Genomic DNA, 71,856 nt, shown 5'->3' with positions numbered 1-71,856 from the left:
GGCACATGTGCCGTGTTGTGTTGCGGTTGTGTCACGTGTCACTTCTTCATTGGACTAAGTGTCGTATTTTTATTGGTCCACGTGGTGTGACCATAATACCTCATGTGTCTTTGTTTTACTCGACCATGTGTCTCGATGCTGTATGTCCGCGTGTTAGTATTTTATTGGGTCACGTGTCGCGCCCTGAGCTACCCATGTTTCTTTTTCTGAGTCGACCACGTGGTAGGATGGATTCGTACCATGTATTTTATTTATATTGGCCCACGTGCCCTATCGTGGCTGTTACACGTGTCATTCACTGGTTTGTCCACGTGTCAGTTTCTTATTTAACAACGTGCCTGTGCCGAATCTACCACATGCACACCAATCATTACATCTGAGAAAATAATTTTAGATCTACACTGCTGCACAAAATGACTACATGCATAATTATATTGAACCTGAATCAAATAATAGCAGTACAACTCAGCAGCAAACCACTAACAGAGTTCATATATCAAGCCACCAAAATTTTACATCAAAACAACAAACAAACCACATGTTCACTATATCAACAAGACTGAGAGTTACCCGCGCTTAAGAGCATGATATGCTCACGGAGCTTATTGTACTCCTCCTGATGCTGTTTCTTGAACTTCTCAAACTCCCTATCAGTGTTTTCTGCCTTCCTCTTCAGTTGATTCACTTGCTCGATGAGGATAGCTGAACTTTCCTGATGAGCAGCAAGCCGTTCCCGAAGTCTAGAGCAACTTATCCTGATACCAGCATTCTTCAAAGAAAAGGTGTTGCAGCTAGCCTAGGAGAGGACCTTGGAAACAACATCAACAACAGATTCTGCTCGTATAGTTTCCATAGCTTCCTACGAAAACCTAAGGAGTAAACATTAGGAAGAGGACTTAAATTGCAGAACCAAGAGACTATTTCAGTACAAGTAATGCATAGGTTTTCCTTCAGTCTACTGCCGACAGAGATTCATAAGCACAATGCATAGGTATCATATTAACTGTTGTAATATTATAACTTCAAAATGATGGTGCCACTTTAGGCTCCTCCAACTTTTTCTTTTTTTATGCCAATGGCTTCAGCAGATTTCAAGAAAAGCAAACGAAGGTACTTATCCACTGCTTCTCTTACAGCATCGCTCGATCCCGTGCTGCTACTAGGTCTAGAAGTTGTTGAAGATTCCCACTGCATCAACATCTTCATGAGGTCGATCATGTTCTTCAGCGAGCACTTCTTGATCGTGTCCTGCGTCCTTCCTGTTTTTGTCCTTCTGTTAAATTGCACATGCCTTTCTGTTGACACAAAAGGCATTGCGTATTTGATATATACCATCACTTACATATGCTTGCAGGTGGGCAATATAGGAGCAAGATCCTGTAACCTGGTGGCACTTGACTTTTGCATGGTTTCGCTTGTTCTGCTCCAAGACTGCCTATAACCACAATTGTGTTAGACTACAACACAAGTAGACCACTTAAAGACTAGATAAGAAATAAATGAGTTCACACACACACACACACCTTGTTCTCGGAACTTAACCACATGTGGACAAGTGCACACCACTATGTGTCATTCATGCAAGACACAGGAGAGGTCTTTCTGATTTCATCAGCCATGATGCCATTAAAGTAAGATTGCTTGAACCTATACCGTGTCTATCGTACAATAGACTATAATACACTAGTGCATGCTTCTTTTGTTGCTTCATAATTGTCATCAATGGCCAGCCTCAACTGCAGAAATGTGAATGCAAATTAAATCCATTACTAAGTTGCTCAAGGTAGAGTTGAATGTCAACAGAGGATATACATACTTACAGATAGCTTGGCCACAAATCCATTGAGAAGTTCGATCCGTTGCTTGTAATGTTTCCAGTATGGGAAAATTGGTACTTGAGACTTGACTACTACACCTGTCCTCTGAGGACAAACTTAGCAGCTTGCAATAGATCATGTGGCCTTCTATTTCCCTTGACAACCGAGATGGGCACCTTATTCCCATTGAATGGGTGGTTTTGTGAAGCCCAACCTCCTTAGTTACTTGCCTCGACTTCCTTGCTCTTCTCTGCAATGGTATTACATAGTTTTCATACATTCAGATTGTTAGAAAAGTAACATGGATATCAAATAGTGTGACTTGATTTATAGACATGTCTAAGGTAGTACCAACCTTCGCAAGTTTGGTCATTCTGCTAGTGGGGAGGTAGAGTCCTCCTCTTCGGCATGGCTAAGGTCATCTTCACATGATCAGTCCCTCATAGGGCTTTGTTCGCCTTGTGTGTGCTGACTTTTGGACTTAGTTAGAACTATAAGATGCTGCAACTCTACTAGGACTAGTTGGCTTCACTCTCTTGGATTACCATTCCCCAGGACCCATATCGGTGCTGTCCTTTTGCCCTACTGGCAGGGACTTCTCTACAGCTTGTTCAACCCATAGCCTGAAATTGGAGAAACAAACTTAAGCGACAAGCATGTAAAAATTGCATTGCTATCCACACATCAAAGAATCGAATTGCACTGCTACCTAAACCAACCCCCCTTCCATCCCAACATGACAAGATAGAATAAGTACCTCAATTGCAAGGGATACTTGCTCTTCTAAATCTATATCTATATCACCATATCCCTAAACATACTCCCATACTTCAGGGAGATATTCCAGATGTCAACATGTAGATCACAAAGGCATTTATTGAGTTAACCTTGTACCAAATGTTAACAAAATAGAGCAGGAGCATGCAAATTAGGCGCCTAAACTATAGCTTATACTGAAAGCCATTACTTGAATAAAGCACATATGAACTACAACTTATACGGAAGCTATTATACTCGAATAAAAGCACATGTGAACTACATCTCAACTAAGAAACATGTAACCCTATCACTATATATCTACATGTCCTAGGTTCAACCACTAGAGTACAATACACATCATAAAAGGAATTTGGGTGCCTCTTCCTATTCCTGGCTACGCTGCGTCATCGACACCGCCCTCTTGTCATCCTAGTCGCGGAAGTGGTGCAGCCGGCGTTGACAAAGGGGTAGAAGATCTGGTGTGACGGTCATCAATGATGATGGTGGGGCTTGGTCGTGACAGGTGCCGACATAGGGGGTTCGGATCTGGCGTGTACCTGAGCTCTAATTTTCTATGAGGAGGGCAAAAGAGAGATCTAATTTTTGGTTCGTGTTGGCGGCATTGCTAGGCGCGGGGATTCCATTTTCACCCAAAATCAAATTTTCGTGCAGGCGCCCCGGCTAGTGTCTTGTGAGCAAAGACCGAATTTTATATGATGAATGGTGATGATATATAGTACGGAGTAATACACTAATGTGTATTAACAGTCGATCACCAATATTAATCCCCTAGGTTTCGGTGGACCCCCAAGTTTTGGTGGACGGTGACTCTAGACAGCATTTATGTGTCCATGATGCAATTAAACGACATGTGGGACAGTCCGCTACTAAAGGCATTCTCTAATCAGTACCCATCTTTTCCTCTTTTGTGTGCCGTTTCCGTCGCCGTTCGCCCCCTTCGGCGCCACCCACCCTGTGCCACCTCCCCCCTCCCCCTTCCACTCACCCCCTCACCCCATAGACTAAAACCTCTTGCCTAGATCCTTCCACGCCACTGGGATCTACTGCGCCGCAGCGATCTACCACACCATCATCTGTTAGTGCGCCACTCCTCCAGGGAGCAAGCCGATCGAGATCACCTTCTCGCCTTGGCACGGTGAGGCTGTCTACGCTCTCCTCTTTTTTTACTTCATGAATTTATGGTGTTTGATGAAACGCATGTGTAATTTTTTCTGATTGCTGTAGATGGCCCGAGTTAAATCAAAGCAGGTAGAACTATCACATCACAGAAAGAGCCAGAGGCAGGCAACCATTCTTTGAGAAGCAGAGAAATAGACACCACCACAACCCAGAAAGTGCTAGAGAAAGGCTCGCAGTGTCTCAGAAGTAGAGGAACAAGCACCACCATAGCCCAAGAAGAGGCAGAGGAAGCTGGACAGTATCTGAGAAGCAGAGGAAGAAGCAACCAGAGCTATGCTAGCTCTAGAGTCCAGGAATTCTGGTAGGCGGGCTCGAATGGCCCGTTGACAACAGCAGCATGAGGAGAGTGCTGAAATGGAACTCAGGGAGGAGGAGCTCACTGAGGAACAACTACAACAAATGACCGAGTTCCACTCTAAAAACTAGACCAGTCGCTTTGTACCTTCTTGGATCAAATCTGTAGCTATTCATGGGGGCGCGAGCGCTTGCACTCATAGAGGTTTGATGTGTGCCACAATTGGTGGTACGAGGAGCAGTCGAGGAGGTAATTTGATGTGTGCCTCAATTGGTGGTACGAGGAGCAGTCGAGGAGGTAATTTGATGTCTGCCAATGGTGGTACGAGGAGCAGTCGAGGAGGTTTGGTGTCTACCAATGGTGCTATGAGGAGCAGTAATATTGAGAGAAAGAAAGATGTGGTTCAGTTCTATGACTTTCGGTATTATAGCTCAAAGAAGATACATAGCATCAGGTTCTGCGATATTGAGTTCTGGTTTCCACTCCTGAAAGAGCCTGACACAAAATCATAGTTTTGGACTATGACTCAGGAGAGTTTCTATAGGAGCTACCATGCTAGAGGGATGGCACTAGCGGACCAAAGGATACTTGGTTGGAATGAGCTTGAGAGAGCAGCTGGTATACCCATTCGGCCCCTCTTTGAGTGGTTCCCGGGCTTCGTTCACCTTTTTAGTGAGGTTGATCAAATTGTGATAAGCTAGGTGCGTTAGTTCTATGCAATAGTGTGGATTCATCTGGAGCATGACTTCATTGCTTTTATGCTCGATGGTTGGCTAGAGCGAATGTCCTATAACCATCTGCAACAACTCCTCAGGGTTGACACTTTAGACAAGAAGCTCCACCAGATAGTCTATGGAGATGCTCTTCCTCCATGTTGTAGCAGGGCTGGAGGTACTTTCCTACAGACTAGGAGATTCGACTGCTCTTCATGGAGCCCTTCATTGATGGCTCCTTGCGTACACTAGACAGACTACATCTGGAGGCTTACATTCTACACATGGCTTTGAGGAAGACAGTCCTGCCTCGTGGCGGCAATAGGGAGTCGTTGACCAGCTTGCAGCAGTGGCTACTACTATGAATATGGAGAGGCGAGTAGTTTGACTTCTTACACTTTTTCCTATCTGAGATCAAGGATGAGATAGCTGACGCTATTAGTACTGGACAGTAGCATGTGTACCCTCACATCATCAGCTATCAGCTATGCTCGATTGACTCTGAAAGGAATGGGCCGTTGTACAATGAGTCGACCTACGAGGTTATGACCTACATGTCAGCAAGTTTGGATGATCATCATCATGGACAACATGCCCTTAGGTCCGTTTAAGAGCTGTTACCCATATAGGACAGAGAGACACGAAATGGTGGATGCAGCCCTAGAGCAGGCAGAGCACTAGTCTGGGATTAGAGGAATCTTGAATGTACAAATGCAAGATTTAGACTCCAATGACAGCGACTATCGTGACCCTACGTCAGACGACCACCATGAGGGAGGGTCGTCCTTCGGTGGTGTGGTCGACAAAGAGATGGATGATGTTCCACCTACTATAGAGACATTAGCTAAGCAGGCACCGCCTCTAGTGTCCATTCGGCAACCTTCGGAGCTTGGACAAATACTTTCTAGGCTAGTTGTCGGCCAGGAAGAAAACCAGTAGCGTATGGAACGATAAGAGAGGTGTTTGAAAGCAATTATTGATAAGCAAGCGGAGAGTGTGGACCTTCTCAAAGAGCAGATGAGCCAGCAATCATTTGCTTTTTGTGAGGCCATCAACCAACAAGGCCAAAAAATTGACCAGATGTCCAATGTGTTCACCGATTGCTTTAATCAACTGTACAATGCCATAGGGGTTAAGGCCCCTAACTTTGAGACACTTTAATTGCAATGTGGAAGTCAGGTCAACCCCATTGCTGGTTATCTGACTAGTCCTAATAATACAACTATCGATACAGAGTTACCCATTGCAATGATGCTACATAAGCAGAGTTCAGCTTCAGATCCTGATCAGGTGTAACACCTCGGGTGTTTAAATACTAAAACATGCCATGTCATCATATGCATATCACATCATTCATGTGTTAGTGAAAATTTTGATATGCATACACTAAAACAAGTTTACCTTTATGTTATATGTGTTGACTTGTATGGCTTGAATTGAGTTAAAATTCTTTGTATTGAATTGAAGTTCTGAAAACCCTGATTTTAGTATTTAATTCTACCCTGAAAACCCATTTCAAAATCTAAGCACATTTTGGGGTTGAGCCTAAAAGCAAAAGTGTAGAGCTTGTCGTGTTGTACAAAGTTGGTTTTTGGAGTTTTCAAAGTTGTTTTGTAAAATTTGAAGTAATTTGAAAAGGCGTAAATTCTTGAAATGTCCCCTTTTTGAATTTAAACTTGCATTTCAAAATATAGACCGAATTTGGGTATGGTTATAAAAGTAAAGTTGTAGAGCTTTGAATTTGGAACAACTTTTATTTTTGGAGATTTTTGAGTTACTATATAAATTTGGGAGTAATTTGGGAAATTAGACGAGTGGCAATTCTGTAATTAGTTGGAACAGTACCTTTGGGAAGCTGTCACCGCCGGTGAGCTTCCTCGGGCTTCCAGGCGCGCCCGTGGTCTTCTCCGGCTTCGCGCTGGCATGAGCAGGCTGCTGCATGTCGTCTCCTTGCTTCTTTGCCACACTATATAGGCCGGAACGCCGTTGTCGCCGTTCTTTCTCCTTCCTCTGTTTTTCCCGTCGCCACCGCCCAACTCCGACGAGCTCGCACCGACGCCATAGCGCCGTTCCAGTCGCAGCAAAGCCCTTCGTATCTCCGCTTGTTCCTTGCGCACCCATCCAACCAGGTCTGGTCGCTTGACTTCGTCGGGAACCGCCGTTCCTCGCTTTTCTTCCTCGCGGCCGGCAGCGTCGCCGTCGCATGCGCTTCACCGTGGCCGTAGCTCTACGATGAGCCTCTGACCTTGCGAAGTCTTGTTTCAGCCCCGTTCTTTGCCCAATCGTGTTCGGGGTGAGCTCCTGAACCTTCCTGTGCAGTTTGTTTAAGTGCTACTGGTCTTGTTTCACCGGCGTTGCGCAGCCGCACCGTCGTGGCCGCCATGGCTGGTGTCATGCCCGGTCTAGGCCATTTTAGGTCTTGCTTGTGCCACCAATCGATGCGTAGGGATGTAGGGGACGTGGTGGTACCTTGGCCGTCGCCGGTGATCTCGCCGTCGGCGAGAAATCGCCGGTCAGCGCGTGTAGTCGCCGTGGTCAGCGTGGGAGGTCGGGGATGACAGGTGGGGTCGCGTTGTCAGTGACTCGGTGTTTGAAAATGAATTTTCTATTTTTCAGTGATGAATGAACAGTATGAGTTTTTGTTATTTTTGTGTAGAATTATTTAGAGCTCGAAAAATTATGAACATTTTTGTGTGACCTCTCTGTGATGTATACTATTTAAGAAAAATATGAACGGTTGATTTTTAGTACTTTTTGAATGCGATAAAATTGCTCAATTAATTAATAAATGAGTTTCCATGATTTTTCTAGGTTTAAATAACTATCCAAAAATTATGAAAATTGTTTTTCCACTTAGTTATCAAGTAATGAGCCTTTACAAAAATTTTGAGCTCAATTGGAACAAGTTGATTTATTTCATAATTTTGAATTAAATAATTAATTCATAATTTTGAGCTCAATTGGAACAAGTTTTTAACTTTTGCATCCATTATCAAGCATCACGTTTTGTATCTCGCATCATGTTAAACATGGCATTGTTACTACGTGTAGTGAACGAAAGTGAGCACGTGGTAGTTAATCAAGTTGAGGAGGAGGTTAATCCGTCTATTGAAGTCGGATTTGATACCCGTGGAACGACTCCGGAACCCGACTTTTCCGCCAATCAAGGCAAGCCCCGGATGCATTTAAACCTACCTTGTGTTTTACAAATTTATATCGCTTTTGCTTTTCAATACTGCATTAAGTGATTAGGAGTGAGTGAAAACCTAATTTGTGCATTACCAACCTTGTTTTTCCATATCTACCTTGTTACCATTTTTACTTCGTAAATGCCTAGTTATGCTTAGCCATGCTTAGACAGATAAAAGTCGGGTGATTACCTGTCACCTGTGAGTTTTAAATGGATCCTTGGTTACATTTGGTCACTTATGTTATCATGAGATATGAGCACGTGGAATAATAAATCTAGACCGGGCGAACTCGGTGTATGAGAGCCACAAGACATGGATATCTTGTGAGCGGGTTCTTTCCGCCTATGTCGATTGAGACCCGTCCGTTATTGAACTGTATGAGGTGAGACTTTGTAGGACTAACCACATACTCCGGTAAGCCTTAACTTGGCGATTCTATTACGAGAATAGCTACTCGCGCACTGGGAGTGGAGAGATGGCGGGAATAGCATGTACCCACGTGGCAACGGGCTAGATTGGTGGAGTACTGTATTCTCGGGTGGCGCAGACTCGTTCTTGTTTTAGAGGACCTGAGGGTAGGTTGGTATATGTATGTTAGGGACCTGCATATGTCATGTGGTCTGGAATCCCCAGCTGGGTTTTTAATCGGTTCGAATCGTCGTTGCTCCTCGGTTATGGAGACTCAACTCACTGTTCATCATCGTAGTTTAATAACTAAAACTTGAGTAAGGTTTGAGAAAGTGTTGGATATGAAGTTTCATGATCTCAATATGGATCATGTCAGCTTTGTATATGATCTTTTTGATGATAAAAATGTTGATATAAAGAATCTTGTTAGAGAGCTTTTACGCAAAAGAACTTTGATTATTGCTAATGCCATACCTTGAATCCCTGAGCCTGCATTCTTGAGCCTTTTCAGTTTTATTTCAGTTAAGTCTTGTTGTGTACTTTTGTACTCAGGGTTCGTTGACCCTTGTTGCAGGTGAGCCTCATGAGCAGGTCTGTTTTGGACCGTGCTGCATGACTGTTGTTCAGGTCGATGATGATAAGTAAATGTGTGGTCCTTGGGCAGGATACTTATATTATGTGTTTGTATTATGTTACTAATGCCACTCCACTACTACTATGGTTTGTAATAATTATCGAACTTAGTTTGTAAGATTTGAAACTACTGTTTTGTAAACTAAGTTATTGTAAGACTTCCGCTATTTTACTCTGATGTAGATATTTGAATAAATGTTGTAATACTGCAATGACTCTGTAACGGGATCCTGCTTGGAAATCATGGATGATTCGGGGTTCCCCGAGGACACCCGACAGTCTTCTTAAGTTACCAGGAACATATGCATGGTCGTCAAAGGTTATTGGACAGTGATAGATGCATGTGGGCCCTATAATTTAGGAGGTTCTGCCTCAGAGTGGTATCAAAGCAATCGTTACAAAGTCTTTGTTGTATTGTTTTACAAAAACTTCAAAATGATTTGGGACAAATATATATAACTTGTTAATTTGGTCCAAATTGCTTCTGGCTTATCTTATTTCATTCTCACCATTCCTTATTTGATTAAAAAGGCTTTGTGTGGTGGAGTAGTAATCTTATTATGCCCTATATAATAACAACTATTGTTCTTGTACTTTATAAGCTTTGATGTTTTTTTGTTCGTAAGAACGATTCATGCATCATGATTAATCCACTTGTTACTTACTTTCCCTCTTAGTCTGGAGTTAAGTAGTGAGTCTGGGTTAAATAGTGTAATCCATCCTGGCTACTATTGAGACTTGTATCACATTGTCTTATTTGGATTAATCTTGCTTCCTACAGTATGGCTCATACCAAGGTAACACCCCGTAAGTCTGTTGAGCCCAAAGGAGTTCCTCATCACCAGCTTGCCCCTAGGAATGATGGTGCTAGCAGTAGCAGCTCTAGGCCTAATCCCCAGGCACAGATACAGAGGCTTACAACAGAGTTAGCACAGGCTACTAGAGATAGGGCTGTGGATGCCATCCATGTGGGCGAGTTATGGAATAAATTGAGGTGTCTCACCACCGCTCATAAGAACTGCGAGCGTATGTTAGTTCATATGGTGGAAGGGAGAAATGAGGCTTGGCATAGGGAAGATGTAGCTTGAGCTAGAGCGCATGAGCTAGAATTTTATGTAGAAGATTTAGAAGAATATTCTACTAATCTGCATGAAGAAGTCCATAGGCTGAGCAATCTCCTGGATCCAAATCATGAACCTCAAGCTAATGCAATGGACCCAGGTGTCATCATTGCTGATAATGATGAACTTGAAGAGGAAGAAGAAGAAGATCCAGAAGAATTAGTGATGGTCGATGAAAGTGATAATGAAGGTGGAAATGTTTCCGGAATGGATACCGATCACGAGGTTTGATGTGGTCGAGGAGAAGAGTAGAGTTGTAAAATAGTGAGATCTAGTTAAGTTAAGTAGTCTTGTTTAGGTGCAGGCTTGTGCTTAAATAAGTGAACCAGTGTAATGTGTTTGTAGTCAGTTCTTTTAATAGTTCAATAAAGGCTTGTGAGTAAAGTTTGGTTTGTCATGAACAGATGCGTTGTACGTGGGGTTCGCATGTTCCTGGTACTTCACAAGATGAGGACGGTATTCCTGATCTGCCACCAGTTCCACCAAATCTAGCTAATGCTATCGCCGCCCTTGTCAATGTGACTGTTGAAAATGCTCGATTGCTTCGAGAGATAGCTCAGAGTAATCAGAATATGATGTAAGGGAACCATGGTCGCAATCATCCCAGGCATGAAGCTACGTATGTTGATTTCACAGACACAAGACCACCGGTGTTTACCAAGGCAGATGAACCACTGGAAGCTGATGATTGGCTTCATACAATGGAGCTGAAGTTTGATCTCATTCCCTGCACGGAGTATTAGAAACCTATTTTTGCTGCCCAACAGCTTAGAGGTGCAGCATGTGCTTGGTGGGCAAACCTTGTGGCTATGCAACCAATGGGTGTTCAGTTAACTTGGGCAGAATTCGGTATTGCTTTCCGAGCCCATTATATCCCAGAGGGAGTTATGGCTATGAAGCTAGATGAGTTCCTTGCTTTGAAGCAAGGGGATCAAACATTTATGCAATATGTGGGTAGATTCAATCACCTATCACAGTATGCATCGGAACATGTCAACATAGATGCTAAGAAAAAGAAATGGTTTATGTGAGCTCTGAACACCAAACTGCAGACAATGATGACTACCTGTACCAATGTCACTTATCATGAGGCAGTGAACATTGCTATTGCTTCAGAGGAAAAAATATCGGCAGCATAAGGAGATCAAGAAGAAAAAGAGTGTGCCATCTGGATTTTTTGGTGGAAATCAAAAGAGGCAAAAGATAATCTATCATCCAGTCAATCATTATCGTCCTCCTTATCGTCCGCCACAGTTCCAAGCCGGGCAACAATCAAATGTCTGTCTTGCCACAACTTACTAGAATCCACAACAGACAAATGCTCCTGGTGTCCGTGCTCCAACGCCCCAGGGTCATAGTTATCCATGTTACAATTGTGGAAGATCCGGTCATTTTTCTAGGGAATGTCCGTATCCCAAACAGTATAATTCAAATTCTTAGAAGGCTCCTAGCAATCAACAACAGGGTCAAATTCAGAATAAGAACAATAATTAGAATGCTCAGAAGGGCAAAGATGAAAAGAAGACGGGGCGGGTTTTCTATATTCAAGCCGGGGAGATTCCAGAAGGGGAGCCCATGATGCTGGGTATGTTTCCTATCGCCGATCATCCTGCAGTTATGCTTTTTGATTCTAGTGCATCTCATTCATTCATCAATAGAACCTTTGTCGTAAAGCATAAAATTCCAATTGGGGAAACAAAGGAAAATTTCTTTATACAGTCGCCCGGGGGACGTCTGTGTACTAAGGAAATGGTATACCAGGTACCCTTAAACCTGGGTGGGCATATTTTTCCCACTACCATGATTATTCTCAAGGATTAGGATATAGATGTGATCTTGGGAATGAATTAGATGTATCAGCATAAGGCTGTTATAGATGCTTTGAATAGGACAATAAGGGTGAGTTTGCCTGATAGTAATTCTCAGCTTCTTATCCAACTTCCAACCTTAAGGAGATCAGTGGAAAAAGTTTGTGCGACTTCCGTTAAGGAGATTAGAGATATCCCGGTAGTCTGTTAATTTCCGGATGTTTTTCCTGAAGACTTACCCGGCCTACCACCAGATAGGGATGTTCAGTTTAACATAGACTTAAAACCTGGAACAGCTCTGATCTCTAGGAGAGCTTATAGGATGTCTCCCAAGGAATTAGCCAAGTTGAAGACTCAGTTGCAAGAGTTGATTGATAAGGGGTTTATCCAACCTAGTTCATCACCTTGGGGATGTCCTACAATTTTTGTGAAAAAGAAAGATGAGACCCTGAGGTTGTGTGTTGACTATCGTCCATTGAAAGAAGTAACTATTAAGAATAAGTATCCCTTACCTCGGATAGACTTGCTTTTTGATCAACTGGCTGGAGCCAAAGTTTTCTCCAAGATTGATTTGAGGTCAGGTTATCACCAAATCAAAATTAAGCCTGAAGATATTCCCAAAATGGCATTTACCATAAGATATGGATTATATGAATACATGGTAATGTCTTTTGGTTTGACGAATGCCCCAGCCTATTTCATGTATCTGATGAATTCAGTATTCATGCCTGAGCTAGACAAGTTTGTAGTGGTCTTCATTGATGACATCTTAGTATATTCCAAGAACAAGAAAGAACATGCGGAACACCTCAGAATTGTTCTGACCCACTTGAGAGAACATCAGCTTTATGCCAAGTTCAGTAAGTGTGACTTTTGGCTAAAGGAAGTATAGTTTTTAGGACATGTTTTGTCAGCTGAAGGAGTTGCTGTTGATCCAAGCAAAGTTAAGGATGTACTAGATTGGAAACCGCCAACCACAGTTCATCAAGTTCGGAGTTTTCTTGGAATGGCGGGTTATTATCGTCGTTTTATCCTAGATTTCTCTAGAATATCCAAGTCCATCACTAGGTTGTTGAAGAATCAAGCCAAGTTTGTCTGGTCATCTGATTGTGAAGAAGCCTTCCAGACTTTGAAGAGATTGCAAACCACTGCACCAGTATTAGCACAACCAGATATCGAGAAGTCATTTGACATTTATTGTGATGCTTCTAGTATTGGTATTGGATGTGTATTGATGCAAGAAGGCCGAGTCATTGCCTATGCTTCCAGACAACTTAAGCAACATGAAGAACATTATCCAACTCATGAATTGGAGTTAGCAGCGGTTGTCCATGCTCTGAAGATTTGGCGGCATTACCTGCTTGGTAATACTTGCCATATGTATACAGATCACAAGAGTTTAAAATATATCTTTACTCAATCAGAATTGAACATGCGACAAAGAAGATGGTTAGAATTGATTAAAGATTATAACTTGGAAGTACATTACCATCCTGGTAAGGCAAATGTGGTTGCAGATGCCCTCAGTCGTAAGAGTCATTGCAATTGTCTGACAGTAAAAACAATGGATTTGACTTTATGCCAAGAGATGGAAAAGTTGAGTATAGAGGTAATTCAACAAGGTAATTTGACCAATATAACTGTTGGATCAACTATCCGAGACCAGATTATTGCCGCTCAGAAAGAAAACAAGGGTATAGCCCATATCAAAGAAAGAGTTTGGAATGGAAAAGCGGAATGCTTCAAAATAGATGATGAAGGTGTGCTATGGTTCAAGAATCATCTTGTGGTACCAAAGGTTCCTGAGTTGCGACAGTCAATTCTTGAAGAGGCATATGCTACTAGGTTATCTATTCATCTGGGAAGTAATAAGATGTACCATGACTTGAAACAGAGATTTTGGTGGACCAAAATGAAGATAGAGATTGCCCGGTATATAGCCAAGTGTGATACTTGTCAAAAAGTGAAAGCTATACATTTGAGGTCTGCTGGAGAGTTACAGCCATTACCTGTTCCAGCTTGGAAGTGGGAGGATATTAGTATGGACTTTATTGTTGGTCTACCCAAGACATCTAAAGGCTTTGATTCAATATGGGTTATTGTAGATCGACTAACTAAGTCAGCACATTTTCTTCCAGTCACGAGTACATACTCCACTATCCAATATGCCAAGATGTATTTAGCACGAATCGTGAGCCTACATGGAGTACCAAAGACTATAGTGTCAGATAGGGGTACACAGTTTGTCTCCAACTTTTGGAAACAATTGCATGCTTCATTGGGTACCAAACTTCTGTATAGTACAGCTTATCATCCACAGACTGATGGTCAGACTGAAAGGGTCAATCAAGTACTTGAAGATATGTTAAGGTGTTGTGTCCTTAACTATTCTAATAAGTGGGATGAATGTTTGCCTTTGGCTAAGTTCTCATACAACAATAGTTATCAAGAGAGCGTTAGAATGGCTCCGTTTGAAGCACTCTATGGTCATAGATGCAGAACATCGCTGAATTGGTCTGAATCCGGGGAAAGATGGTTCTTTGGAGTTGACCTTGTGAAAGAAACAGAAGAGATGGTTAGGCAGATACAAAGTAATTTGAAGATAGCTCAGTCCCGACAAAAGAATTATGTGGATAAACGACGTAGACCATTGGTGTTTAACAAGGGAGATTTTATATATCTGAAGGTATCACCAATGAAGGGAGTTATCCATTTTGGTGTTAAAGGCAAGTTGGCACCTCGTTATATTGGACCATTTCAAATTTTGGAAAGGTGTGAAAAGGTGGCATATCGCTTGAAGTTACCAGAACATCTTTCAGCTATGCACGATGTGTTCCATGTTTCCCAATTAAAGAAGTGTCTTCGAGTGCCTGAATAGAATATTGAGGTTGAAGGAGTGGAACTTAAACCTGATTTGACCTATTCTGAATATCCTATCCGAGTTCTGGATCAGAAAGACCATGTCACACGAAGGAGAACAATCAAGTTCTACAAGATACAATGGAATCAACATTCTGAAGAAGAAGCTACTTGGGAATCCAAAGATTACTTGCTAGAAAAGTTTCCGGAGTTTCTTGAGTCAATATAGAATAATGTTAGTTGTGCTCAATCGTTACAAATCATGTTTTGTAAAGAGACCCTAGCTATTTTATGAACAAGTTTTGGATGTTTTTGGACTGACACATTTCCTTTTCCATTACTTACCCTTGGACTTTAAATCTCGGGACGAGATTTCTTTTAGGGGGGAAGGATTGAAACACCTCGGGTGTTTAAATACTAAAACATGCCATGTCATCATATGCATAGCACATCATTCATGTGTTAGTTAAAATTTTGATATGCATACACTAAAACAAGTTTACCTTTATGTTATATGTGTTGACTTGTATGGCTTGAATTGAGTTAAAATTCTTTGTATTGAATTGAAGTTCCGAAAACCCTGATTTTCAGTATTTAATTCTACCCTGAAAACCCATTTCAAAATCTAAGCACATTTTGGGGTTGAGCCTAAAAGCAAAAGTGTAGAGCTTGTCGTGTTGTACAAAGTTGATTTTTGGAGTTTTCAAAGTTGTTTTATAAAATTTGAAGTAATTTGAAAAGGCGTAAATTCTTGAAATGTCCCCTTTTTGAATTTAAACTTGCATTTCAAAATGTAGACTGAATTTGGGTATGGTTATAAAAGTAAAGTTGTAGAACTTTGAATTTGGAACTACTTTTATTTTTGGAGATTTTTGAGTTACTATATAAATTTGGGAGTAATTTGGGAAATTAGACGAGTGGCAATTCTGTAATTAGTTGGAACAGTACCTTCGGGAAGCTGTCACCGCCGGCGAGCTTCCTCTGGCTTCCAGGCGCGCCCGTGGCCTTCTCTGGCTTCGCACTGGCACGAGCAGGCTGCTGCGTGTCGTCTCCTTGCTTCTTTGCCGCACTATATAGGCCGAAACGCCGTCGTCGCCGTTCTTTCTCCTTCCTCTATTTTTCCCGTCACCACCGCCCAACTCCGACGAGCTCGCACCGACGCCATAGCTCCGTTCCAGTCACAGCAAAGCCCTTCGTATCTCCTCTTGTTCCTTACACACCCATCCAACTAGGTCTGGTCGCCTGACTTCACCAGGAACCGCCGTTCATCGCTTTTCTTCCTCGCGGCCGGCAGCGTCGCCGTCGCATGCGCTTCACCATGGCCGTAGCTCTACGGTGAGCCTCTGACCTTGCGAAGTCTTGTTTCAGCTTTGCCACGATGCCGTGGTGCTTTGTGCCCGGTTGATTGACCATTTTGTCCACCGCAGTCGCCGGAACACTGCCATCGACGACCGTTGCTCCGCCGTGGCTGGTGTGCACGTCGACCCACCTCTCCGTTGCTCTTCCGGCCCTGTTCTTTGCTCAATCGTGTTTGGGGTGAGCTGCTGAACCTTCCTGTGCAGTTTGTTTAAGTGCTACCGGTCTTGTTTCACCGGTGTTGCGCAGCCACGCCGTCCTGGCTGCCATGGCTATTGTCATGCCCGGTCTAGGCCGTTTTAGGTCTCGCTTGTGCCACCAATCGACGCATAGGGATGTAGGGGACGTGGTGGTACCTTGGCCGTCGCCGATGATCTCGCCGTCGGTGAGAAATCACCGGTCAGCGTGTGTAGTCGCCGTGGTCAGCGCGGGAGGTCGGGGATGACAGGTGGGGTCGCGTTGTCAGTGACTCGGTGTTTGAAAATGAATTTTCTATTTTTCAGTGATGAATGAATAGTATGAGTTTTTGTTATTTTTGTGTAGAATTATTTAGAGCTCCAAAAATTATGAAATTTTTTTTGTGACCTCTCTGTGATGTATACTATTTAAGAAAAATATGAACTATTGATTTTTAGTACTTTTTGAATGTGATAAAAATGCTCAATTAATTAATAAATGACTTTCCATGATTTTTCTAGGTTTAAATAACTATCCAAAAATTATGAAAATTGTTTTGCCACTTAGTTATCAAGTAATGAGCCTTTACAAAAATTTTGAGCTCAATTGGAATAAGTTGATTTATTTCATAATTTTGAATTAAATAATTAATTCATAATTTTGAGCTCAATTGGAACAAGTTTTTAACTTTTGCATCCATTATCAAGCATCACGTTTTGTATCTCGCCGGGAACCGCCGTTCATCGCTTTTCTTCCTCGCGGCCGGCAGCGTCGTCGTCGCATGCGCTTCACCATGGCCGTAGCTCTACGGTGAGCCTCTGACCTTGCGAAGTCTTGTTTCAGCTTTGCCACGATGTCGTGGTGCTTTATGCCCGGTTGATTGACCATTTTGTCCACCGCAGTCGCCGGAACACCGCCATCGACGACCGTTGCTCCGCCGTGGCTGGTGTGCACGTCGACCCACCTCTCCGTTGCTCTTCCAGCCCTGTTCTTTGCTCAATCGTGTTTGGGGTGAGCTGCTGAACCTTCCTGTGCAGTTTGTTTAAGTGCTACCGGTCTTGTTTCACCGGTGTTGCGCAGCCGCGCCGTCCTGGCCGCCATGGCTGGTGTCATGCCCGGTCTAGGCCATTTTATGTCTCGCTTGTGCCACCAATCGACACATAGGGATGTAGGGGACGTGGTGGTACCTTGGCCGTCGCCGGTGATCTCGCCGTCGGCGAGAAATCACCGGTCAGCGCGTGTAGTCGCCGTGGTCAGCGCGGGAGGTCGGGGATGACAGGTGGGGTCGCGTTGTCAGTGACTCGGTGTTTGAAAATGAAATTTCTATTTTTCAGTGATGAATGAATAGTATGAGTTTTTGTTATTTTTGTGTAGAATTATTTAGAGCTCCAAAAATTATGAAAATTTTTGTGTGACCTCTCTGTGATGTATACTATTTAAGAAAAATATGAACTATTGATTTTTAGTAATTTTTGAATGTGATAAAATTGCTCAATTAATTAATAAATGAGTTTCCATGATTTTTCTAGGTTTAAATAACTATCCAAAAATTATGAAAATTGTTTTGCCACTTAGTTATCAAGTAATGAGCCTTTACAAAAATTTTGAGCTCAATTGGAACAAGTTGATTTATTTCATAATTTTGAATTAAATAATTAATTCATAATTTTGAGCTCAATTGGAACAAGTTTTTAACTTTTGCATCCATTATCAAGCATCACGTTTTGTATCTCGCCGAGAACCGCCGTTCATCGCTTTTCTTCCTCGCGACCGGCAGCGTCGCCGTGCATGCGCTTCGCCGTGGCCGTAGCTCTACGGTGAGCCTCTGACCTTGCGAAGTCTTGTTTCAGCCTTGTTCTTTGCTCAATCTTGTTCGGGGTGAGCTGCTGAACCTTCCTGTGCAGTTTGTTTAAGTGCTACCGGTCTTGTTTCACCGGCGTTGCATAGCCGCACCGTTGTGGCCGCCATGGCTGGTGTCATGCCCGGTGTAGGCCGTTTTAGGTCTCGCTTGTGCCACCAATCGACGCGTAGGGATGTAGGGGACGTGGTGGTACCTTGGCCGTCGCCGGTGATCTCGCCGTCGGCGAGAAATCGCCGGTCAGCGTGTGTAGTCGCCATGGTCAGCGCAGGAGGTCAGGGATGACAGGTGGGGTCGCGTTGTCAGTGACTCGGTGTTTGAAAATGAATTTTCTATTTTTTAGTGATGAATGAATAGTATGAGTTTTTGTTATTTTTGTGTAGAATTATTTAGAGCTCCAAAAATTATGAAAATTTTTGTGTGACCTCTCTGTGATGTATACTATTTAAGAAAAATATGAACTATTGATTTTTTGTACTTTTTGAATTTGATAAAAATTTCTCAATTAATTAATAAATGAGTTTCCATGACTTTTCTAGGTTTAAATAACTATCCAAAAATTATGAAAATTGTTTTGCCACTTAGTTATCATGTAATGAACCTTTACAAAAATTTTGAGCTCAATTGGAACAAGTTGATTTATTTCATAATTTTGAATTAAATAATTAATTCATAAAAGCAAATAGTAACCTTTAATGATTTAGGTTTTGTTTGAATTTTTGGATTGAGTGATGACCTTGGGTCATTAGTTGGTAATGATCCTTGGCAATTGAAATAAGTGTTATAAAAAAGGTTTAGTTAGTTTTGACTTATAACTGTACCGCAAAGGAAAGTTATATTCAAGTTTTTAACTTTTGCATCCATTATCAAGCGTCACGTTTTGTATCTCGCATCATGTTAAACATGGCATTGTTACTACGTGTAGTGAACGAAAGTGAGCACGTGGTAGTTAATCAAGTTGAGGAGGAGGTTAATCCGTCTGTTGAAGTCGGATTTGATACCCGTGGAACGACTCCGGAACCCAACTTTTCCGCCAATCAAGGCAAGCCCCGGATGCATTTAAACCTACCTTGTGTTTTACAAATTTATATCGCTTTTGCTTTTCAATACTGCATTAAGTGATTAGGAGTGAGTGAAAACCTAATTGGTGTATTACCAACCTTGTTTTTCCATATCTACCTTGTTACCATTTTTACTTCGTAAATGCCTAGTTATGCTTAGCCATGCTTAGACAGATAAAAGTCGGGTGATTACCTATCACCTGCGAGTTTTAAATGGATCCTTGGTTACATTTGGTCACTTATGTTATCATGAGATATGAGCACGTGGAATAATAAATCTAGACCGGGCAGACTCGGTGTATGAGAGCCACAAGACATGGATGTCTTGTGAGCGGGTTCTTTCCGCCTATGTCGATTGAGGCCCGTCCGTTGTTGAACTGTATGAGGTGAGACTTTGTAGTACTAACCACATACTCCGGTAAGCCTTAACTTGGCGATTCTATTACGAGAATGGCTACTCGCGCACTGGGAGTGGAGAGATGGCAGGAATAGCATGTACCCACGTGGCAACAGGCTGGATTGGTGGAGTACTGTATTCTCGGGTGGCGCAGACCCGTTCTTGTTTTAGAGGACCTGAGGGTAGGTTGGTATATGTATGTCAGGGACCTGCATATGTCATGTGGTCTGGAATCCCCAGCTGGGTTTTTAATCGGTTCAAATCATCGTTGCTCCTCGGTTATGGAGACTCAACTCACTGTTCATCATCATAGTTTAATAACTAAAACTTGAGTAAGGTTTGAGAAAGTGTTGGATACGAAGTTTCATGATCTCAATATGGATCATGTCAGCTTTGTATATGATCTTTTTGATGATAAAAATGTTGATATAATGAATCTTGTTACAGAGCTTTTACGCAAAAGAACTTTGATTATTGCTAATGCCATACCTTGAATTCCTGAGCCTGCATTCCTGAGCATTTTCAGTTTTATTTCGGTTAAGTCTTGTTGAGTACTTTTGTACTCAGGGATCGTTGACCCTTGTTGCAGGCGAGCCTCATGAGCAGGTCTGTTTTGGACCGTGCTGCATGACTGTTGTTCAGGTCAATGATGATAAGTAAATGTGTGGTCCTTGGGTAGGATACTTATATTGTGTGTTTGTATTATGTTACTAATGCCACTCCACTACTACTATGGTTTGTAATAATCATCGAACTTAGTTTGTAAGATTTGAAACTACTGTTTTGTAAACTAAGTTATTGTAAGACTTCCACTATTTTACTCTGATGTAGATATTTGAATAAATGTTGTAATACTGCAATGACTGCAACAGGATCCTGCTTGGAAATCGTGGATGATTCAAGGTTCCCTGTGGACACCCGACAGTCTTCTTAAGTTACCGGGAACATGTGCATGGTCGTCAAAGGTCATTGGACAGTGACAGATGCATGTGGGCCGTATAATTTAGGAGGTTTTGCCACATTAGGCCAGTGATCCACCTTCTTCACCCCCTCAGGTCGAGGTTCAAGTCACCATGGAGGCACATACAGAGCCTCTCAGGGCTTCTCCAACGCCCGAGATACCTGAGCTAGCTTCAAGTTCTGATGAGGTAGGTGATCCACCTTCTTTGCCCCCTTAGGTCAAGGTACAAGCTATCATAGGGACACACACAGAGCCTCTTGGGGCTTCTCCAATGAACGAGATGCCTAAACCTGCTAATGCTAGTATTACTATAGTCGAACATAAGCAGAGTTCAACTTCAGCTCATGAGGCAGTTGATTGACCTTCTCTACCCAATCAGGTTGAGGGGCCAGATACTACGTGTGATGCCATAGGGGCACATACAGAGCCTCCTAGGGCTTCCCCAACAATCGTGGAGCCTGATACGACCACCGTGCCTACTAATCCTACCATTAATAGAGCTGAGTCGACCCTAGGGTCTGACACTACTACTTCAGTTTAGTAGACCGAAGAGTCCACCATTCGTCTAGGTAACCACTTCACTGAGCATGATGAGAAATTAGATTCGGACGATGAGATTTTAGCATACTCACCAGGCGAGATGCACTCACCAGGCAAGTTCAACCTCAACAGCACCGTCATGACTTCGATGCCTTCTTTATTGTCATCACCACATCCTTCAGATGCGTAGTATTGGGGACCAAATACCAGGGTACCCAATGAGGTGGAACTAATAACCATCGAGCGTTGATGCTTCCGGTCAGACAAGAACGCTACTACTCTTCTTGCCTGAATGACGGAAGATTGGTTCTGCCTCGCCCGACCCCCGAGGGCTAGACTCCGCCTCGCCCGACGTCTGAGGGCAGGCTCTGCCTCGCCCGACCTCTGAGGATAGGCTCTGCCCCACCTGATGGATGAGGGCTGGCTTTGCCCTGCCCAATGGCTAAGGGCTGGCTCTGCCCCACCCGACGTCCGAGGGTGGGCTCCGCCTCACCCGACAACTGAGGGCTGGCTCCGCCTTGCCCGATGGTTACACCCTGCTCCTTCATGCTGACAAACACATGGTACAACAAGACATTTGAGTCAACCGCAGTACCGAGGACCATGCCCTGTATGGATGTAGGAAGGTACCATCAGGATACGATGGGACGGGTGCTTTAAGCCCTTTCCAACCTAATAGTGCTCGAATAGTGTTGTAGGCACCGACTTTTGGCCCACAGGGTTGTAGGCGCCACCATCAGCCCTCGGGCGTGGATACTAACACAGGCATACGACAACTACTACAATCCAAGGAAGAACTCACATCATCTACAGTGATAGGCGTATAGTCATTTCCCCGTCTACTCCCCGTAGAGTCATGGCTCGGCGCCCTGACGCACAGCACCGCACCATCCATCGGGGGAGGTTGGGACATGACCACTCATAGAAACAAAGTCAGAGCCCAACCCTATCAGGATCGGTGAAACATGCTATCCCTGGCGTGGTCTACCATGTTAGCAGGGCAGGCTCAACGGAAAAGGAAGACCCGGCGCCCTCGAAGGACCTTCTCTGCCAGTGGTTTTTTTTCTCTTTCTATCATCTGTAACCCCTGCTCCCCCCTTGGTCTATAAAAGGGAGGGCAAGACACCCTATGAGGGAGAGATCAGTTCGACACATCACACACACAGCCAAGCAGTGACCGAGCTCTTGGCGTCCTTTCGACCATTCCATCAGAGACTTGGGACCTTCCCCTCTCTTGACCGTTTGTACCCCCTATAGCGAACCTTTTTTGGTAATGATAACACGAGCAGCAGCAGATTGGACATAGGGACATTTTGCCCAAACCAGTATAAACCTTGTGTCCTTTAGTGCACCATCCAGACCTAACACGCAACAATTATAAATTTACTAGTCGGTGTTTGTTCAAAACACCGATAGTAGGCGCACCAGGTAGGGGCCTTTGCGCGTTCCAAATCAAGCCTCGGATGGCTAGCCATGTAATTAGCTAGGTCCCAGGCACATGTGTGTGTTTCGGTGAACTAGACTTCATCATCACGGTGGGAGGAGAGTTGGCGTTGGTTCACGCTGCCATCTAGTCTCTCCCCTCCATCAGCTTCAACTACGTGAGGCTTGAGTGCCATCTCGGCATCTCCCCTGGACCCCAGCCATCAAGGGAGGACCCGCGCTGCCTCACCCCCTCTCTAGAACACTCCACACAGAGCACCCCAATGGTTCTTTTGTTCGGTCTCCACAACACCGCGGCGACCGTTAGCCACCTTGTGGCACAACGCATAATCCCATCTCCCACGAACAACGAGTTCATGGGGATGATCGAAAGCATCACGGAATCCCTCCACGGCCTCCTCGTGGAGGGACTAGGGTTAGACTATGGCTTTGACTCTAGCAGGGGGAGCCATCACCCCTCCCGGGAATGTTTCATGATGGGTACCCCCGAGGGACACGTCGAGATCATCTCCATGGATGACACTACCCCGGCAGGCAACCTCGGTGATGGATCTAAAGGCGGAACAGTAGCCCCACCTCACGTAGGGGTGGAGCAGCTGAGAGCCCAAAAGTGGGAGATAGACGAAGTCGGACAACAGCTTGTTCAGGAGTACGTGGAGGTCGATCGAGAGATCGAACGCCGCGGAGACGGTGGGCGCGCACGCACTATGGCCTGCAACGTGAACCGAAGGATCATCGCCGATGATGAAACCCTTCCTCACTTTGCTCGGGCAAGCCAGAACATCGCCATCATGATGGCTTTGCTCCATGACCTTCCAGAGGCCACAACGCCCGAGGATCATTGGGCCCACCACAAAATTCGCACGCTGCTTGAGCGTGCGGCAGCACCGTAGGACGAAAGCTCGTTGTCTTAGCGACGCGAGCCCAACACCGGCCAGCGTATGCCCTCGATGCGTCCCACTAGGGACGCATCAATCCACCAAGCACCACAAGGTGCTGGGTAGCGCGCTGTGATCCTAGTACATCAACGTCTTGGCCACAACCGCGACGCACGTAGCACCATCGACCCACGTAGATGTGCCTACAACGACCCAAGGGAAGGAGCCCACCATGGCTATCATCCTCAACATGGTGGACAATACGACAGCAGCGAGGACCAGAGCTCGAGTCCCGGCCTACCAAGGCCTTAGGCCTTTAGCCGGCACATCCTCAATGCTGCATTCCCGCCAAGGAACAATGACATCACGCAGGATGCCCCTGGCCTGGCTCAAGGCATCCATCATAGCTGAGAACCCAATGTCAGGACTCTCCCGCTCCATGCTCTCGGCAGCATCATTGAGCGAGAAGAGAGTCATCGTTGGGTCTTGAGGAGCCATCCACTGGAGCGGCGGCTCACCTGGTGTGGGCGAGCGGCTGCCCCCTGACATCAGGGCCGAGGGCGACCCCTGCTGGTCCTCTCCACCACCGCCACAGCACCCAAGGACCCTCCAGCCATGCCCCCCTCCGTTTGACCTACCTCAGGCTCCATCGCCTAGGCCGCCAGAGGCACGGATTGCACCGCCCCCTCGGACACCACCGTGACTGCGTCCGACTGCTCCTGACTTGGCGCGGTCGCGGCCACCTCCACTTGTGACGTCAGGGCCTCAGCTTGCGGCGCCACGCCCACCGTAGAGGGTGCCACAAGCATGGGTGGCAGCCCCGTCCGCTCTAATGTAGGCAGCGGTGTCACCTCCGCCGTTGTCTGCTCGGTAACCCCCGAGGGTGCCTCTTCAGCCCCAGCGCCTGCTTGACCCACCGAGGGCGCGGACACCACCACAAGCGGCACCTGACCGGCCAACGAGGCCGCACCGTCGGTTCTGCTCCTGCCTGAAACAGGGGTGACAGCGTCCCTCCCGCCTAAAGAGCAATGCTCTTCTTGGGTGCCAGCGCCAAAGAATGGCCTCGTCGCAAGAATCTGCAAGAGGTAAAAGGCATAAGGTCAGAACAGAAAAACAAAAAAAAAGAAGAAGGGGAAAAAATAGGGGAATCAGTTTCCTACTCTGGTGCTTTTGGGCGGCGGGAACGTTTTGGGGATGAACCCCTAGATCCCTGCTCTAATTCGTCTGGGCGGGACCATTTCGAGCCTGCCCCATGTTCCCGGACAGGGGGGCTCATCTCCCTTATCACCGAGGGCGCGACAATAGAGCCATCCCTCTCTATCGATACCTCAGGAGTGGCGGCAAATCCACCCACCCCCATCAGCTCGTGGGGCACGACAATAGAGCCGCCCCCCTCCATCAGCACCTTGGGGGCGGTGGCAGACCCACCTCCCGCTGTCCACCGATCCTCCGCCGTCACCCTGGGTGTAGCGGCGGATCCACCGGCTCCCACCGGCCTTGAGGATGGGCCGATGGTTTGGCCTGCCTCTGCCGGACTTATGGACTCACTTCCCCCCATGTGGAATGGGAAGGGTCCCTATGTGGATAATTGGGTGCCTATCAGCGAATCTTTGCCCTCCAGGATATCCCAATCCACGTCGACAACTACCTCGTCAAACTCATCGTCATCGTCGTCACTTCCTGTCTCCTCTCCTCGATCTCGTGCTTGCTGCTTCTATAACATCTCCTTCTTCTTGAGCTCCATCGTCCTATTATCCCATGCAGTCGCGGTGCGATTCGCTGCCGCCAAGATCCGACCCTTCGGCAGCAGAGCCGAGCTATCCCCGAGGACGAGTATCTTCGGCTGCTCCCGCTATCTCAAGGTCCGCGCCAAGGGGTCAGAAATTCAGGTAAAGAAAAGGCATGGGAAAGGGGAACTTACAAAATCAATGAACCCCGGTTCCGGCCGCATTGGAGGATGTCCCGACACCAGATATACAAAGTCAAGGACAATACCGGCGGTGTCCTTCAAAGTCTCCATCGCCTCCTTGATCCGCTGCGCCACTTTGTTGGGTGGGAGTGCTTTGTCGGTGAGCGCCATCCCTTTAGGCGATGTCCCGGGCGCCATCAGGTACAGGGGGAGCGCGTGGCTCATCAGCGGTGCCACCCTCCGTGTGTGGTAGGCGCCGATGATCCCGATCCCTTAACACCCCTCTCCTTTAGAATTTGGAGGGCGACGAGATGGTCCTTGATCCTTTTCTTGTCCTTGTCCGGGACACCCCACTTCCATGACCCTAGGGTCTCTTCGATGAGGTGCTCGGAGTACACCAGCAAGGAGGAGGCCACGACATCATTGACGTAAAACCACTATGAATGCCACCCCTTATTGGAGGTCGACAGACGCATCAACGAGTAGTCGTTTGCCCGGTTGTTGCGCAGGTGAATGCTGGCACATCCCATCAATACGCTCAGCTCCTGCTTCCCGACCTGCTTCTTCGACAGGTTGACAACAAAGAAATACCACCATAGATCGAAGTGGGGACAAATCCCTAGGAATCTCTTGCATAGGGCGACGAATGCCGCAATATGCTGGATCCCATTGGGATTAAGGTGCTACAGCTCCACCTAGATCCCATTGGGATTAAGGTGCTACAACTCCACCTAGTTGTACTCCAGCAGCCCCTAAGGAACTTATGAGAAGGTACGGTGAATCCCTGCTCGTGGAAGAGAGCAAAGGACACGACATACCCTTCGGGCGACGATGGCTTGTCCTCATCACTAGGCAGCCGCCACTCCTCGATGGAGGACAACAGGCAAAGGAGGCCACGGTGGACGAGGCCCTCTAGGCGCTGAGGGGTAATGTTGGATCTGCACCATGACTCCATTGAAACAACGAGAAAGGGGGTGGACGCGAGCTCGATGGTGGCTGTGATGCGGAAGCGAGCTGGATGACGGCAGCAATACGAGTGTGGGAGGCTCAGGCGATTGGCGGTAGAAATTGTAGATGCAAAGGCAAGGAGGCGAAGTACTAAACCCTAGGGGCGAACCCCGTGGTTTTATAGGGGCGACGGATGTGAGAAGGGCAACCGTCCACCTCGATCTCCAAACCTACCACGACACACCACCGCGTCATGTCGCGGGATATGCGCCCGCGATCCCTATCCTTTCCCATAGAATCGCACCAAACGGTTCGCCTTCCCGAGCGGACCAGACACTTTTCCCACAGAGGGGATACGAGTCAAAAAGCTTCTTCTCTGGCCCGCCTGGGCCCAAGAGTCCAAGGGCCAGCCCAACAGTCTCGACGACCACCCTAATGAGGGATGGGCCCATAAGCGACCAGGACTCAGGTACACGAGCATCAGGGGAGCATCGATCCATAATCGAGTCCTAGCCAGGCTGACCCTAGTTGAGATCCCCATGAATAGGATACCAGGGTTCCCTTAAAACTATCTAGCTGACAAAAACCAAATCTCACAGCCTTACCCGCGAAGGGTCCGAAATTACCCCCCGGGCGATTCTATCTGAATCACCCGAGGGCTCGGGGGCTACACCCATCGGGTGCGCTCGCGCGCACCCTTTGGCAAGTCATAATACCCCTCGAGCGGTTCTATCCAAATCACCCGAGGGCTCAGGGGCTACTGTCGAGGACCTAATACTAGGGTACCCAATGAGGTGGAACTAATAACCATCGAGCGTTGACACTTCCAATCATACAAGAACGCTACTACGCTTCTTGCCCGAACGACGGAAGATTGGTTCCACCTCGCCCGACCCCCGAGGGCTAGACTCCGTCTCACCCAACGTCTGAGTGCGGGCTCCACCTTGCCCAACCTCTGAGGACAAGCTTTGCCCCGCTCAATGGCTGAGGGCTGGCTCCGCCCTGCTCGACGTCTGAGGGCTGGTTCCGACCCATCTGACGTCCGAGGGTGGGCTCCGCCTCACCCGACAACTGAGGGCTGGCTCCGCCTCGCCCGATGGTTACACCCTGCTCCTTCATGCTGACAAACATAGGGTATGACAGAACATTCGAGTCAACCGCAGTACCGAAGACCATGCCCGACACGCCTGTAGGAAGGTACCATCAGGATACAATGGGACGGGCGCTTTAAGCCCTTTCTGAACTAACAGTGCTCGAATAGTGTTGTAGGCACCGACTTTTGTCCCACTGTGTTGTAGGCGCCGCCATCAGCCCTCAGGCGTGGATACTAACACATGCATATGACAACCGCTACAATCCAAGGAAGAACTCACATCATCTATAGTGACAGGCATATAGTCATTTTTCCGTCTACTCCCCGTAGAGTCATGGCTCAGCGCCCTGATGCACCGCACCGCACCATCCGCCGGGTGAGGATGGGACATGACCACTCATAGAAACAAAGTCAGAGCCCAGCCCTATCTGGATCAGCGGAACATGCTATCCCTGGCGTGGTCTGCCATGTCAATAGGGTAGGCTCTAGGGAAAAGGAAGACCCGACGCCCTCGAAGGACCTTCTCTGCCTTTGTTTTTTCCACTTTCTATCATCTGTAACCCCTGCTCCCCCCTTGGTCTATAAAAGGGAGGGCAAGACACCCCACGAGGGAGAGATTAGTTCAACACATCACACACACAGCCAAGTAGTGACCAAGCTCTTGGCGTCCTTTCGACCATTCCATTAGAGACTTGGGACTTTCCCCTCTCTCGACCATTTGTACCCCTACTGCGAACCTTTTTTGGTACTGATAACACAAGCAGTAGCAGACTGGATGTAGGGACATTCAACCCGAACCAGTATAAACCTTGTGTCCTTTAGTGCACCATCCGGGCCTAACGCACAACAATTATAAATTTACTAGCCGCTGTTTGTTCGAAACACCGACACGTAGTCACCTTGATTCCCTACCGATGAAGGGATGTAGAAGAGATTGGTCATAGTTCGACAGTTTAAGGGAGGGATGCGGTAGAAGGTGAGGGAACGGAGGCATCGAAATTTGGATTTAGAATGATTCTTGATGTAATAATTGACGTCTTGCTTACGACACAATGTCTATTTTATGGTTCTGTAATAAGTTGTATATGTTGAACACTTTTTATCACTATATTGCCATGTAGGCATCAAAATTTGGATTTAAAATGATTCTTGATGTAATAATTGAAGTCCTGCTTATGACACAATGCCTATTTTATAGTTCTATTATAAGTTGTACATGTTGAACCATTTTTATCACTATGTTGCCACTGTAAATTAAACCTAACATTTAAGTGCGATATGAGCGACATCTATCTAGTCTGACTACCTCGTAGCTATTCAAGTTGTTCCTCTTAAGAGAGAACTACAGGGTCGAACAACCCCAATGCAAATTGAGGAGTCCCCCAGACACGAAATCTATTGTCCAACATGTTACAATCATATAGTAGGGGGCTTTCTTTCATGCGCAATCAAATCTTGTCTGCACATTCAGAAAAGAGTAATAGATATTGTCCGGTGTGTTACAATCGCATAGCATCGGACTTTCTCGTGTGTGCATTCAAAAAAGAGTAATACACATTATGCCGATGATTAACATGTACAATGCTTGACATAGGTGGAAGCATTCAGAACAGAAATATGCGAAGTTACTAAGTTACCAATGGTGTTTCATAAGAGGGAAGGAAGCTTTCCTAAAACCTAACTCCCTTTCGAGAGGGGAGGCAGGATCTGGCCCATGACCTTCTAATCACCTCATCTGAGCATGTCGGCTGCACAAGCCGATCGCATCCAAGCATAAGAAGCAACACTGTGAAAGACAAAGCGACGCGCATAAGATGTTCTTCGAATTAAAGTAACAAACTAGCCTCTCATTTAGATTGGAATGACCCTAGATACAATCTACGGCTCAAAGAAGGCAGTGAGGACAACGCCTCCCTCATGCATGGATGCCACGATGGCCTCTACGGTGGCGATAAAGTAACCAGTGAGCTCTTCTGTCTCCTCCTCATCGGTGCCAACTGGAAAGACAGGTTCAAATAGAGTAGCCATAGGTGTTGAAATTCTACTACGCACATATCTATGGTGAACCTAGCTCATCTTGTTTGCATGATTCTGATAAAATTTGTTGAACTTGCAACAACCATGTCGCGAGGTGTTTATCTGAACAAGTCTCACCTAGACAGAAAGTCCAACAACTATACATTTGGTATTGTCGTGCTTGTTTGCCATGGCGGAGAGGTCTAGTATGCTACCTTGTGTGAAGTCATGTTAATCATCTATAGCTAGAACTAGTATGTCTAGATAATAGTTGGATGTCTTTGAGTAGTGGGATGGCACTGCTCTCCTCTTATGGTCAGATGGCACTGTGCATTTGTGCAAACATTTTGGTTCACAAAGTAACATTTACGATTATCTTCGTGCACACTTGATGGTCCGAGCATCATCCATCTAATCGGGCCAGACACTTCTCACTCTTGCCAACCGCGCAAGGATACCTTTGTGCCTTGGTTTGGTGAACAAAAAACATATCAGTAGTGGTAGTAGTCATGTGTGGCTTTGATCTATGGTGAACCCAACTCATGTCTTTGATAAAATTTGTTGAATTTGCAAGAACCATGCAGCGAGGAGTTCATCTGAACAAGTGTCGCCTCGATCTAATGCACAACGGTGGAGGCATAACTGTTGCATTTTTTTACTGCACATGCCAAAAAATCCGCTGTTGTTCATTTGATCTCTTGTCGGATAATAAAAAGTGTAACCATCTCTAGCTAGCTGCTGCATGCCTCTGCAAAACCAATTAAGAGAAATTGCTTACGAAAGCAACTCCGCTTCACTCTTCAGTCTGCCCCTCAACTGTTGTGACTACGTTTTTGGAGCTAAATAACTGTAGAGGCTTTCCTCCTGCATCCAATTCACTATTGGCAACTGCACAAGGGTTTCTGGTTTGGTAAACCAGACACGTATCAGTATACATATTTGGCATGCTAATCGAACTGATTAATGATCTTGCTATAGTGGTTGAAGCATGTTGTGTGAAAGGAATGCTTTATGTCAATGGCTTATGAAGTGTATATGAACCTATAACAAGTACTAGTTGCAGTTGAATGGAATAGGCATGTACATAAAAAAATAGTCCGCATAGTGCAGTACTGACCCCGGCGGACAAAGTCTATGTTTCCACTGAAGCACAAGTTTATAACAACCGAGCATACCGAACATGTTTAGAGTACAAAGCCAGAAATCCAAAGCAAAGTGTAGTTTTAGAATACATGTTCTCCCAAAGATTATACATGAAATATCCTACAAGTCATCATCATCTCTAGACGTGATCTCTACTGCCACAGTTACTGTCGTCACTGCAATACTAGTTTCCAGTATCATCTTCATTCTCATCTTCATCCTCGTTGCCTTCAAGTATGCCAACTGCTTCCCTCTTATCTCTTAGAAGGTCTTCTAAATTGGCTTGAATGATAGTGCCTTCTCCACCATGACTAGCTTTGTGCATAACCTGATCACCATCACCCAGCAGGACTTCATGCTCGTTGTTAGAATAGTGATCATCTTGGTGCACTATAGGCTCTATTTCATTCATGTCATACATATCCCTATGTTCGAACTTCTGCATGCCCCGCCAATCTTTGTGTGTCCTGTAGATAAAAAATCTTCCTTGCCTATGTCGCGAGAATGAAAGGGTCATCCTTGTACCAGAATGATTTAATGTTGATGGATCTGTAATGTCGGTCATCGTCAATGCCTACAGACTTCATAGTGCCATCTAGATTGTACCAGTCACAGCACAGAACAACCACCGTCTTATGGTTTTGTACGCTAGAGTTATACATCAACTAAATAACTTCTCTAAGGACACCATAAAATTCCACTGATTGGCCTTCATTTGTGATGGCGATCATGACACCACTGTTCTATGTACGCAGGGATTTCTCATGATCAACAGTGCTATACCTGACTCCATTAATACTGAAAGCTACATAGACCCAGACTCGGGTATCAGGACCACATGACAGTGCATACAAACCTTCACTAACCTCTGTTGGTTTCTCTCTACGCAGCTCCTCGGTCTGCACACAAATATGAAACCACCGTCACCACTAAGTTGTCATATAATTCTGCCAATGATTGGTCTAACAGAACTAAGATATGCTAATCATGTCCATGAGACTTAAACCACGCTGGAAACTCTGCTGTTAGCCTACTATCAACATCATCACTTGCCCCTTGTTCCACTAAAATTTGTCTGTATATTCTGTAGCACATATAACATTATTATTGGTAACATTTCATACATAATATAGGAAACAACAAATCAGCATGTAAAAAATCATACTTACTGCACATATGGTCCAACCTCGTCGCAGTTATTAAGCACATACCAAGCTAGCTTATTGATTTTGGCTTTATCCTTGATGTTCTTTACCCAAATCTGGCCAATGGGCTTGACACCATGCATGAAAATAGAGGTCTCACCAGGTGTTGGACCATCATATAACATATTGTCGTCTTGGTTATATCTTGTTTTAACATCGTCCATGAACCTCTCCCAAAATGCCAACATCTCACTTTCTAAGTAAGCCTCCGCTATTGATCCTTCAGGCCTGGCCATGTTCCTTAATGAATTCTTCAACATGCCCAGTCACTGTTCTATTGGGTACATCCATCCATATGTGCCCTCTAAGAATTGCCTCGTCAGGTAGATGGATAGCCAAGTGTACCATAACATCGAAAAAGGCTGGTGGAAAAATCTTCTCAAGCTTGCATAAGATGAGTGGGATATCACGTTTTAGCTTTACCACAACTTCTTTCCTCTGATTTCTACTGCATAGTTGCCTAAAGAAGTTCCCAAGTGTAAGGAAAATGGACCCTAGACCCATTTACTTTGGATTTTGGTATTTGATGACTAACACAACCAAATTGGACTAATGAATTTGCAAGTAATTGTTTTGTAGTTCAATAGGGTGCAAGACATGACTTGGATGAAGGCGACATGATGATTCAACGATCAACACCATAAGCAAGACCCTCGAACCACAAGAGAAGACCCAAGATATCAAGCAAAGTCCTAGCACAAAGATGGGAACCAAGCCAGACATAAGGATTGTGAAGAAACAAATGAAGAAGGGGATCAACAGAGACGACCGAACGCTGCCACGAAGGTACTGGACGTGTCCGATCGTTGCCCGTGCAACTATAGTGACTGACGCGATGACTGGACGCTGAGCAAAGCAGTGACTGGATGCACAGGTGACATTGTTCATCGTCACGACAATGTTCTCAGCATGACCAGACATGACGGCAGGATGACTGGATGTACCAAGAAGTAGCATCCAATCCTGTCCAGAATGGTTCTAGAGCGGCACCAGCGTGACCGGACGCGTCCGATCGAGTGAGACCAGACTTGGCCCAGAGTCCGATCAACGCGTGCTCCAACGGTCGAGGGGACCAAATGCGTCCGATCAAGGCGTGACCGCATCCGGTCGCTAGCTGAAAGCTGGGTTTTTGCCCCCAACAACTAGTTTTGACTTGGAGCTTATAAATAGACCTCCCAACCGGCCATTTGAAGAGTGGAGAGCTGAGGAAATATACCAAGGGTATTAATACACTATTTTAGTGATCTCCACTTGCATAGTGCTTAGTGATTCATTAGGTGATTAGCGTAGGTGCTTTGCGAAGTGCTTAGGTTGATTAGACCACCGCTTATGCGCTTGCTCTAGGTTGAGGCCTAGTGTTTAGTGAGGTTTGCACACCACTTATCACTCAGTGCTTGCATGCACCATTGTTGTATATTGGAGGGGCTTGTAGTCTTACGAGATCACACCAACCGTGTTTGTGGTGTAGCTGCCACCGTGTACCGAAGGGAACAAGGCCCATGGTGGTTCGACCAAAAGCTTGATAGTGAAGATGGTGGGGAGCGGTCCGGGAGAGGCTTGCCAGAAGGCACACTGGAGACCCACTTGCACATGGGGAAGGCCCAGGGCTATCCACAGAGTTACCTGATCGGGAGCTTGGCCCTTGCGAGGGGCTCCAACAAGGACTAGGGGGAAGCTTGAGCACTTCTCGATACCTCGGTAAAAATACCAGAGTCATCGATAGGAGTTTGCATCTCTACCTCATCTTTACCTTCTGCATTTACATTGTTACCTAGGTTGTGTGCTTTACTTTCCTAGCTTAGTTGATAGGCTATTTGATAGGGTTGGAACCTAGGTTTCAAGACTCTTTTGTGGTAGAGATAGCAACACATTAGCAAAACTGCAGTTGCACATTTAGATAGATTACTTTCTTGCATAGGTTTTGCTAGGGTGGAATTAGAGGCCATAGTTTAGAGTAGATTTTTAAGTTGCCTAATTCACCCCCCTCTTAGATGTCATGGTCCCTTATACCAAGTTCTAAAATAGCTTTGTATACATCTTTGGGAACAAAACCTCTTAAGCCTGCAGGTATGAACCTCTGAAGAAGGACATGGCAAGTATGTGTTTCTAGCTTGCCAACTACCTTGGTACCATCTATACTTATGGGCCGCATAACCATCTAAAAACTTGACACCTTTAAGGAACTTGCAAAATTCTACTCTGTGTTTTTCTGTCATGACATAGTGAGCTTCTAGGAATTTAAGCGAGGTGCCTTGCTGCACGCCGTGATATTGAGGCCTTATCTTCACATCATGCAAATCTAGCCTAGCGTTCATTGTGTCCTTTGTCTTGCCCTCCACTTTGAGCAATGTCTAAAGAATGTTTTCACATATGTTCTTCTCAATGTGCATGACATCAAGATTGTGTGGTAGCAATAGGTCCTTCCAATATGGCAGCCCCCACCAAGCATATTTTTTATTATAAATCACTGGCTCTTCTCCACGCTTTCATTTCCTTTTTCCACCATGCTTACCGAGGCAGACATCTTTCACCTTCTCAAGTTTCCCAAGGACCTCCTATAAGGTGAATTTTTTCGGCGCATCTCGGTCCTTAGTTTTTTCATCAAAATCCAAGCTCTTCCTCTAAGGGTGATCCCTAGGAAGGTAACGTCAGTGTCCAAGGTAGCCTAGCTTCTTTCTTAGGATCCTTGACAATGGATTTTTGTCACAATAAATGCATGCATAATAACCTTTTGTAGTTCAGCCTAACAAGGTGCTCAATGCTGGAAAATCGTGTATGCACCAAAGCACGACAGCGCGTAGAGTGAAGCCTTTCTTATTATCACAATGTAGTACATGAAAATTGTTGACAACCTTCCATAGTTCCTTTAGTTCTTCGGAAAAAGTCTACTTGACCCCCCCAACTATCATACTTGGTCTACTTCACCCCCTCAACTATGAAACCGTCTGTTTTACCCCCCTGAACTATCTAAAACCGTCTGGTTTACCCCCTGGGGTGGTTTTCAGCGGTGGTTTTGCTACAGTAACAGCGGATTTGCTACAGTGACGGTGGGTTTGCTACAGTACCCGTGGTTTTGAATTTTCTTTTTTTTTATTTATTTTCGGTGAATTTTTGAAATATCATAGTAAATCATAGAAAAATCATAAAATGAAAAATCTAATTTTATTGGACTCCATATGAGTAGATCTACATAGTGAATATATAATACGGTATACTTTAGTACAAAATTTTTACTGTAGCCTTAGATTAATTGGAAAATCCAATTTTGTCTGTAGAATTTTTGAAAAATCATAGTAAATCATAGAAAAATCATAAAATGAAAAATCTAATTTTATTGGACTCCACATGAGTAGATCTACATAGTGAATATATAATACGGTATACTTTAGTACAAAATTTTTACTGTAGCCTTAGATTAATTAAAATCTCCTTTTGTCTGTAATTAATTAGAATTTATCTATAACTAAGTTATACATAGTCCAATGAGTACGAAATTTTTACTATAGTTCAAGCATACAATAATTAGTGTACCATAAAAATTTCACCACAATTGGACCATAGAAGCTGCAGCTATGAATTATTCTAATTAATTACAGACAAAATTAGATTTTCCAATTAATCTAAGGCTACAGTAAAAATTTTGTACTAAAGTATACCGTATTATATATTCACTATGTAGCTCTACTCATGTGGAGTCCAATAAAATTAGATTTTTCATTTTATGATTTTTCTATGATTTACTATGATTTTTCAAAAATTCACCGAAAATAAACAAAAAAAAGAAAATTCAAAACCACGGGTACTGTAGCAAACCCACCGTCACTGTAGCAAATACGCTGTTACTATAGCAAAATCGCCGCTGAAAACCGCCCCAGGGGGTAAAACAGACGGTTTTAGATAGTTCAGGGGGTAAAACAGACGGTTTCATAGTTGAGGGGGTGAAGTAGACCAAGTATGATAGTTGGGGGGGGCCAAGTAGACTTTTTCCTTAGTTCTTCTATAAGAGGCTCCAAGAATACATCAAAATCCTTTCCTAGAGAGGTTGGGCCTGGGATCAGTAGAGACATAAAGCAATTCAATGGATTCACACATTCCCATGATGGTAGGTTCAGAGGCGTTACAAGAACAGGCCACAAACTATATGTCGAGCTAAAGTTGCCAAATGGATTGAAACCATCTGTGGCGATGGCAAGCCTCAAGTTTCTTGGATCATATGTAAAAGTTTTGTGCTTTCTATCAAAGTGTTGCCATGCATCCCCATCTACTGGATGGCTCATTTCACCAGTATTCTTCTCTCGCTTAGTCTCGTGCCATTCGGCGTCCGCTGCTGTTCCTCGAGCAGCATAGATCCTCTACAACCTCGGTATTAGAGGAAAATGCCTCAAAACCTTATGAGAAACCCGCCTGCTACCATCTGCATCCTCCCATCTAGACTGTTTGCATTTTGGGCACACTTGCAATTCCTCACGATCACCCCAAAACAACACACAATTGTTCTTGCACACATGGATACTTTCATAACCTTGTCCTAATTCTCGAATATATTTGTGGGCCTCGTCACATGATTTTGGTATGTTGCTTCTAGGGAATGCATCTGACGGTAATACAATAGTGCATCAAAATAGCTGTTGCTAACTTGATAGTGGGACTTGATATAGAGCAACCTAACAAGGAGAATCTTGAGAAGGTAGATCTAGAAGAAACTGATTGCTTCAACTCATCGAACACTCTTTCAAACTTTGGGACTCTTCTAGCCTGCTCTTCAGATATCAATAGGTTTTGAACTAAATCATCAAAATCTGGTAATATGTTATTGTCACGGTCCTCCTGCTCCTCCTCCTCCGCAATCCAACCATCATGATGAGATCCATGCACATCTGATGGCTCTATAGTGTTAGTACCTCCTCTCTCTTCCCCATGATGAATCCATGTGGTGTATGTGGGTAACATTCTATTTATAAGTAAGTCATCCTTCACATCCTGCCAAGTTTTAACCACCTGGTTAAGACAATGTGTACACGGACAAGGGATGTTTTGCTCCGGGTATTTTTGTTTAAGCATATCCATGAACTCTTCAACTCCTGTGATGAACGTTGGTGAGAATGGTCTCCCATTAGGAATCCAGGATCTATCCATCTGTTGCAGCAAAAGTATGCAAAGTCTGTTAGAGTTTCAACCATTGGGTGGACAATGGCAAAACTAGCATTAGAACAAAGCATAGTGTTCAAGAGCACTAATCTATGTATTTGTTCATATCATACTATGGGATAGTCTGGTTTTCTATTTTTATGTGACAAAAGCATTGATTTCAATTAAAATTCATACAGAATAGCCTTTCTTTATGTGTTCTTTACTTTACCGTGTATAGAAAATGGAGTCCTATAATCACATAAGAAGGCACTCATACCTTTGTTCTATGAACTAGCACGGCTCGGCTAGAAGCCGCCTCTGCCATGGCACACACCTGATCACACGGACGCTAATGCCGCCACGCTCCACCGGGAAAGCCCCACAATGCCACCAAAAGGACGCCTAAGCCACCACAGCAGACCAGGGATCCTCCGCCTCCGCCACTGCCACAAGTCCAGCGGGCACAGATTTGTTTCCACTTGCAGGGGATATATCCAATTTAGGTCAACCTGTAACACAACAAATGGGATACTATAGCGACTCAAAAGAGATGTCAGCATAGCCAGGCATCTAGCGCAATGGTAAAGATGCTCTAATCCTTGGTCTAGATCCCATGTTTGACTCCCAGGTATCAGACCTTTTTTGAGAAATTAAACCCTGACGGCACACATGGTACAAGTGACATGCAAACCGTCGAGTCCTAGAAGTTGGATGGAGATGGAGAAAGGTTACACGTGACATGTAAGCCATCGGGTCCCATAGGTCAGATGCAGAAGGACCGAGCGAAGATTTTTATGACAAATTGCAAGCGTCAAGTGACACGCAAGCCATCGAGTCCCATAGGTCGGATGGAGATGGCCGTCGGGTCCCACAGGTCGGATGCTGAAGGGTCCTACAGGTACACGTCGGACAGAGAAAGGACCAAGCAGAGACTTTTATGATGAATTGCGAGCATCATGGATGAGTAACTATAGGTCCCATAGGTACATGTCGGATGGAGAAGGGTCCCATAGGTACATGTCGCATGGAGAAAGGACCGAGAGGAGATTTTTATGACTAATTGCAAGCGTCACAGATCAGTAACTATAGGTCCCATAGGTACACGTCAGATGGAGAAAGTACTATGTGGAGATCTATGATGAAGTCGTTCATTACAGATCGAATATTGTTCATCACAAATGTGTAATTAGTTCAATGATGAAGCCCTGTTCATCACAGTTTTAAAGGAGATTGTCACAGATGAGACGCTCGGGTGATCTGTGATGAAACCTGGCGCTCTTCTATGATGGTTTTTGTGACGATGCCTAATTTTGTCCTAGAAAGGGAGGGTTGAAGGATCATCACCACCGATCTATGATGAAATGAAAATATTCGTCATAAAAAGCGCTCTTCTATGACGGTTTTGGATTCATCATTAAGATTTACATCATAGAAGTGGATATTTCTAGTAGTGAAAGTAAATCAGGATGTTGCATATATTTTGGAAGTGTTTTCAGTGGTATGTTGCAAGTATTTTGAAAAAGATGTTTCATATGTTTCAGACGTATGTTGCAGCAAGTGTTTTATCTGGATGTTACATATGTTTCACACACATGTTGCAAGTGTTTTATGTGGATATTGCATATATTTCACACAATGTTGTAACTGTTTTATCTAGATGTTGCATAAGTTTTTCACACATATGTTGCAACAATATGTTTCAAATGTTTCATCTATGTCCGACGTATGTTGCACCCAAGAGTTTCATGTTGCAAGTGTTTCAAGGGGCCCGTTGAGTGATGGGAGCATGGCCCGGGCGCTGGGGGATAGGGCACGACAGAGCTAGGGACTGGTGGACGGGGGCACAACGAGCTAGGGGTTGGCTCCTGGGTCTCGCCCATGTGGAGAGAGAGGAAGGGGTCAGGGGGAAGGAGCGGGGTGCAACGTGGGGCAGGGTGCGCGTGTGAGGCGAGGGGCGGGCTGTGCGGTCATCCATCTAGACACGAGGAGCGATGGGCGCAACATCGAGGATGGGGTGCATGTTGTAGGGTCGAGATGGTAGAATAGAGGGGGTGAATAGTCCTTTCTAAAATTAATCGCATCGGCTAACCGTAACAAAAGCGGAATTAAAACTATCGGTCTAGCCAAGACTACACCTCTCTATCTAAGTTATCAAGCACCTTGAAAAGATCCTAAACAAGCAACTAAGGTGCCTGGCTAGCTAGAGCTCACCTAACCAATTCTAGGAGCAAGGTCGCACAAACCTATGCCACTAGTACTTCAAGCATGGGGGAGCTCCTACACAACTAGTAAGCAAAAGCACAAAGCTCCTAAGCTTACTAGCAATGCTCAATAACAAGGCAACTAATGCCAAATTAGAGAGCGCAAATTACTTAGCTACACAAACTAAGCAATGTGACTAACAAGGTTACTAAAACCAAATTAGCCACGCAAGGGAGCTACTTCTATGCAATACAGGCAAGAAGGTAACTAGCAAGCTACACAAGCAAACTAATTACAAGAGCAACTAAACAAGCACAATGTATATGAAAGTAAATACAAGCTTGTGTAACAGGGATGCAAACCAATGGGAAGACAAGGATGACATGGTGATTTTTCTCCTGAGGTTCACGTGCTTACCAACACACTAGTCCCCATTGTGTCGACAACTCACTTGGTGGTTCAGTGGCTAATTAGCATCACCCGTCAAGCCCGCATGTCGAACACCGCAAGAACCTACCCACAAGTGAGGGTAGCTCTATGACACACTTGACTAGAGTTTCTCTTCGTGATCCCTGTAGGGTGAGCACAACCCCCCTCACAAATCCTCCTCCGGAGCACCGCACAATCTTCTCGCATGCTTAAATAGAGTTAGAAGCCACCAAGCCATCTAGGAGGTGGCAACCTCCAAGAGTAATAAGCACCATTGGCTTCAACTCGATCACCTAGTGCCACTCAATGCAACCTCATGATGCAATGCACTAGAATCACACTCACTCGCAATTAGATAATGTGGGGGGTATGACCCCGGATACCCATGGTAGACTACATGGGCTGCGCCACCAGGGGTGGTCCAGCCCATAAGATGAAGCCTTGTAGAGCACGACATTGCTCGGTGTGCCTCACAAGATACTGAGAAGATATCCTGAAGATACGGCATAATCTGTTAGGATATATTATGATCATGTGATCCCTGTAATATGTTATTACTTACCGGTTATCTCCTAGATCTAACTGACTTGTAACCCTACCCCCCAGCTATATAAGGCAGGTAGGGGACTCCCTCAAAACACACGTAATATCATACGATAGCAAATACAAACCAACAGACCACAGGAGTTGGGTATTACGTCGTGCGGATAGCCCGAACCTGTCTAACTCTTATGTCTCTGTTACCTTTTTGTTCTCAATTACGCGCACCAGTGCCGATCAATCTACCTTCATGGGATACCTCTTGGAGGACTATCGATGATATTCCATCAACAGTTGGTGCACCAGGTAGGGGTGTGTGTGCTGTTTCCATGACAAACAAGATGGTACATTTTGTAGGCTCTTCGTCCTCTCTGAAGCCCAGCCAGATCTTCATGGTCGGATCAATCTCCTAGGTCATCAATGCTGACGGAGATGGAGAGATCATTGAGCTAGTGTAGATCGATTCTACGCCAACCACACCAGCACCTGCAACAGTAGATCTAATCTCGGAACCGCCTCTGAGGTCGCCTTCTCCAACAACTCACCGCCTGCTCCCCCACTATCTGAGGAAGCAGATCAACAACGATGATCTGATCGCATCCATCGATTAGGTCAGCCAGAAGCTCGCCGACTGCCTCTCCCTCGTGGAATCGACTCTGACCACTCTAGTTCAGTGCCGACCACCCTCCGATTCCGATCTATCGGAGGCTGATCAGGAAACTCTAGGGGTTACGGCCGCCATCCATCAAGATGCCCTAAGGGGCAAATTCACCAACCAGGTGGATGACATCTATCCTCTCGCCTACTCGATCGCTGACCAGCTCTCGCCAACTATCACTATGCTGCAAATCGGTCGACATCCCGGAGCATCCCTCCACACCATTTAGAGGAAAATCCAGACTCTGAGTCCTAGGGCTCTACGGAGACTATCGCCGAAACTGTCGCCATCCAACCTCCTTTCCCACCCTTCCATGGAGATGGGATTTTTAATGTTAGCATCGATAGCCCTCTGCTGGATGGGGAAACCGATGAGGACCGCGTAGCTCGTGTCAACAGAAACGCCAACCGTGCGCAGCACCGAGCGAATTAGGCTACCATTGTGCTAGCCGAGGCTGCTCGCACCAGAGAACAGCTCGACTCACAATGGAGGCCACACCCACTTCACCGCAACCTCGATGACGAATTCCTCCATGTCGATGGCCATGATGTCTACAAGACCCCAAGCGCCAACTTGGTTGTGGCCGCTAATGAGCTCGCTCGGCTCGAGCAAATGCTAGAAGTCGCCAAGGTCGCCGCAATGCTTAAAGCTACACACTGCCAGGTCAATGAGATCCACCAAGATTAGGGACCTTCCTACTCGATAAGCTTGAATCGTCGATCCACCGCGCCAAGATCCAATCGCTGCCTCGGCAGAAGCCGTTTCACCGACTAGCATCGTGATGATGGATGACCCCTCTAGTGGGGAGGTAGGTGGAACCGTATCGACTACCCTCGCCAACATGACCAAGAAGTCGACCAAGATGTCCGAGCGCACATCAATAATCTCCGGGATGCGCGATGTCATATCGACGGGTGCCGTTTCTCTCGCCATGAAGAGGAAGTATGCTGGCATCAAGAATACGAGCAAGAGTTTGGTAATTCAGATGCAGCCCTCCAGCCACTTAACGCCGACAATGCTGCAGATCCCGATGGTGATGATCCCGAAGGGCCCCAAGCATTCATGAGAGCACTCCAAACACTCCAGGGGCCCTATGGTTTCAAAATCACTGGGGTCAAGCCCTACGAGAGGTGGATGAACCCCACACAGTGGCTACAAGCTTATGCCACCACTGTGCGCTCCGCCGGGGGAGATACCAGTGTCATGGCAAACTATCTTCGCATCATGCTCACGTCAACCGCAATGAACTGGCTCACGAGCCTCACCCCAGATTCCATCGAATCCTAGGAACAGTTGAAGGTCTTCACCAACAACTACATGGCTACGTGTACTCGACTGGGCACCAAGCACGATCTGAATCGCATCTATCAGAAACCGTCCGAGCTTCTCCGTAGCTACATCAGACATTTTTCCGAGATGAGGAATTCTATTTCTAACATCATGGAAGCAGAAGTCATCACCGCCTTTGTCTGAGGACTCCATCACCATGACCTCCACTCCAAATTCAATCGTAAGCCACCAAAGGGGATTGGCGAGATGATCATGACCGCCGATCAGTACGCCGACGCTGAAGAGGCCAAAGTTCGCTTCAACGAGGATGAGGGCACTCATCGCCCAACTCGTCGTAGCGACAAGCGCCCCGATGAACAATGCCACAGTGACCACTGCTACGACGACCGCGACCACCATCAAGATAGTGGCCGCGATCGGCCAGAAGGGTCCAAAGCTGGTCAATATCGCCGCCGCCGACTAGACAACATCGTCGCCACCATTGACGAACCTCGCGCCAAACATAACTATGATGAGCAGTACAAGAAAATCCTCGAAGGCCCGTGCCCCTTCCACAAGATCAGCAAGCATAAGATGAAGGACTGCCTTGGCTTGGCTAAGGAGTTCTAGGCCAAAAAAAGGATGACGACAATGACAACGGAGCCAGAGGTCACCGACCACCTAGGGACAACAATAATGCCTTCTAGGATCATGATAAGGTGGTCGCCACTATCTTCAGGGGCCTCACCGTCGCCGAGAGTAGAAGAGATCGAAAACTCACCGAAGTTACTCGTCGACGATGGAAGTGCCCTGAACCTCCTCTTCGCCGGAGCCCTAAAGGAGCTGGGCCTTGGAGTAGAAGACCTTACTCCCTCTGACTCCTCCTTCCGGGGGTGGTACCTGGCTGGGCATCACGACCGCTTGGAGAGATCACCTCCCACTACAATTCGGCATGGCTAGCAACTTTCGTGTCGAGCACATCAACTTCTACGTCGCCGACTTCAACACTGCCTACCACGCCATACTTGGTCAGCCAACTCTAGCCAAGTTCATGGCCATACCACACTACGCCTATCTGGTATTGAAGATGCCTTTGCCTACAGGAGTTCTGCCCGTGCGGGCCAACCTTTCCATCATCTACGCCTATGAAACAGAGTCTCTCCCTCACCGAAGCCACCGACCTCTCCATTCAGATGGCCAGTGTGGTTACCGATGCCAAGACAGTGCCCGCTGATGACCTGGAGATCCCAGCGCTGGAGCCTCCTCGTGCCTACGCCAAGTCTAAGGAAATGAAGGAAGTCGGCCTTGGCCTCGATGACCCCACCAAGACCGTCAAGATTGGGGCTCATCTCGACCCCAAATAGGAAAGCGGGCTCGTCTCCTTCCTACGTGCCAACGCTGATGTGTTTGCTTGGAAACCTGTAGACATGCTGGGGGTACCACGAGAGAAGATCGAGCACTCCTTGAATGTCTCGCTGACCGCCAAACCGATCAAGTAGAAGCTCTAACGATTCACGCCAGACAAGAAAGAGGCTACTAGGGTAGAAATAAAACAACTCCTAGTAGCCGAATTTATTAAAGAAGTGTATCATTCGGAGTGGTCAGCAAACCCAGTTATTGTTCAAAAAAGAATAAAAAATGGAGAATGTGCGTTGATTACACTGACCTCAACAAACACTGCCCTAAAAATCCGTTCGGTTTGCCTCAGATAGACGAGGTTGTAGACTCCACCGCCGGTTACGAATTCCTCTCCTTCCTCGACTGTTACTCTGGCTATCACCAGATATCCCTCAAAGAGGACGACCAGATCAAAGCGTCGTTCATCACGCCTTTCGGTGCGTATTGCTATACCACCATGTCATTTGGACTCAAAAACACCGGGGCGACCTACCAAAGGGCCATCCAAATGTGCCTTGACCAACAGATAGGCCGCAACGTCGAAGCTTACATCAACGATGTGGTTGTCAAATCCAAAACCGCCGACAGTCTCATCGCCAACCTCGAAGAAACGTTCGTCAACCTAAAAAGATACAGATGGAAGTTGAACCCTTCAAAGTGCATCTTTGGAGTTCCATCTGGCATACTCCTGGGCTACATCGTCAGCGCCCGCGGTATCAAACCCAACTCCGATAAGGTCTCCGCCATTACCAATATGAAGAGGCCAACCTACATAAAGGATATACAGAAGCTCACAGGGTGCATGGCTGCTCTCGGCCACTTTATATCATGCCTTGGCAAAAAGGGACTATCGTTCTTCAAACTACTCGAGGCCTCTGGGAGCTTCTCCTAGTCGGGGAGGAAGCTGATACGACATTTGAGCAACTTCGGAGTACAAGAAGTGGGCTCTACTAAGGCCTGTTTGGTTTCCATAAGTCAGGTGACTTATTAAGTCAGGTGACTGAAAACCAGTGACTTATAAGTCATGCCTGTTTGGTTGTAAATGACTTATAAGCTATGGGCCCCACGCAGAAAATGGTGGCTTATAAGTTTTAAGCAGGGGTGAACCAACTTAAAACTTATAAGCAGGGGGACTTATAAGTTGGTGGTGTTTGACAAAATAAGTCACTTATTTCACTTTTTAACTTATAAGTAGGTGACTTATTTGGAACCAAACAGGCCCTAAAGGATATACAAATGCTTTTTTAATTGCCTTAATTAACCTTGGAGTACAAGAAGTATATATGAAACAAAAATGCTTAGGAGTCGGCTCTACTTGGGGCCTTGGGCCGTTTGTTGCAAGGCGTCCAATGCAGACCGTCGACCCTCTCGCCAACGGCCCAGATTCAGCACCGCCTTCCCCATCTCCACCCCCCGTTGTAAACCCACGCCGACGCCGACGCCGACGGCGGCCGTCTCCCTCCTTCCTCCGGCGACCACCGCGCCCCTGTCCCCTAGTCTAAATTCTCGCCTCTCAGCATCCAACGAGCGCGCGCCTAAATGAACGCTGTGGCGGAGGAGGAGAGGGCGGCGGAGCTGGCCGGCCCGCTCCGCGACCTCCTCCCGCCGGTGGACTTCTGCTGCGCGTACGGCTCCACGCTCTTCCACGCGCGCCCCGACGGGACGTCCATGGTCGATTACATCCTCGGCGTCGCTGACCCCCTCCAGTGGCACTCCGAGGTGCTAGGAACCTAACCATCTCTCTCGCCTCACCCCCCTCCTTTCAGTTTGGTCATCCGTCAAATTGGTTCATATTCTTAAACTGATGTTATCCTGACGGAATTGTTTCTTGGTCGGTGCAGAACCTGGAAAGGAACCCCGCGCACTACTCCCGCTGGATGTCAAGCTTCGGTGCAGGAGCCGTAAGCCGCCTCCGCAACACCATCGCAGTCTTTCCTGTTTGTTGTTGGCTACTGTGTGAATGGTCGACTGTTTCTTGGTCTTTCGAGCTCAGATTACTGGGCTGGCGGATCGTGTTGGGGTCGGGGTGTATTTCAACCCGTTTGTGGAGTGGTCAGGCAAGGTACCATGAATGGCTGCGCCTTGTGTTCGAGGGCATTGTGTTCCACTGGCTGTGCGTGAATTGAGTACTCGCTGAAGAAAAATTTGTGTTTTGGTGGTGCAGAGGATAAAGTATGGGGTGGTGAGGATGAGGGACCTGGCGATGGATGTCTTGACCTGGGACAGGTTCTACCTCAGTGGCCGGCTGCAGAAACCTGTATGAATGTGAAATGCCCTGTTCTTCAAATGTACAATCACATAATGCTGGTTTTGCTAGATTGGGATTCTGCACTTTATATGTTCTTGTCTCATTTAGACTGGCTCCAGTTATCTTTTGTGGCTGTGACTACACATTTTGCCTGATATGGACTATATTCGTGTAGCTACTATATTTATTTGTTTTCCTGGTTGATGTTATATTCACTGGCTGCCTAGTATTGAGTTGCTCACTGCACAATTGTAGTGCCTTTTATGTGTATATATGGATATCTTGCATTGCGAAGTTGACATTATCTTAGTTGATTTTCTCTTTGTATTTTGGTAGGTTCATGTTCTTGTTGACAACTGGGATATAAGGAAGGTCAACTCAATTAACCTAGAAATGGCAACTTCAGCTTCTCTACTCCTTTTGCCAGAAGAGTTCGCCGAGGTTATTGTTAACTTGATGTTTCCTGCCATGAAATTATTTTCTTTGTTTTGTAGTTGATTCTGAATTTCTGATCTTCCTTCTTTTACCCCTCTTTGTGCAGTACGACCTATACGCTCAAATTTGCAGTCTATCATATATGGGTGATTTGAGAATGCTGTTTGCAGAAGACAAAGATAAGGTATCAACAAAAGAAATGCATGTTCACCTTTGCTCTATACTCAGTGATCATTTGAATTCGATTTAATATTACATCATTCTTCACAAAGACAAAAGTGCTCCTGTCTGTTTTGCACATCCAAAAGCAACTCATTTATGTACTTCCCTAAATTGAAAATGGCATGTTCTTATCCTTTGCAAACTCAATCATGAACAAATGGATTATAGCATGCTACAAAGTATTTAACTTTAATACTCTTTTGTTCAAATGTGGTCCATTTGACCATGTCACCGTTTATGTTTGTGGTGCCCTTAACTGTGGCATAATGGAACATACATCTAGGTACTGCATACTATTTGATTACTGTTTTCACTGTGATGAGCAAAATACACTGGTTGGTAGCTATTGATTTTCCTAGGAGGGACTGATAAGATAATTGACAATTAGTCCTTTGAGAGCTTAGCCTTTAAATTCTGTTGCTTTTATTGGATCTGCATACTGGGTTCCAACATCGTCTATATTATTGTTTTGTAGTTACTTTTAGTTCTTGTCTACAAGTTTAGGATAAGACAGTGTGTTAATGGTATTTCTATTTGGTTTAAAGTTTCATACTTAATTCCTACTATATATCAGGTGAAGAAGATTGTTGAGGGTAGTTTTCAGTCATTTCAATTGATGTACAGACCCATCTTGCAAGAGTATATTGCTGAAGGGCTATTGAAGACATCATCCCATGGACAGTATAAGACTTTCCGGCAGGTTTGTTACCTTCTGCTCATACTCACAGTTTGTTCAAAGAGATAAAACTATGGAAGTGCTTAGCCTCTGGCTTTCACCATCCTTTGTGGACCGCACAACTATGCGACCTGTGTACTTTGTTATCCTACTAGTACTTGGACTCAGACATGTTAAAGGTCGTAGCATGTTGTGTGCTCATGTTCTTTTGCACTTGCCGTACTGCCTTATTCTTCTTACCTTTGCTATGCTAAGACTTTTTTACCACTTTTGAAATTTGGTGTGAATTCCCATCCTAGTAGCAATTGTAACTACTCCATCCGATCCCAAATATAAGTCCATTTAGTTTTGTCCTAAGTCAAACTATTTTAAATTTGATTATCAATAGCTAAAAAGTTATACAGAGTAATAACATTAAATTATTGTTACTAGATTCGTCATGAAACATACTTCCATAATATAAAACTTCCGATTTGAAATGATATATTTCTTATAAGGCAAATTTTGTTGAGGGACACTAGAAAAACACATAATTGGCTGGCACACACCGCCAAATGGAGAATTTGCCCAAAGACACCGCAAATTCGTGGTTGTTTGCTCAGACACATTGCGTCGATTATTTTATTCATTTCTCAATTTAGAGGAGAGAGAAGGTAGGAAAAATGTCCAAACTGCCCTCATCTTCAACCTCTGATTGTGCACCAATTTCTGCTGTAACACACCATTCAACTCAGATGGGGTGGTGGAGCAGTGCGAGGTCCGTGGCGCCAGTCGGCGAGATCCTGACTTGCCGCGCCCAGCAGCTGCACGTCGGCGAGCAGGAGTAGCACGTTCGTCTGGGCACCGCCGAAGCCATGAGCTCCACGCCGGCTGGGAGGTCCGCGCGCCACCCAGGCCACGAGCTTCGCGCTGGCCGCGTGCTCCGCGCACCGCCCGTGCCGCGAGCTCCGTCGCACTGGCCACGTGCGCCCCACCACCGCCCGCTCGTCCGCGTGCTGCTGCTGCTCGACCGCACCGCCAGGGCTCAGGGGCCGCGCCGCCGGGCGTAGGGGTCAGGGGCCGCTCGCCCGCATGTTGTTGCAACGGCTGAGGATTTTTGTGAGTCCGCGCTCGCTCCTCCCTCTCTTTTTTGTTTTTTTCCCTTTCTCCCGTTCCCTCTCGCTCGCGCTCTCTTCCTCTTCTAGTGGGGGCTGGCGGCGGCGACTGGGCGAGCCGCGAGCACGCCGCCCCTTCGCCAGGTCTTCGTCGGCCGCTTCGCTGGCGACCACCGACGAGCATCCACCAGGTACGCGTACGCCCGCCCATTTCCTCCGCTTTCCTTCCTGCCGTGGGAAAAGGAGCACCCGCACTCGCACTCGAAACCTAAATGCGAGCTACTCGTGTTTGATCTGACCCAATCGCAGCTAATACCTGCTAGCTTCCATTTTCTCCGCGAAATTTATAGGGGTGATAATGCTATGCCGGGTCCGCTTGTATCCATTGTCTTCTTCGGCGGAGTGCGAAGCTGACATCGCATTACCGCTGCTATTGTCTCTGTAGGTTGCTGAGGAATAACGAAGATGTCCGCGGGCGAAATCCTGAGGGCAGAGCTATCGTCCAGGACGCCGCCGTTTGGCCTGCGGCTATGGGTTGTGATTGGCATCTGTATCTGGGCGCTAATCCTGTTCGTCCTTGGTTTCATGTGCTTCTGGTCCGTACAACGGAGGAACAAGAAGCCGGAGGTTGAAGACAAGGGCAATTTGGACATTTTCCCTACCTTCTCTCTCCTCTAAATCGAGAAATAAATAAAATAATCGGCGCGGTGTGTCTGGACAAACAACCATGAATTTGCGATGTCTTTGGGCAAATTCTCTGTTTGGCGGTGTGTGCCAGCCAATTACATGTTTTTCCGGTGTCCCTCAGCAAAATGTGCCTTCTTATAAAGATATAACTTGCCAGTGCAACATTAGAGACCATGCCAATGTCCTAATGTTATAGGAGGGAGTATAACTTTGGAGCCTGCATAGACAAGTGACATACTTGATAAGTGTACTTGTATGTTTGGTTTGAATTCTAACAATTGGAGTCACGTGTCTACAGGATTGTGGTCCATCTACAACAAATGAACTGTTCTCTGTTCTTCCGTGGACGATCCAAAGGCAAATGCAAGGAAGACACGCGTTGCATGGAAAAGGTTGGATTACCCTGATGTTCTCGTCAACCTTGTAGCCTTGTTCATTCCATAGCACATTCTCACTGCAGACAATTTTTCTGTAGAAATACCACCACGCACCATAGCTTCTTCAAAGGACATGGCAGCAAACTGTGTACGGAGGGCCCTGAGGCGCCGAGTAATGGTTTCAAGTGTGCGGCAAGCAGTGTCTGGTCTGCTCGCCTCTGGTGGTGCAGTTGCTGCTCAATACCTCGCGAAGAAGATGGCTAAGGCCTGGCAATCTAGAGTGGCTTAAGTTCTAGGCAATGTATTTTTTTTTCACACCGACACTGGTGCATGCTAGTTGCTAGGCTTTTGCTAGTTCTGGGTTCAGGGTTTCATGTAGTGTATGGCAATCAGTCTAATATGTTTTTCACTGCTGAAAGCCTGAGACCGGCTGAAATTTGCAGGACCTGAAATGTCAATGCTGCAGAATCATTGACTGCATGTACAACAATTATCTGCTCTTATGCGCTGTTTTATTTGAGGCAAACCTTCAGTAGCTGTTGCTTTGGTTCTCGTGGCAGTATTTTTTTTTTATCATACTACACAAATTAATTCTTTGCCAGACACTTTGAGAATGAACTGTAATCCAACCCCAAAAAATTTACCACCGGAGCCAGCAGCTACAACGTACGATTTATAAGTTACAACAGAGCAATCACAGTTATGATTTGACTCCTTGACACAAACTCCAATTAAGAACCACAGTTATGATTCAACTGCTGACGCACTTCCCCCACTTTCCTCAAACTTTTCACCACGTCCCTGACTCCTGGACATCACATAAGGAGATGAAAACCTTGACTGATCTCCTGTAACATCTGTCTGAGTTTGTTCACGACCTTCTGCTTGGCACCATTTGCTTTCGCTAACAATCCCACTATTTCTGAGAGCAGTTTTTAGTTAGCAAACATGTTAGAGTGCTATACAAACTTGAAACATTAGGGCAGTGATGGTGTCGTTACTGACCAATAATTACTCTCAGATGGAGATAGCTCACATTTGTTTTGACATTCAAGAACATACGGCTGATTGCACCTGAACACAATTGAACATCTCCAAGACCTTAAGAGGCTGTAAGCTAGGATAGGAATACTATTTCCAGTTGACTTAAGACATACCAGACTCCATTTTGGGCTGTTTCTCAAGGCCATGTATAGCACATTTTGCATAAGTGAGAAGCCGAACATGGCGTGGTGCCCCAAGATTCCCTAAAATGGACCTCAATAGTCCGCTGGAATTGAGATAAAATATTTTATAAAAGTCTGGTGGTGCCCCAAGAGCCCCAAGAGTGAAGTTAACAGCAATAACGTGATGTGCTCTGACAACAATTTCCTTACTCTGTTCGCAGTATGACATAAAAGTCCGGTGGCAAGGATTCCATAAATGAAGATATATCATCCATTCCTAGAGAGTTTAATTCCTCTTTCAAACGCCTCTGCTCTTCACCAGACATTTGTGTGCCGAGAGCTGACTTGCTGATAATTATGGCAAACATAGTTTACTCGGAATCAGGAAATAGACTGTGACAACAGCTAAAAGCACACGAGGTACACCAAGGATGCATAAGTTTCACATCAAAATAATCACACAGAAACCATCCATAGGCAAATTTTTTGGATCAAACTAGGAATCATAGAAAGTTCTATGGAAGTTAATTCTAGTTCAATACTTTAGTGGAACAGACAATGCAGGCTCCATCCATTCACATACAGTATAAATACTAAATACATTAATGAAAAAATAACCGATACTGACTCATTTTTTCCTTTATGCAGTCCTATTTGAAACTAAATTTGAACATTGTTTACAACAGATTAAAAATAATTTCTACCCATTTGGATATGTGTGCATTGGCTTCACTTGCAATAAGAATTAAATTGTGTAGCATGAGCTTATCATTTTTTATTCCTGTCTCAAGAATGATGCCCTATGAATGCTGATGAGACAAACTTTCTAATATTTATTGCTGAATGATAATGATTAGTGTGTCATGGTATATATAAGATAAATAAACCTTTACCTTTCTATAGTTCTCCCTGTGAATATTACAGGAAAGTACTTTGCATATTTGCCAACACCAAACTGTTCACCTAATTCCTGAATTTTATTCGCATCCAACAATATCAGTGCTTTCCATAGCTGACAATAGTCCAATCTGAACTTTTGGTCCAATTCTCTATAAATTCCATGATCCAACAGAACTGCAAAAGCCATACACCATTTTAGATGTACAGATTCTACAAAATAGAATAGGTGAACGCATATTCCACACAACGGTGAGTTCTCCCATTAGCTCCCTCCAAGCCCTACAACCCCATAATAATAAATAAAGATAGCATCCAGTGGAGAACAAGATGCTCCCACAAGAACAAATGCCTGGTACTGCTTTTTGGGAGCTTTAGTCCCTTAGCCTCCTATCAACCCCCTTATAAGGATCCAAAAGATTTTATGAAGAACTAAATATGCGCCTTTTCAAAAGCAGGAAGAGGGCTCTGCTCCAAAAAGAGCAATGCCTCATTGCACAGGTTGTCATTTGCAATTTCTGGGGATTCCAGAAGAATCAAATTTGAAATGTTTAGTTGTCAATGCAAATTAGTTCATTTTAATGCATGGCTCGAACAGGCCCTTATGAGTACTATATCAATGAAGTACTAGAAACAAAAGAAACAAGTGGAATTCATATTCAACGATACATTTGCAATTGCTGGGGATTCCAGAAGAATCAAATTTGAAATGTTTAGTTGTCAATGCAAATTAGTTCATTTTAATGCATGGCTCGAACAGGCCCTTATGAGTACTATATCAATGAAGTACGAGAAACAAAAGAAACAAGTGGAATTCATATTCAACGATACCAGATACATTTATCATTATGAGTTTTCCTACTTTTGTATCTTGTGTTGTTAATTAATATATGGCACAAATTACATTTGAGGTTTCTGAAACCAGTTATAAGTGAACCAGTACAATGGTTATGACAACAAGTGCATCAAAACTAGGCGATACCAGTTTTTATTTTGGCCCACATAAACCAGTGAAAACCCAACTCACAGCGTTTTTAGTAACATTCAAGTCTAAGTGATAATAAAGATTTGCCCTTCAGAGTCAATCCATCCAAGAAAACATATATTTTGATATCTCCTATTTATGAATTGACCAGTTTGTCTCAGGACTGATTGAATTAGCCGTTTATGGGCAGGAGATGCAACGTGGACAAGAAACCTAACTGGGGCCCGGGGTGAAATTTTCCCATAGGTATTTAATATAAGGAAAGTAATTTTTATGCAAACATTTCCACATGACTGCATGGGATAAGTAGCACTACTGACTACACTGACAAAATCTACTGGGTAAAGAGAGTCCTGTGACGATCAAAAGTTTCAAGGGAGTTTCATGTGTTAATTCCTGAAGGGCAGAAATATAATGAGGGGTAACCACCTTCTTCAATGCAAGTAGTATTTCGTCACTACTGTTTATAGCATGTACAGTTTAATTCCTTGTAATATTTAAGTGTCTAATCATTATAGGTAAGTATAACAATACCATGTTCAGGAGCAAAATTAGTACCTAGTGAAAATTTCCCATGGCCTTGAGGAGAAACTAATATATTTCCAGGATGTGGATCACCGTGAACAAAACCATGTACAAATATCATTTCACCAAAGAGTTCAATCAAAGCCTTAGCTACCTGGAAGATAGAAAGGCAGGTGAATTTTTTTTACCAAGTACAAAGAGACATAGGTAACATTAAGTTACAGAAATAAATGACAAAATATAAGAAAAAATGTGCATAGTTTAGAACTTTAGATGGTGTCATGCTTTCAGGTAATACAGTACTGATTAATGACTATACATTTTATTGATATAACCGTTAAGTATTCTTATGTAAAAGAATACCAAAAAAATAACAACCCCCCTTTTTCGGTGCCACAAAGGATGAAAATCCATACGCCGTTCCAAACATGCAACCAAATATGTGGTTAAGCAACAAGCAGTACAAGTTACCATCACAAGGAGTGTATGGTAGCAACATCAATGCTATACATACTGGCCGAAGTTCATCAGAATGATGATAAGGACAACTAGAGAATTATAATAAAGTAGTATTTCATTTCTTACATTTGTGCATCACTAGTCCATCCTTTCCTCAACAAACTTTAGATTTTGGGTGGGTTGGTGCATGAATCAACATGGTACTAGAGAAAAGACCCTGGTTTAGTACTTGGCTAACACAATTTTATAAAAGGAACAATTGCAGACCATTTCTATCCCAGACTATGGCACAGGCATGAGGACCTTAGTGACAGAGTGTTGTGGCTTAGGGACCGGAGAGCGTAGGAGTGGGAGACGGGGGGCCTGGGCTTGGAACCCCGGCGATGAACTGGTGTTGCCGTGCTCGGCGGCTGGCGGGGGACAGCTGGAGAGTCGGAGGCAACAGAGAGACCGTGAACAGTAACGCCCGAGGGCCCAAGGTGAGATAAACTCAATCCCAGGCTAAATCCATTCCATCATAAGAGTCCAATACTTATACAAGTAAATCTTCAACTAACTTAACTCTACCCAATCTAAGTAACAAACTCAAGAGATAAGTATCCTAGATTTTAGGACTTGCTAACCAACTGGCCCGACTCCCCCTATCTGGCCGACTCAACCGGGCTCCTAGCCACGGTGCCTGCGGCCATAGACCTTACCGGTCATAATATCTCTCCCCTCCTTTGGGAACAGCTCGTCCTCGAGCTGAAACGAAGGAAAGGTAGCACGGAACTCATCCACGGGTTCCCAAGTGGCGTCATCTTCCGGCATGTTCTCCCACTGAACCAACACATGCCACACACCGCGCCTCAACTGAGAACGAAGCACGCATGTAGGACGATGAAGCAGTCGGCCCTGATGGAGAGGAGGAAGCGCCGGTGTAGTGGATGGCGGAGTTCCCCGAAATGGCTTGAGCACCCCAACATGGAAAACATCATGAATCCGAGCTCCCTCCGGAAGACGCAGGCGATATGCCACTTCGCCAATGCGTTCAATAACCTAAAACGGACCAGCAAAACGTGGACTAAGCTTGCCACGGAATCCCGGCACCAGGGATTGCGCCGGCCGATGAAGAAGGCGCAGGAGAACCCAATCGTCAATGTTGAACTGAAGAGGACGGTGGTGAGCATCATAATGCCGTTTGGCATATTCCTGAGCTTGCAGCAACCGATCCCGAACATCAGCGAGAAACGCGTCACGATCGCAGAGAAGCTTGTCCACCTTGTCTGTCCGTGCCGAGCCAGCAGTGTAAGGCAGCAGAGGCAGTGGAGGCCGGCCATACACCACCTCAAAAGGCGTCGTTCGCAGGGAGGAGTGGAATGAAGTGTTGTAACAATATTCGGCCCAAGGAAGCCACTGAAGCCAAGAACGAGGACGATCGCCAGTGAGACATCTCAAATACATAGCAATTGTGCGATTGACCACCTCAGACTGTCCATCGGTTTGCGGATGAAAGGCTGTGCTCATCTTGAGCTTGACCCCAGCGAGCTTGAAGAGATCGCGCCACACATGCCCTGTAAACACTGGATCACGATCACTAACAATGGACGCCGAAAAACCATGAAGTCTGACAATGCCGTCAAAGAACACCCCGGCGACCGACGCTGCTGTGTATGGGTGGCTCAGCGGAAGGAAATGCGCCTGCTTGGAAAATCTGTCAACCACCGTTAAAATCACACTCTTCCCATGCACACGCGGAAGCCCCTCCACGAAATCCATGGATATGTCAGACCAAACTTGCGAGGGAACTTGTAGCGGCTAAAGGAGGCCAGCCGGGTGTAGATGGTCGGTTTTGTTACGCTGACACGTGAGACAAGAACTCACAAAGTCCCGGACAATGCGGCGGTCATGGTCGATCACGAACTCCTGACGAAGCCACTGCAGCGTCTTCTGTGTGCCTTCATGACCAGCCCCGTGTGCCATCTGGAGAACAGCGGGGAGGACTGAAGACGTCGCTGGGACAAATACGCGGGCGCCACGCATGATGAGACCCTCAGCGATGCGCCAAGGTTCGCCACGGGCAGCCACGATAGAGTCGCGCAGCGCACGTAGGTCGTCGTCCAGCTGCAGTTCGCGGCGTAGGTCGTCGAATAACTGAAAGGAAGGTGCCGTGACGGCCTGGAGCAGCAGATCGTCCGCCTCTCGCCGAGACAACGCATCGGCAACGACATTGAGATTTCCCGGCCGATATTCAATCGTGAAATCATACCCAAAGAGCTTACTAACCCACTGATGTTGGGGAACCGTAGATAGCCGTTGATCCAACAAAAACTTCAATGCATAATGATCTGTGCGCACAATGAACTGTCTTCCCCACAAATACGGACGCCAGTGCCGCACCGGCGTCACGGCTTGGACAAGACCGATGAGCTCCCTCTCATATGCGGCTAACTTGTGGTGCCTCGCTGTGAATGGTCTACTGAAAAATGCCAGAGCCCCGGCGCCTTGATGGAGCACCGCGCCAAATCCAGAGCCGGATGCATCACAATCGACCATGAATGCTTTGTCCCAATCAGGGAGTTGTAGAACCGGTGCACTGGACAGGGCCTTCTTGAGGGCGTTGAAGGCGTCCGTGGCCGCGATAGACCACAGGAACGCCTCCTTAAGAAGCGCTGTCAAGGGGGCAGCCACCGAGCCGTAATCTTTGATGAATCGACGATAGTAGCCGGCGAGGCCTAGGAACCCCCTGAGCGCCCGCATGTTGCCGGGTTGAGGCCATGTGTTGACTGCCGCGATCTTCTCCTGATCCATTGCCACACCGGCCGCGGAGATGACATGTCCCAAGTATTGTACCGCCGTCGTTGCGAAGTCGCATTTAGAGCGTTTCAACCTCAATTGATGGTCACGTAGCGCAGTCAAGACTGCGTTGATGTGCTACAGATGCGTCGACCAAGAGGGGCTATAGATCAAGATGTCATCGAAAAACACAAGGACAAACTTACGGAGGAATGGCCGGAGCAATGTGTTCATGAGACTTTGGAATGTTGCCGGTGCATTGGACAGTCCGAAGTGATGGATAAGTCTCATGTGTGGCTGGTCTTTGTGGGGCTGTGATGCTCACATGGTCATGGTCCTTGTGGCTGTTTTTCTGTTTTTAGGACAGCATCTTAGACTAGAGGACAGCATCTTAGAGGACAGCATCTTAGACTAGAGGACAACATCTTAGCTAGGACAGCATATTAGCATCTTAGACTAGCATCTTGGCATATGCTTGGCTGGCTAGCAGCCTATAAATATGAAACCCCAACCCCTCAGGTTGGTATGGCATTTGTGTGAGCTTGTGTGAGAAATAGACAAGAAAATTGCCCCAACTCCTAGTGTCATCCTCTCTCGATAAGAGTAAAAATTCTCCTACTACCAAGAGTGAGAATTCAACGACTAACAACTGGTATCAGAGCCGTATTATCCTGTAGCCTGAGCATCTCTTACTCATCTTCTCTCCCAGCCCCACAACAGCCCCAGCTGTTGGCAGCAGCAGCTCCTCCGGCCGCTCCTGTTCACTCCTCTCCCAGCTCGTCTGAAGCAAGCCCTCTCCCCACGCAGCAGCCCCCGGTAGCGCGTCATGTCCGCAGGGCAGTCTCAGCGCTCGGTCGTCTTGAGCACGCGGCGTCGGCAGGAGGCCGAACTTGCCGCGGCAGAGGAACGCGAGCGAGCGGCGGCAGAGACCACTGCGGCGGCGGCAAGGGCGTCGAGGCTGGCAGCGGCGGAGCTGGCAGCAGCCAGAGCGGAGGCGGAAGCGGCGGCGGCGGCGAATGCAGCGCGTGCGGCGGCGGCGGAGGTCGAGGCTCTGCGCGGCAGCATCGGCAGCTCCATTTCCGCTGACGACACCGCCGACGCAGACCTCGAGCTGCTAGAGAGGGAGGCAGCGCGAGCGCGGGCGGCGCAGTGGGCAGCCGCGCACGTCCACGAGCGTGGCGGCAGTCCAGACAGGCGCGGACGCGCTGGCGGTGCTCCTGGAGGAGGCGCGCACGGCGGTAGCGCTCCTGGGGCAGCCGCGCACGCCCATGAGCGCGGCGGCAGCCCAGACAAGCGCGGACGCGCCGGTGGCGCTCCTGGAGGAGGCGCGCACGGCGGCGGCGCTCCTGGAGGAGGCGCGCACGGCAACGGTGGCGGACGGGTCAATGGAGAGCGCGGCCTTCACAGGCAGCATGGCTCTCTCTCCCCGGATCGGTACCGTGGTTACCACGGGCTCCAGGCTGTTGTCAGGGACGTCGGTCCCGGCGGTGGGTGGCCTACCCTCACCAAGACCAACTACGTCGAGTGGGCTGCGGTGATGAGGGTAAAGCTCCAGATGCGGCACATGTGGGAGGCAGTCCGGTATGGCGACGTCGACTACGACCTAGATCGACGGGCGCTGGATGCTCTCATCGCTGCAGTCCCGCCCGAGATGCAGTTCTCGCTTACCAGCAAGCGGACTGCCAAGGAGGCTTGGGACGCCATCGCTGCGGCACGCATCGGCAGCGACCGCGCCCGCAAGTCCACACTGCAGGCACTTCGCAAGGAGTGGGAGAACCTGGCCTTCAAGCCAGGTGAGGACGTTGATGACTTTGCTCTCCGTCTCAACACTCTGTTGCAGAAGATGGTGCAGTTCGGCGACGACACTTACGGCGAGGAGAGAGCTGTCGAAAAGCTCTTCCGCTGCGTCCCCGAGAAGTACAAGCAGATGGCTCGCTCGATCGAGTCTCTGCTGGATCTCTCTACGATGTCGATCGAGGAGGCGATAGGTCGCCTCAAGGTCGTCGACAGCGATGAGCTACAGTCCCTCTCGGGGCCCATCACCACTGGCAGGAAGCTTCTCCTCACTCGGGAGCAGTGGCTTGCCAGCCAAGGTGACCGGAGGAAGGGGGAGCCTTCTTCCGCGACAGGCGGCCGCAAGCGTGGCAAGCCACGCAAGGCGCGCAGAGACGCCCAAGGCCGGGGCGCGAGGACGTGCCGAGGGTAATGCCCGCGGAGGCGCCCAGGGCGGCGCCGCCAGCAGGCACAAGCCGGCACGAGACGACGCCTGCCGCAACTGCGGCCAGCTTGGCCATTGGGCCAAGGACTGTCGACAGCCACGACGCGGCCAAGCCCACGTCGCACAGGCGGAGGAGCCGGCTCTGTTCATGGCACATGCCAGCATCGAGCTACCTCCAACGGCACCGGCCGCAGCGGCTCTCCTCCACCTTGACGAGCCAAAAGCACACGCCCTCCTCGGCGACAGCTCCGGCAACGACAAGACTGACGGGTGGTGCCTCGACACCGGCGCCACCCATCACATGACCGGTCGACGGGAGTTCTTCACCGAGCTTGACTCTAGCGTCCGAGGCTCCGTCAAGTTTGGGGATGCCTCCGGCGTGGAGATCAAGGGCGTCGGCTCCATCATCTTCACCGCCGTGTTTGGTGAGCACAGGCTGCTCACCGGAGTCTACTACATCCCCGCGTTGAGGAACTCCATCATCAGCTTGGGACAGCTGGATGAGAACGATTCACGCGTGGTGGTTGAGGACGGAGTCATGAGGATTTGGGATCGTCGTCGTCGCCTTCTTGCCAAGGTATCCAGAAGCGCAAATCGACTCTACATCCTTAACGTGCAGGTGGCACAACCCCTCTGTCTCGCTGCTCGTCGGGACGAGGCGTGGCAGTGGCACGAGCGTTTCGGGCACCTTCACTTTGAGGCCCTGAAGCGGCTCAGTGCCACGGAGATGGTGCGAGGCCTGCCGTGCCTCGACCATGTGGAGCAGCTCTGCGACGTCTGCGTGTTGACGAAGCAGAGGCGACTCCCTTTTCCCCAGCGGGCGAGCTTTCGAGCCAAGGAGAGGCTCGAGCTCGTGCAAGGGACTTGTGTGGCCCGGTGACACCGGCCACACCGGGAGGACGACGCTACTTCCTGCTGCTCGTCGACGACCTCTCCCGCTACATGTGGGTGATGGTCCTCGGCAGCAAGGGAGAGGCTGCAGACGCCATCAGACGCGCGCAGGCTGCTGCGGAGGCGGATTGCGGCCGCAAGCTGCGCGTGCTGCACACCGACAACGGCGGCGAATTCACGGCGGCTGAATTCGCGTCGTACTGCGCTGACGAGGGCATTCAGCGCCACTACTCCGCGCCGTACAGCCCGCAGCAGAACGGCGTCGTCGAGCGACGCAACCAGACGGCTGTGGGGATGGCTCGGGCCCTCCTCAAGCAGAGGGGGATGCCGGCTGTCTTCTGGGGAGAGGCGGTGGTGACGGCCGTCTACATCCTCAACCGCTCGCCTACCAAGGCGCTCGACGGCAGGACGCCGTACGAGGCTTGGCATGGGCGCAAGCCGGCGGTCTCCCACTTGCGGGTCTTCGGCTGCCTCGCGTTCGCCAAGGAGCTTGGCCACATCAGCAAGCTCGACGACAGGAGCACTCCGGGAGTGTTCATCGGCTACGCGGAGGGCTCGAAGGCCATCCTCGACCCGAAGACACAGCGTGTGCGCACGGCGCGCGACGTTGTGTTCGACAAAGGGCGAGGATGGGCGTGGGACAAGGCGGTGGACGATGGCTCGGCTCCGACGTACGACGACTTCACTGTCGAGTACGTCCACTTCGAGGGAGCTGGGGGAGTAGGCAGCTCTTCTTCGGCGAGCGCGTCTACCCCAGTCCCCGAGCCTCCACCGACCCCGGCGCCTGCTACTCCGACAGCTCCACGCTCTCCAGCCAGGACCTCGGCTGCGATGAGTTCTTCGCCGGCTTCACCACAGCTGACAACGCCACGCACTCCAGCACCGACAGGCACCTCTCCGGGCACGACTACTCCAACACCAGCTCGTGTCGAGCACAGCCCGGTTGAGCTCGCTACTCCGCTCTCTCACGACGAGGAGCGCATTGACGCGTACCACGACGGCGAGCCGTTGCGGTACCGTACGATGGAGAACCTTCTCGGCGACCAGTTGGTGTCGGGACTGGTGCCTCACGACCTGGAGGACCTGGAGGCGCAGTTGCACCTTGCGTGTGACGACGGCGAGCCTCAGTCGTTCGCAGAGGCCGAGAGACACGCGGCATGGCGCGCCGCGATGCAGTTGGAGATGGATGCGGTTGAGAAGAACCGCACCTAGGAGCTTGCTGACCTTCCTCGTGGTCATCGCGCGATCACCCTTAAGTAGGTGTACAAGCTGAAGAGGGATGAAGCCGGTGCCATCGTCAAGCACAAGGCTCGCTTGGTGGCACGAGGTTTCGTGCAGCAGGAGGGGGTCGACTTCGACGACGCCTTTGCTCCCGTGGCACGGATGGAGTCCGTGCGACTCCTCCTTGCGCTAGCTGCCCAGGAGGGCTGGTGTGTTCATCACATGGACGTCAAGTCGGCGTTTCTTAACGGCGACTTGAAGGAGGAGGTCTACGTGCACCAGCCGCCGGGATTTGCGATCCCCGGCAAGGAGGGCAAGGTGCTCCGCCTGCGCAAGGCCCTCTATGGCTTGCGGCAGGCACCGAGGGCGTGGAATGCCAAGCTGGATTCCACGCTAAAGGGGATGGGCTTCGAGCAAAGCCCGCACGAGGCGGCCATCTACCGACGGGGCAATGGAGAAAATGCCCTGCTAGTGGGTGTCTACGTCGACGACTTGGTGATCACCGGCACCAAGGATGCGGAGGTGGCAGCATTCAAGGAAAAGATGAAGGCCACCTTCCAGATGAGTGACCTGGGGCCTCTCTCCTTCTACCTGGGAATCGAGGTGCACCAGGATGACTCTGGGATCACGCTTCGACAGACCGCCTACGCCAAGCGCGTCGTTGAGCGAGCTGGGCTCAACGACTGCAACCCAGCTCACTCCGATGGAGGAGAGGCTGAAGCTGAGCCGCGACAGCACGACGGAGGAGGTGGACGCTACGCAGTACCGGCGTCTTGTGGGGAGCCTTCACTACCTCGCCCACACACAGCCGGACTTGGCATTCTCCGTCGGCTACGTTAGTCGGTTCATGCAGCGACCGACGACGGAGCACCAACAGGCTGTGAAGAGGATCATCCGCTACGTTGCGGGGACTCTCGACCACGGCCTCTACTACCCGAGGTGCCCTGGGGCGACACACTTCGTCGGGTACAGCGACAGCGACCACGCCGGCGACATCGACACCAGCAAGAGCACGAGCGGGATCCTCTTCTTCCTTGGCAAGTGCCTCGTTAGCTGGCAGTCGGTCAAGCAGCAGGTGGTGGCCCTGTCCAGCTGCGAGGCCGAGTACATAGCGGCCTCCACCGCTTCGACTCAGGCGCTCTGGCTCGCTCGACTGCTTGGTGATCTCCTCGGCAGAGACACTAGAGCGGTGGAGCTCAGGGTGGACAGCAAGTCCGCTCTGGCCCTGGCAAAGAACCCCGTGTTCCACGAACGCAGCAAGCACATCCGGGTGAGGTACCACTTCATCCGAGGCTGTTTGGAGGAAGGGAGCATCAAGGCGAGCTACATCAACACCAAGGACCAGCTTGCGGACCTGCTCACCAAGCCCCTTGGGAGGATCAAGTTCCTTGAGCTCTGCTCCAGGACCGGGATGGTTCAACTCTCCCACAAGACGACGCACAAGACTTAGGGGGAGAATGATGGATAAGTCTCATGTGTGGCTGGTCTTTGTGGGGCTGTGATGCTCACATGGTCATGTTCCTTGTGGCTGTTTTTCTATTTTTAGGACAGCATCTTAGACTAGAGGACAGCATCTTAGACTAGATGACAGCATCTTAGCTAGGACAGCATATTAGCATCTTAGACTAGCATCTTGGCATATGCTTAGCTGGCTAGCAGCCTATAAATATGTAACCCCAACCCCTCAGGTTGGTATGGCATTTGTGTGAGCTTGTGTGAGAAATAGACAAGAAAATTGCCCCAACTCCTAGTGTCATCCTCTCTCGATGAGAGTAAGAATTTTCCTACTACCAAGAGTGAGAATTCAACGACTAACACGAAGGGCATGACTAAAAACTCGAAGTGACCCTCATGAGTCTGAAAAGCAGTCTTCTCAATGTCATCAGCATGCATACGAACTTGGTGGTAGCCTGAACGCAAGTACAGCTTGGAGAAAAAACGGGCCCCATGAAGCTCATCCAGTAATTCTTCGACCACCGGAATAAGAAATTTGTCTTTAATGGTGAGCTTGTTCAAGGCACGGTAATCAACACAGAACCTCCAGGAGCCGTCATGTTTCTTGACAAGTAGAACAGGAGCAGAGAATGCTGAAGTGCTCGGACGGATCATCCCCCTTTGCAGCATAGCGGCGCACTATGACTCCAGTTCATCCTTCTGCAGTTGCGGGTATCGGTAGGGCCGCACGGACACTGGCACCGCATTTGGCATGAGATGAATGCGGTGATCACAGTTGCGAGCGGGCGGCAAACCTTCAGGCGTAGCGAACACATCTTCAAATGAGTTGAGGAGCTTGTGGAGCAAGGCTGTTTCGGTGTTGCTGCCCGCGTCGTGAAGAGCATAGAGGCGTCGAGTGGACTGCACGTCATAGCGGGTTGAGCCGATACCGCGCCAGAAGACGCGCCGATCAGCCTTGTTGAAAGCCATGCACAAGTCATCAAAATCCCACAATATCGGTCCGAGAGTGCGCAAGAAGTTGACACCAAGAACCATGTCCCACCGGTCCAACGGAATAGTATAGCAGTCCACTAAGAAGACTTCTTCGGCAATGCGTATGCCGATGTTGCGCGCGAGCCCTCGGCAAGCGACGCGGTCACCATTTGCGACAGTAACACCGGCACCTGGGCACCGATCAAAGTGGATGCCCACGCGGCGTGCGACGTCCCCGTTGATGAATGTGTGAGTAGAACCTGAATCGAGCAGCGCCACGCACTGCACATTGCCCACTTGGACATAAACCTGCATAGTATCTTCAGTCCTGATGCCTGCGATGGCCGATAATGATATGGTGGGTTTGTCTTGGCCGGCTGTCGTCGTTTGTTCATCTTCATCGGACTCTGGCTCCTCCACCATATAATCGGTCACTTCCAGGTAAAACAGACGCGGGCACTTGTGTCCTTGCACATATGGTTCATCACAGTTGTAACACAAGCCCAATTTGCGGCGATCTGCCATCTCCACCGGTGTGAGACACTTGAAAGGCCGGCTTAGGGAGGAGGCCGAGGCTGCTGATGATGGTGTAGCGCCCCCTGGCTGTCCAGCCAGAGGTCGCCGAGGAGGGCGACTGGGTGGTGCTGGGAGCGCGAGGGCCGCTAATGTATGGCGGCGTTCATAAGCCCGAGCCAAGCGCATGGCGTGGTGTAAATCCTAGGGGTCATGGAGCTCCACGTCAACCCGGATATACTCCGGAAGTCCCCCGGCGAACAGCTGCGCTTGTTGTAGCGGCGCCAGATGGCCCGCGTGCGCCAAGCGCGCCTGGAAGGCTTCCATGTAAGCATCGACGGAGGCACCGAACGGTAGGCGAGCGAGGTCTGCAAGATGATTGGTGGACAGCGCCGGTCCAAAACGCTGGTGGCAGAACAGGCGGAAATCAGCCCAAGATGGACGGCCGGAGTCGTGTTCCAACACATAATACCACTGCTGTGCTGATCCCGTCATGTGGAAGGACTCGAGCCAAACCTTGTCCGCCTCACGAGTAAGCTGGCCGCGGAAGAAGGATTCGCAACGGTTTAGCCATCCGAGCGGGTCCTCTTTGCCGTCGTAAGTGGGGAAGGACAACTTATGGAACCTATGGACGCCCTGGCTGTCCCCCTGTCCCTCAGGGTAATGGCGCGGTTCATGCACCACCGTAGCAGAAGAGTAGATCGGCCCGTTCAGGATGGAGGACAATGACGGTACCGGCGACGGTGATGACGGAAACAGGATCGACTGAATCGGAAGTCCGGTCGGAGATGGCTGCGAGGTAACGCTGGCAGCCGTGGGCACCGGAAGCGGCGCCGTGGACCTTGGTAGTGACGGTGAGGGCAGTATCTCTGAGACGACCGGCTCTGACGCCGGAAAAACCCCATATCCCGGCATGCCATATTGTAGTAGCGGCGTGGTGGAGTACGGCAGGTGCGGTGTCGTCGAAGGACCAGGGCGGCTCTCGACCGTCGCCAGGCGCAGGGACATCTCCGCCATCTGCCGCTGCATGCCCTGGACCATCTCGCCCATCTGCCGCTGCATGGTCGCCAAGGCGGCCAGGGAATCCGCAAGGTTCGGTGGTGCGGGAGGCGGTGGTAGGGAGCCCGACGTGACGAGAGGAACAGGCAACGGTGGCGTGGTGGTGCCGGTGGTGGCCGCCGCAGTGGCCGCGGCAGAAGCACCGGAGGAAGCCATGGTCTCTGATACCAGTTGTTGTGGCTTAGGGACCGGAGAGCGTAGGAGTGGGAGACGGGGGGCCTAGGCTTGGAACCCCGGCGATGAACTGGTGTCGCCGTGCTCGGCGGCTGGAGGGGAACAGCTGGAGAGTCGGAGGCAACAGAGAGACCGTGAATAGTAACGCCCGAGGGCCCAAGGAGAGATAAACTCAATCCCAGGCTAAATCCATTCCATCATAAGAGTCCAATACTTATACAAGTAAATCTTCAACTAACTTAACTCTACCCAATCTAAGTAACAAACTCAAGAGATAAGTATCCTAGATTTTAGGACTTGCTAACCAACTGGCCCGACTCCCCCTATCTGGCCGACTCAACCGGGCTCCTAGCCACGGTGCCTGCGGCCATAGACCTTACCGGTCATAACACAGAGAGTGTTGAAATATATTGTGCGCCCTTCCCTCAGCAGGTCAAGCTTGTCTTCCGGTGAACCAGCTGGTGCTAGGTGAACTTAACAATTTAATGAGGGCTGAGTAGAAATCTAGTGAATTTATGAATTTGTCTGAAGTTTTGTTTTGTTTTTTTTTTTTTGCCAAAATTGAATGTGTATACACACAAGAAAGCCTTTGATGAAATCATTTAGATAGAGAAATACATTAACGTCAAGATTTTTTACCATATTTATAATATGTATATTTATATGTATACACACACAAAAAAGCCTTCAATCAAATGATTCATGACATAAAAATACATTAATGTCAGAGTCAAGCTAGACCTTTGTAGGACTAATATCTGTTTTCCGCAGGAAGTCCAAGTCATTAACCTGTCACATCAGAAGAACAAAAGGGAGTAGTAAGTAATTTCAGATTGCTTCTTCTTTTCCTTCTCTTCAGGCTGACCTCCCTTTATTTTTCCTCCATAATATTTTAAGTAATGGAATATATATGTCTTGTTTTCGATATTTTGGCACATGGTTTAGGTGGTTAAGCAACCAAGCAATTGCATCATGAAATTCTAGGAATTCCACAACAAACCTAGTGATAGATAAGTGATGCGCAAACATAATCTTTGTATACGTAAGTTAGCATAAGGATTAATCATTTACCTTGTGTCCATAACAAAATTCCATCGTCAAAACCTCCCTGGTCGTCAGTTGCTGCAACAGGTTTAGCTATTGTCACAAAAATACCAAGGCAGATAGTTCACATCATAGTCAAATTCAGACATGTAAAAGCGCAAGTGACGCCATTGTGATGCCACAGAGAGAGAGAGAGAGAGAGAGAGAGAGAGAGAGAGAGAGAGAGAGAGATCTTTTTCTAGTTAGTAGTACTGTGTCCTAAAAAAGGCTGGATAAAAGACATCAACACAATGTAAAGGTTTCAATAGTCTTGTCCAATTGGTGGCTTGGGAGCTGTGGAAACACCAGAACAATTGTGTTTTCAATGGTGTGTCCGCAGACCTCAATAGAGCGTTTCAAGTGTGATCAACAAAGGATCTTTGTGGCGTACAGCTGGCCCGAGTGATCTCCAGACACTACTGCTGCTGGGGTAGGTTTAGGTAGCTGGGCCATCTCTCATTTTGTTAGTGGTGCTACAGGGGTAGGTTTCGGCAGTTAGACTCTACTCCCTCAATTCCAAATTATAAGACATTTTGGCTTTTCTAGATACATTGCTTTACTATGTATCTAGACATAGTGTATATCTAAGTGCATAGTAAAAACTATATACCTAGAAATACTAAAACGTCTTATAATTTGGAATGGAGGGAGTATATCCTAAGAACTTTACCTCCTCTTTTAAGTTTTAATGAACTGATATTCAGCTCTCCTGCATGTTTGAGAAAAACAGAAGTGACACAACTGAACAGTCATTAAGGACAAGTTTATGTTCTTGTTGACCATGTGTTGTGCGTGCATATGTGGTGGGTGTATGTGTTGCACAATACAGAACTGTAAAACAGATAAAATTAACGATTTGACTTTTAAATACTTGATTTAACCACAATCTGTTTATTCTTCTAATTTTTAAGATACTGCTTCAACCTCAACTCCACAATTTTCATTAGGCTCATACCCAGAACACATAAGGCACTTTCACAACACTATTTTTCCTGAAGCAGCTGGCTGTTCTCTCAGAATTCTTAGCCTCCCGTGTAAAATCTGTAAATGAACAACATACAGTTATTTCAATAATACAAAAACATATTAAGTGAATCATTATTGAGCATATGAACAAACCATCTAAATGAATGACACCCAACCAAAAAAGTTAAATCCATGTGAAAAGCGTAAATAAGTGCACGAAAAAAAAAAACCTAATATTTAAATTTTCTTTTTATAGGCATGGACCTATTTATCTGCTCACAAGACTATTGTTCTTTTATTTTCTGATTGGATTATGAGAAAACTAGTAGACAACAGAAGCTAGCATTGAATATGCAAAATTTGTTCAATGAAAAAAAACAAATGGCCTTTGGTAATGAATGCAGAGTATAAAAAAGAAATAATCAAACAGATATACTAAATAGGAAACCTCTCAGAGATCACTTATTTAAATAAAAGTTACCTTGTTCAAGGAAAAAAAAGAATCATTCACTGTTTATAATAAAATAAACTGGATGCACTTACCAAGTTCCATTGTCATGGATTTCTCAAATTCAATTAGTATTCTGTCAAATTTATAATCAGGAAAAACCTGCAGAGAAAAAGACAAATCATTTTCATTGTGCCAGCCAAAAGAACATTATGAAACTATGCCAGAAAAGGTGATTCATGTAAAGGTTTTGATTGGTAGAAAGTTAATTAGCACAACAATCATGAAAGCATGCCCTACAAATTATAATAACAGCAGACAAGATGATGATACAATGGGTACTATCGCACCGAGTCCTGCTTGCTCAAAGCAATCGACTTATGGTGACTTCCATTCATGCTATATATACAGTCTATGCATCTAATAAAGTACTAGCACCAAGGCACACATTAAAATTAACAACTTGTTTATAAATGCATTTTTTAGTGTATACATGTCAGATTTTAACTCAACAAAATTCAGTTAACCATAAGGATCATCAAAACATGTTAATCTAAAAAAAAAAGATAAGATCACCACAGTGGAGGGCAAAGGATGGGACCAGTTGCTAGTTGCTACTAAATCCCAGCCATACAGTCATGGCAATTGGCATTCAAAAGGATAAAGCATCTGGCAACAGCATTTTCAACACCCAATGCTGGCATTTAATGGAAACTGCCATCTAAAAGGCCAGTGCACCCATTTTCAACACTCAATGCTGGCATCATTTCATTCAGCATAAACAAAGTCTTTTTAGAATTGTATCAATTAGCAATCAATGTTGAAAGTATATACTTAGACTACGATTTTCTTTAGCTAAACCTTAAATGCAAAAAATATGATACCCAAACTACTAGTCTTAATGAAATGGGGTCATTTACTGATCATCTTAAAGTATATTGAAGTAAAAGTGAATGAACCGTGTCAAAAAAATTTAGTACACAAGATGAATTAGATGTACCAACTGGTAAATTATTAGCATTGCACAATAAAAAGGAAACAAAATGTTGCTGTTCATACCCAAGAGACTGTTTTTGACAAGAATGACATCGTCATGATGTCTATCTTCATTCGCTGCTCCAATCCAGGATATTGAACCTAGATGTAACAAAAATTGGTATGAAAGCTCGCTACGATTTTAATAGATTTAGCACTAACTCAAGCAAATTTACATGTGTACATGGCAGGATATGTATAGATCTATTATCTATGCAAATATGTTAAAGAGGAATATCTGCTGCAGGTGTTTTCTACACTCTGAATGAACTAAGTGATGATGTTGTGCTCACTGCACCACTAAAAACGACAAAATGGAAAGAACAATATATGCAGCAGAGCCATGTTTCCACCTTGTTTACTAACAATTCTACACTTCATTCAACGTTAAGCTAAACATATATTATATATACAAGACCTAAACAATAAGGGCCAAGTTAAGTATACCACTATACTTAAAATAACCTCAATAAAGTTTCAACTCAAGACAATTCTGATGAAATATTCATGTTCAACTCAGTTGCTTCAGTTTCAAACCAGTTCCCTCCATATATTTTTTTATGGGAATGCTCCACTTAAATTATGCCTGAAGGTGACAATTAACACCTATTTAAAAGTGATCCAACTTCTAAATTTACTTCTGGTCTTTATGAAATGCAATGAGTCCAAACTGGTATAATGTGCACCATTAAATTGTTGGTTTTACTTAAGTATGAAATAAGAAATTATAAGGTACTCTTAAAGTGAAAAGCTATTCCATAAATACCTATACTCTTCTAAAAGAGTGAATTGTATACTAAAACAGCAGCCACATTGTATTCTCAAAATGGTAAGTCACATTGTATCCACACAGATAAAACTCGTGTCATGGTATAAACAAGAACATTGAATTCGTGGATAACCGGATATGCCATGTAACATTGTAATGAAAATTTTCTTGTCGGCTCATTAAGACTGTTAGCAATATTATGATGATATCTTCCTTGAAACAACAATATATCTTGGCGAAATGGAACAGTAATTGAGGCAGTTGAACAAGAACCTCACCTTGACAGCTACATCTTGATTGTTATGCAAACGACCTCGATGAACCTGAGCAATTGATGCAGCAGCAATTGGTTGTTCGTCAAATTCCAGGAATCTGATACTCGCATATTAACATTTATGATGTTTTTTCACACTATAAGGTACTATAGAAAGAATTATATAGCACATAATCCACAGAAAAACAAACAAAAGTATGAGATGAAGTGCAACAGTTAGTACATTCACAAGTTCAAGACTTCAAATGATGTCAATGGCATGGACATGGGGAAAAAGTTATTTTTACTACCCCAGAATTTTGAATTAATGTAAAAAACAGCTATTGACGTGCCTGAACCATGACTAGGGGCTCATGTTGGGTTTCAACTCTAGCCTACCCCAACTTGCTTGGGACTAAAAGGCTTTGTTGTTGTTGTTAGTAGGGAATTGTGATAGTACACAAGGAACAAGCTGGCAAGAACATTCGACACAAGCAGCTCAATGAAAGATATGAGGTGGATTACAGAATTACCAGTATGTGAAGACAGAATAGCCAAATTACAAGAATCCATTCCGACCACAGGTACCAGTAATAAATAGCCAATCTAAAAAGGATAAACATTCACATACTTACATGTCATACAATTCCTTGCCAAAATTCTGCTCTATTACTGCTTTGATATCATGAAACTTGGATGGAGTTGCCTGAGTTTTTAGAGAAAAATATAGTAAATAACAAGTAATGTCATATGTCTATACAATATCAATCAGGTAAGCACTAATAGTGAACCTGATCTTGCAGGCGGGAGAGAGTTGATGAGTACTCCTTTGGCACTTGTCTTAGTGATGAAACATATTGACCAGCTTTTACATAAAACCCTCCATTCGCTTCACATAGTTTAAGTAGCTTTTTTGCTGAACGCAGATGAACCTACACTCGAGCCAAAAAAAAAGGAGTATCATTTAAGCATTCATCTGATCTAAAATCATCTATGGACTATAGGTACTCCTATAAATGCATGATAAACATTAGATGCTATATCACAGGGTACACCCATTCTAAAAGAGAAGAACACTATGGCATGCCAATCAAATGAGTGGAGGACCTGCAAAATACACAGTCTATTCAATTCCACAAGTTGGTTTAGGAAATAATGAGGTCAGTCAGACAAAGGAGTAAATCTCTAGGTATATCAACTGTCACATTCTAAAATGGAATACTAATTGTATATATTCAATACAGAGCATAGAAATAACTAAAATTGGGTCCAGGAGGCTACTGACATCAAGGCCAATCAAGCATTCTATTATGTTGCCTACTAAGCAACGATTTTGAACTTGAGACCCAAATAGTTAGTACCCCAGAAACAATTGATTCCTCGTGTTTCAGCACAAACCCATTAGACAGCGCAGAAAGAATACATGGTCACATGGTGATCTTGTTGTATAAACATGAATTTCACATCATCTCAAAACAAACTCGGTTTCCAATAATTATGCATCACTACCAGACAACTTGAACAAGAGGAGCCATGGAGTTAATGTTTCTAAACCTACTTAGCTATCGTTTTTAAAACAGCTGATCAATGACACAATACAACAATCATAAGTTCATAACATGGTGGCAAAACAAATGCCTTCATCCAGCTTACAAACAACCATACATATAATTGGCACAGCACAGCATCACATCCTGGGCAGAACCCATACCTCGGAGAGCTTAACACGGTAGTCCGCCGATCTAGCATCCAGACCCCTCAGCGAATACTTGTAATCCGCCACCACAAAACCAATCTGCGACAGCCAACGGCTAGAAAATTGAGCAAAAGCACCATCCGAGACTCAGGAATAGTAGCAATAGCAACAGATGGGGGTGGGGGGTGAACCGTGTAGACGGCGCGGGAGGAGCGGGCGACGCCGTGGTGGAGCGCGGAGGCGACGCTTCGCCCGTTTTCGCCGGAGGGAGAGGCGGCCACCAGCGCGGCGCCCGTCGCGGCAGCAGCCAGGAGGAGCGGAGCACGGCGGCGGCGGAGCATCGCGGCGCGGATTGTGGAGGTTTGGGGTTTCTGGGTTGGAAGATTTGGAATCTGCTGATGAAACGGTTTGCGTCGGGGGAGGATGACGTCCAAATTGGAAATTCATTGTTTTCTTTTTCTTTACTACTGCCTGAAAAGACATGTTAAGAATTTAAATTTGAGAAAATTTATATAAGAATAAAGTATTAACATTTATGAAGATGAATAAAATATATGACGATGAACAACTATTGCTCGGTTAATTATAAAATATATATTTTTCTTAGTAAACCTATTTTTTAGATATACATAAATACCGTTGCGTTGGGGTGCATGACGTCATTTCCTTAACTCCTTGTCCTCGAGGAGAAATTTGGATATTTGAGCAAAGTCCGGCGCAATTAAGGACCACAACCTTGCCGGCGACCACGCGGCGCTGGCCTCCATCGGAGACGGCCAGAAGGGCAAAAGCATCCTTTCACGTGGAAATATAGAAAATGGCATTGAAATCAAGTGTCACATGTCTAAGAGCCTCTTCTGCAGGGGCTTCAGCTCCAACTCCTGTAGGAGCTATGCCAAACGCCTGTTTTGAAAAAGGCTTTACATGGGGAGCCGGTCAAGAGTCGGAGCTATTTTTTTTTGCCTACGCAGGAAAAGCCTAAAAAACGAGCTTCGCGTGGCTCCTTGCTGTAGGTTCACGTCGTCTAGTGCGAAGGAGCCGTTTTGTCGAACGTTTTCCAGAACGGCTTCAGCTCCTCCAGAAGAGCTGCTCCTTCAGAGAAGCCAGAGCCGGAGCCATTTTCAGATGAGCCAGAGCCCTAC

At 46.6% G+C, this 71,856-nt stretch overlaps 3 protein-coding genes across 4 annotated transcripts; 2 read left to right on the top strand and 1 right to left on the bottom strand.

Annotated features, from left to right (window-relative positions):
• Nucleotides 1-42,969: 42,969 nt before the first annotated feature.
• Nucleotides 42,970-43,381, top strand: LOC136480351 (uncharacterized). The gene is made up of 2 exons (XM_066477928.1): nt 42,970-43,095; nt 43,172-43,381. Exons 1-2 carry the CDS (start codon nt 42,970-42,972, stop codon nt 43,379-43,381), a joined length of 336 nt encoding a protein of 111 aa, XP_066334025.1.
• A 1,398-nt stretch (nt 43,382-44,779) lies between these two features.
• On the top strand, nt 44,780-49,445 carry LOC136483990 (phosphatidate cytidylyltransferase, mitochondrial-like). 2 transcript variants are annotated; one of them, XR_010765720.1, is made up of 9 exons: nt 44,780-45,134; nt 45,257-45,316; nt 45,409-45,477; nt 45,580-45,672; nt 46,000-46,104; nt 46,205-46,282; nt 46,895-47,020; nt 47,731-48,281; nt 48,536-49,120. XR_010765720.1 is itself a non-coding variant. In XM_066481153.1 (9 exons), the coding sequence occupies exons 1-9, from the start codon at nt 44,955-44,957 to the stop codon at nt 49,441-49,443; spliced, it is 996 nt and encodes a 331-aa protein (XP_066337250.1). In that variant the 5' UTR covers nt 44,780-44,954; the 3' UTR covers nt 49,444-49,445. The 2 variants fall into 2 exon arrangements, 1 of the variants encoding a protein (XP_066337250.1); XM_066481153.1 differs by lacking the exon at nt 47,731-48,281 and adding an exon at nt 49,253-49,445 and having other exon boundaries at nt 49,076-49,169.
• A 495-nt stretch (nt 49,446-49,940) lies between these two features.
• Nucleotides 49,941-71,131, bottom strand: LOC136483988 (uncharacterized). Its single transcript, XM_066481152.1, has 16 exons — nt 70,906-71,131; nt 70,730-70,813; nt 69,810-69,950; nt 69,654-69,724; nt 69,044-69,137; nt 68,021-68,098; nt 67,057-67,123; nt 66,503-66,588; nt 65,536-65,586; nt 65,206-65,253; nt 52,761-52,881; nt 51,214-51,394; nt 50,531-50,668; nt 50,312-50,424; nt 50,160-50,228; nt 49,941-50,076 (listed from the first exon to the last, which is right to left on the bottom strand). Exons 1-16 carry the CDS (start codon nt 71,053-71,055, stop codon nt 49,970-49,972), a joined length of 1,599 nt encoding a protein of 532 aa, XP_066337249.1. The 5' UTR covers nt 71,056-71,131; the 3' UTR covers nt 49,941-49,969.
• Nucleotides 71,132-71,856: the final 725 nt, after the last annotated feature.

This window comes from Miscanthus floridulus, chromosome 9 (assembly GCF_019320115.1).
Source record: "Miscanthus floridulus cultivar M001 chromosome 9, ASM1932011v1, whole genome shotgun sequence".
Classification (NCBI taxonomy): domain Eukaryota; kingdom Viridiplantae; phylum Streptophyta; class Magnoliopsida; order Poales; family Poaceae; genus Miscanthus; species Miscanthus floridulus.
This window is presented reverse-complemented; position numbering and strand designations above follow the sequence as displayed.

Coding starts and splice junctions, on each gene's coding strand:
- LOC136483988 (XM_066481152.1), bottom strand. CDS start 71,055: ATGCTCCGCCGCCGCCGTGCTCCGCTCCTCCTGGCTGCTGCCGCGACG. Junction 69,138..69,653: donor GGCAAGGAATTGTATGACAT/GTAAGTATGTGA, acceptor TGCGAGTATCAG/ATTCCTGGAATTTGACGAAC. Junction 66,589..67,056: donor ATCCATGACAATGGAACTTG/GTAAGTGCATCC, acceptor GTTCATTTACAG/ATTTTACACGGGAGGCTAAG.
- LOC136483990 (XM_066481153.1), top strand. CDS start 44,955: ATGAACGCTGTGGCGGAGGAGGAGAGGGCGGCGGAGCTGGCCGGCCCG. Junction 45,135..45,256: donor CCCTCCAGTGGCACTCCGAG/GTGCTAGGAACC, acceptor TGGTCGGTGCAG/AACCTGGAAAGGAACCCCGC. Junction 46,283..46,894: donor TTGCAGAAGACAAAGATAAG/GTATCAACAAAA, acceptor ACTATATATCAG/GTGAAGAAGATTGTTGAGGG.
- LOC136480351 (XM_066477928.1), top strand. CDS start 42,970: ATGGCTAGCAACTTTCGTGTCGAGCACATCAACTTCTACGTCGCCGAC. Junction 43,096..43,171: donor TACCACACTACGCCTATCTG/GTATTGAAGATG, acceptor CCTATGAAACAG/AGTCTCTCCCTCACCGAAGC.